The sequence below is a fragment of the Scleropages formosus genome, chromosome 1 (genome assembly GCF_900964775.1).
Source record: "Scleropages formosus chromosome 1, fSclFor1.1, whole genome shotgun sequence".
Taxonomy (NCBI): Eukaryota; Metazoa; Chordata; class Actinopteri; order Osteoglossiformes; family Osteoglossidae; genus Scleropages; species Scleropages formosus.
Genome location: NC_041806.1, coordinates 22,012,388 through 22,076,349, shown reverse-complemented (window position 1 = coordinate 22,076,349; position 63,962 = coordinate 22,012,388). Strand labels below are relative to the sequence as shown.

Genomic DNA, 63,962 nt, shown 5'->3' with positions numbered 1-63,962 from the left:
TGACTCTGCCCAACTACTTGTCCAGGCCATGGTGACTTCCCGTCTGGATTACTGCAACTCTCTCCTGTGTGGCCTTCCTGCTACTGCCATCAAACCTCTACAGCTGATACAGAATGCTGCTGCACGAGTTGTGTTTGATTTGCCAGCGTTCCCACATATCTTCTCTACTGCTTTCTCTGCACTGGCTTCCTATAGCTGCCCGAATCAAAGTCAAGACCCTGGTTATTGTCTACAAATGCGTCAATAGAACTGCCCCTGGCTATTTACAAGACTTCATCAACCGCTACACCCCAGCCAGACCCCTTTGCTCGTCTATTTCTGCTCGCTTGGTGGTCCTGCGCACGAAAGGTAAAGCAGAGAGGTTCTGGCTCCGTTGTGGTGGAATGACCTTCCCCTCTCACTCAGAACTATGAAAACTCTGTCTACATTCAAGAACGGTCTGAAAACTCACCTTTTCCGGACCCATTTCACCCAGGAGCTCATGTATGGTGTAAATGTTCATGCACTGTAACTTCATGAGCATCCCCAGACAAAGCCTTTATTCAGCCACTACTCCGGCATTGTATTTGCTTGTTTGTGTATCTAAAATTTTCTTTAAAAAAAAAAAAAAAAAAAAAAAAAATTGGTGGGAGGGTATCAGGATTTGTCTATCCTGTGTTTTACGCACCTACTTGAACGATGAACCTCGGTGCAGCAAGTGGTAGGTAACAAACTAGGTTTACTTGAGTCACATGTCTGCAGCTATGTCTCTTTCTCTTAATGTAATGCATAAATTGTACTTTTGCTGAGATGTATGTCGCTTTGGACAAAAGCATCTGCTAAATGAATAAATGTAAAATGTAAATGTAGAAGTGATCATATAAAACATTTCATGAGCACGTCGCCTCCAGACGTGAGCTCGAGACAGACCTGTATTGCTGGAGAGTACAATGACCCCTCATGCAGAGAGTATTTATAGGTGTACAGTGTAAACTGGGAACTACAGTGCAGGGGGGGAACGATGAACACGGGGCAAAGACACACAGACACACACACACAGACGCACACGTTCGTATTTTTATCATTGTGAGGGCCAATTTCAGAATACACACCTTCAGACTGAGGTCCGTTTGCAAAGTGAGGTCCAAAACCCCGGGTCTCACAAAGTAAACTATGGAATAGTGTTAAGGGGCGTGCCTAGAAGCTCCTGGCAAAATTTCTCATTGGACCTTACCTTTTCCATAATGATGGAAAACTGGTGTGTGTGTGTGTGTGTGTGTGTGTGTGTGTGTGTGTGTGTGTGTGTGTGTGTGTGTGTGTGTGTGTGTGTGTGTGTTTCTGCTCTCTAGCGTCATTACCTCACACGCTATGCAACTGCAGGTTTAATGTTAGCTTATTTGTGATTGGCTGCTATGGGAAGCCGATTTTGCTGATTGGGCAAAAAAAATTGGCTATTTTTTGATTGGCCAATACCAGACAGATATTTGCATAAATATGTTTAATGATTCAGTCTCTTATTCAGGTTTGCTAAGTGAATCACACATAAATTATTTATAGGCATTTTTTTGGTAGGGCAAGAAACTCTATGCAGATGTATCTTAAGCTGCCCACTGTTGATGAAGGGTTTCTCAAATTTTAGCATGTTGCGCTGTAGAAGTCTGTTTGCAAACTCAGCAAGCCTGAATTTAGCTAAATAAAGGTTACAGGGAATACATTAAGATTTATAATTTTAATGTTTTAAACAGACTTTGAGTACTTTTTTACATTTTGTACAAAATGTTTAAAAAATTTTGCCTGCTTTGAACAATTTATAAATTATAATTTGTAAATTATATTTAATTTAAATGTGTGTGTGTTATGCGGGGGTGCGGTGGCGCAGTGGGTTGGACCACAGTCCTCTCCGGTGGGTCTGGGGTTCAAGTCCCGCTTGGGGTGCCTTGTGACGGACTGGCGTCCCGTCCTGGGTGTGTCCCCTCCCTCTCCGGCCTTACGCCCTGCGTTACCGGGTAGGCTCCGGTTCCCCGCGACCCCATGTGGGACAAGCGGTTCTGAAAATGTGTGTGTGTGTTTATATATGAGATTGCTATGCACCTTTAAATTTCTAATGCTTTTCACTCACGAGAAACGTACAATTACGTGTGTTCAAACATTTGACTGCTAGTATATCATATTTTATAAAAATTATTCCAATCTGAACAGCAGATAAATTTTTTCATATTGTGCAAGTGGGCTACATCCCTAATTCGGTTATTGCTGAAAGTTGTCTGCTAGAGAGAACCAAACTTAAGCAAGAATATTGAGTCCCGCTTGGGGTGCCTTGCGACGGACTGGCGTCCCATCCTGGGTGTGTCCCCTCCCCCTCCGGCCTTACGCCCTGTGTTGCCGGGTAGGCTCTGGTTCCCCGTATGGGCAAGCGGTTCTGAAAATATGTGTGTGTGTGTGTGTGTGTGTGTGTGTGTGTGTGTGTGTGTGTGTATACGGAGTCGTCATAGAAACATTGGTTGTGGGAGGGGTTAGGCGGCATGAGTTTTTCACCTTAGACCAGATGCCTGGCATTTCAATAGCAGTTTACTCAAGCAGGTCTGCTTCTGGATTTAAGTGCTTATTACACACACATTAAAGAAAATCTGAAAAAAAAAAAGCATGAAATATGGTAAACATTTGAAAATCATATTGCTTAAAACCATTTACATTAATGATACCCTTCAAATTATACAAAGTAAATTTACTTAAACTATCTAAGCAATGACTGTAATCAAACATGCTATCATTATTATGGTAAATCAGGTGGTGCCAATTTAAAATAAAAATATAATTATCAAAAACCATACAGGTCTCAAAAGAACACTCAATTAAAGAAACTACTGGAGAAGCATAAAGGCCCCTTAACCCTTGTGTGGTGTTCCGGTCTGTGAGACCCGTTTTCTTTGAAGAACATGTTAAAGGTCAAATTTTTATTGAGGACATACTGTGACATCCCCTAACACATTTATATTACATTGGTGGTGTTCGTTTCTGCTAGACCCGGGAGCAATTAAGGTGTGGAAACTATAAAACAACAACAGGACCACTTTAGAGGCATAGTTTCTAAATACTCCAAACCTAATCCCATCAGACCAATCATTTACATAAATGTCAAACTATGAACCCCCCATTCAAGTCCTCCATACCTATCCAACCTCCAACAACACCTTTCCCTTTCACACACAATAACTAATCCCATCAGACCAATCATTTTTATTTCTTTTCAAAATGGAATTGAGTAGGGACACAAAAAATTAATAGCTCTGCATATGTGGCTCCTTTACAACAAATATGGCAAAGGAAATCTGTTCAGATGGCCTTAGAAGTCATGTTAGAAGACAGAGAAGCCAACGTGGAAACAGCACCCACTTTGCATGATGACAATGGAAGGAACAATAAGGAAAAGCAAGCAGAAGGAAAGACAGAAGGAGTAGATAACTTGGATAAGTTGGTGAGTGGCTACAGCTGTAAAAGAAGAACCCTACACTACAAACCCCACTTGTAATATTTTTCAATATCTTGGACATCTCCGCTTACAAAGCATTTGTCATCTGGATGGCACTGAATCCAAATTCAGGAACGCTCCAGAGACGACTCTTTCCATTTAATTCAATTTATTTTTATGTAGCACCTTTTGCAGCGAGATGCCTCAAGGCACTTTACAGGTTACAGGTGTTATCCGCGGAACAAAAGCTACCGAATACATGTTGGAAATTTGCCACCAGATATTCGTACTAAAGACATTGAAGATGTGTTCCATAAATACAGGGAAATCTGGGACATCAACCTGAAAAATCGCCAAGGGGGACCTCCGTTCGCCTTTGTGGAGTTTGATGACCCAAGAGATGCCGAGGACATGGTGTATGGAAGGGACAGCTATGACTATGATGGTTACTGCCTTCGTGTGGCGTTCCCCAGAAGTGGAAGGGGGATTGGAAAAGGTGGCATTGCCCAGGGGTAAAACTTCAAATGCAGAACACCGACAACACATCGCAAGGACCCCTGTCTCTGCAGCCATTGTGAGGAGGATTCTGGAGGAAGATGAGCACCAACCGCAGAACCTGAAGTAAATGTGAGTGATGTTGCCTGAATATATATGTTAGAATAGAGACACTTTAAGATGTGTTAGTAGACTTTTAGAACTAACCAGCGTTTTCATCATTCTAGGTTGCTGTTAATAGCAGCAAGAGGAAATGTAATGTTTGAGGACCCAAAAAGGACAGGAAGACACAGTTTGGATGCATCAAGTGCAAAAAATACAATTGCCATAGACTCACTGTAAAACCGTCCTCCACGTGATGTGTCGATGTCATGAATTTGTGTTCAACTTGGGCTCATTATGTCATTTCAATATAACACTGTAAGTCAACTTTGTCCTTTCAATTCGTTCAGTTCAATACAATAAACATCAATAGCTCTGGAAACAGTCTTATTCATATTGGTTCAAGATTAATATGATATTTCCACCTATGCCTTGATTATTATTGATTTTGACACAGAAATCACATTTTATTATAAGACTCAAATAGCACTTTCTTTGAAAAATGTAATGTATCAGAGGTAAATAGTAAACATTAAACATATTTACTGTCTATATTATAAGTAAGATAAAGTCAACATCTGTTAAGTAGTTTGACATAAAATGTTATGTTTTTATTGTTTTTAAAACCCACTAATGTTGTGGCTCTACCAGACCCATGAACACCAGCTGAGTAACAAAATCAGAACAGGACACAAGGGTTAACTGACAGGACCTCTCAAATTGCTACAATGTATAGCTGTTGCCTAGGAAACAGGGTGGAGCTTGGAGCCAGGGTAGAAGTAAATGTGAGGAACTTGACTAAACGTGCATGTTTGTTGTTCAGAGCAGAAACTTCAGAACTTCATCGAAAACTTTGGCAGGTGAGCTTTTACATTTTACTTTGCCATGAACTAAATGTGTTCACGTGTGCTGGCCAGATTAATGTAATATATTTATAAAATTTCCCTTCTAACCCGTTTATATAATCTCGGGTCCTCTACCAGAAAGCTGGGAGTTTTAAGGTCAAAGACGAGTATTGAATATGAGACGGAAGTTCAGAATTTCAGATTTCCGGGTATTTTAAATTATTTTAAACGTGTTTTCATATCAGTGCTCTGCCCGCGGGCTTGTTTAGTTCATTCGAAAAGAAAAAGAAATGTTCGACGTGACTAATTGCTTTGTTGAGTCGAACCTCTGTTTTGATGCCTTGATGCGCGACTGCGGAACCTTTATTTCAATACGTCGATGCGCGATTTGTTTTACGACGTGCCGTAATTCCATGATGCGCTACTGTCAGGATAGGCTTGGTGGAAGCGTCTGAGTTTTGTGTGTTTTTCCTACGCTCGTGGAAGCAATAACTAAGCTGTGAAGTTCTTGGAGACATTGGTTAAGATGTTTACTTGCTTTAAGTTTAATCTCGGTAAACTGTTTGTTTGTTTATTCAGCCGTAACTCCACGTTACTGTCCTAGTGAAACCCCCGTGGGTGAGTTCACGTTGTGTCATGCTAAGTTAACTGTTGCTATTGGTGAATGAGTTAGCTAGTTATTACAGCAATGTGTTGTAATTAGACTGTTTCTTTTACTGTTTCTGTTTCTAATAGTTTTGCTCGTATTTTCACCTGTCATTTGGAGACAATAAAAGGAGCAGCAAGATGCTCATATCCTGGCTCGTGAGAATTGAGTTTGGCTTGCTGTTAAACTGCGCTAATGTACTGGCTGTGCATAACACGCAGGGAGAACAGTACAGTGAAAAGTTATACCGGCGGTGGGAGCAAAGAAAAATACAGGAACGCAAGCATGCAGCGTCCATCTTCACCCCAACTCTTCAGTCCATGCAGCATCAAGAGCGAGCTCTACGCACTCATCTTCTTCCAAGTCATCTATCACGGAGGCTGCTGCCAAGGCTAGAGCCTCAGCTGAAGCAGCACTTACCAAGGTGGCTTATGCTAAAAGACAACTAGAAATAAAAAAGCAGAGAGCTAGGCTAGATCTTGAATTGGAAGCATTGGAGATTGAAAAGGAAGCGGAAGCTGCGTGCGTAAACGCTGAAATCTTAGAAGCGGCTGCAGCTATGGAAAATGGTGACATGCAAAGTGTGAGGAGCGCTGTCCCGCCACAAGTGAGTCAGCAGCGCGTAGAGGAATATGTACGATGCCAGTCACAGGTCAGTACTCAGACTTCTGCTTTATTGCCTCACAGTGAAATCTGGCACGCTGCGAATAATCATACTCACCAAAGAACACCTATAGCTGCAGAGGAGAAGCCTCCACGCAATCTCTTCACAATCAGCACGCATGTACAACTGAACACATACTTGCTTCAAGACCATCAGATTATCCACACAGAGAATATGATTAGCATCCTCCTTCTCATGCTAACACTCCAACCATGTTAGACTTTGCCAAGTTCGTAGCATGCAGAGAATTAGTGACTACTGGTCTCTCAAAATTCGATGACACGCCAGAGAACTTCAGAGCATGGCAGTCCTCATTCCTCAACGCAACACAGGGCTTGGAGCTCACATATAGTGAAGAGCTAGACCTCCTTGTGAAATGGCTGGGTAAAGAGTCATCTGAGCATATGAAAAGAATCTGCACTGTTTATGTTACCAAACCCAGAGCGGCCCTCCATCTGTCCTGGGAAAGACTTCAGGAATGCTATGTGACACCAGAAATAGTGGAAGATACCCTGTTTAAAAGACTGGATACCTTCCCCCATCTGTCTCCTAAAGACAACAGACAACAGAGAGAGCTCAGTGATCTTCTCATAGAGCTGCTCGCAGTTAAAAATTATGGCTATCTTCCTGGCCTGGCCTACCTCGATACTCCTCGTGGGATAAGTCCCATAGTGGAGAAGTTGCTTCCAGCCCTGCAGGGCAAATGGCTCCTCACTGGCTAACGATACAAGGAACAGCACAGAATAACTTTTCCACCTTTTTCACTTTTTGTTGACTTCGTCTATGGCCAGGCTAAGGCCAGAAATAACCAGAGTTTCATCTTGTCAAGCAGTGGTCAACCTTACAACAAAGGTGAAATAACACAATCAAAGCACAGTGGATTCAAGACTGCTGTATCTGTGCAAAAGACAGACGTGTCTGCCACAGTTGACGCAGACTCCACAAGCACTACAGAGACAGAGAAAAGACAATGATCTAGCTCGGTATTGTCCTGTGCACAAGAAGACTCATCCTTTGGAAGAATGTAGGTTATTCAGAATGAAAACATTGCAGGAATGAAAAAACATCCTAAAAAAACACAAACACTGTTTTAAGTGCTGCTTTCCAAACCACCAGGCCAGGGACAAGTGATGCTGAAATGTGGCGAGTGTGAGAGGGAAAAAAACACTGCTCTGCAATCCACCCTCACAACTCCCAGCCTCCTACTCCACTGATCACTCTAGAACCAGATGCAGAAGCACGAGGCAGTCCTCCACTTGAGGTGACATCACGATGCACCAAGGTCTGCGGAAGGGGCAGCCTCACGCGGTCCTGCTCAAAGGTGTGCCTGGTGCGTGTCTTTCCCCAGGGTCAACCGGAGCACTCCATCAAAATGTATGTCATCATTGACGATCAAAGTAACTGCTCACTGGCTCGCTCTGAATTTTTCCACCTGTTCGGGGTCGAGAGCAACCTGTCGCCATATCTGATGAAGACATGCACAGGCACCACGGATATGACTGGAAGAAAGGAGGTAGGCTTTCAGATTGAAGTAGTGAATGGAGGTGTGCGCATGGATCTCCCACCACTCATCCAGTGCAACGAGATAATGACCAATAGATCTGAAATTCCAGCTCCAGAGGTTGCTCTCATGCATGCACACCTAAGACACATTGCTCCCCACATTCCCAAACTAGATCCTGACGCTCAGATGATGATCCTGCTAGGGAGAGACATGATACATGTGCACAAGGTGAGAGCAAGTCAATGGGCCCCACAACACACCTTTTGTTCAGCGTCTAGACTTAGACTGGGTAATTGTAGGTGAAGTGTATTGACAGTGCTCACAAACCAACTCTGAGTGTCTTCAGAATCCACATCCTACAGAAAAGACGCCCTTCTCTCCTCGCTCCTTGCCATAACAGCATCAAGGCAAAGGAAGAACCAAGCTACGGCGGGAAGCGCAGGTATGGCCTCTCTACATCCACGTCAAAACCTATACAACCTGAAGACAAGCTCGGACTTATGGTTTTTCAGCGTAACGACAATGACAACAAGTGTGCCATATCCTTCGAGGATGAGATCTTTCTAAAGATTATGGAGAAAGAAGTCCATCAGGATGAAAAGGACAGTTGGGTAGCTCCCTTACCATTCAAGTCACCTTGTCCCCCACTCCCAAACAAACAGAGAGCAAGCACCGTCCTGCCTCAGATCTTTAAGATGCACTCTGAGCAAAAACACAGAGAGGAAGCAGCAGTTTTCCTCCTTCATGGAAAAGCTATTCGAGAAGGAACATGCAGAGAAGGCACCGCCCATCCATGAGAAACAAGAATGCTGATACCTGCCCATTTTTGGGGTGTACCATCCCCAGAAGCCAGGGCAGATACGAGTCATGTTTGACTCAAGCGCCCAACAGCATGGTGTCTCCCTCAACTCGGTGCTGCTAACAGGCCCCGAGCTGAACAACACACTCCAGGATGTGCTGTTACGGTTTAGGAAGGACCTCATCGCAGTCACTGCCAATATCCAACAGATGTTTTATGGATTCCTGGTGAAGCATGACCACAGAGACTACCTGAGATTCCTCTGGCATAAAGACAATAACCTATCCAAGGAGATAGAAGAATATTGCATGCGGGTGCATGTCTTTGGCAATAGCCCGTCCCCGGTGGTTGTCATCTACGGTCTGCGGCGAGCTGCTTCGAAAGGCGAACCAAAGTATGGAGCTGACACAAGGCACTTTGTTGAAAGACGCTTCTACGTAGACAATGGGCTCATATCCCTTTCTATGGAGTCTGCAGCCATAGTCCTACTGAAGCATACTTGTGCATCACTTGCAGAGTCTAACTTAAAGCTCCACAAAATCGCATCAAACAGCGTTACTGTGATGAAAGCCTTCAAACCTGAAGAACTGACCTCAGGGATCCAAGACCTGAGTCTAGATGATGAGACTCTGTCTGCCCAAAGGAGCTTAGGCTTATGCTGGGACATCGGCACAGATATGTTTATCTTTAAAGTAGCTGTCACTGACAAGTCTTACACCCGTCGTGGGGTGCTATCAGTTGTCTACAGCATCTTTGACCCCTTGGGTCTGGCAGCACCTGTGATGATCAGAGGCAGATTGTTGTTGCAAGAGCTGTCCGGTGGAGTTCAGGATTGGGATGCTCCTCTGCCTGATGAAAAGATGAGCAAATGGGAAGTGTGGAAAGCACCACTCAAGGAGCTGAGCAGCCTTCACGTGCCTCGCTGCCATGTACCCATGTCACTCTCAAGACCTATGTACACAGAACTGTCTGTTTTCTTATACCTCAAACTGGGCCATAGGGGTGGTAGCTTATTTAAGAACTGTCACTGAAGATGGCCGTTGTGAAATTGGATTTGTGCTGGGAAAGGCAAAACCATCACCGCAGCCAGAGCCCACAATCCCACGCCTTGAGCTATGTGGAGCTGTCCTGGTGGTTGAGATAGCGGAGCTGATCTTAGACGAACTGGACCACAAGCCACACGCTGTAAAATTCTACTGTGACAGCATGGTGGTCCTCGGATACATCTGTAATGACTCAAAGCACTTCTTTGTCTACGTACACAATTGTGTCCATCGCATACACCAGACAACGTTCCATGAGCAGTGGCATTACGTACCTTCAGAACAGAAACCAGCTGACTTAGCCACCAGATCTGTGGCTGCATCACAGCTCATGAACACAATGTGGTTCAAGGGACCAGACTTCCTCTATAAGCCTCCAAAGCCAGGTCTACATGCTCCACCAGGAAACTTAACTAGAAAAGATCTCCTGAAAGGTCAGTGGAAACAAATGCAAGCTCTTGCGAACAAATTCTGGGGCTGTTGGAGAAACAAATACCTAAGCACTCTCCATTCAAGACGCAAGTGGCACAGAACGCATCACAACCTGCAACCTGGAGACATTGTGCTGTTAAAACAAAGTCAAGCACCTAGGAACGAGTGGCCAATGGCTCTGGTCACGTCAACCTCTCCAAGCAGCGATGGAAAAGTCCGCAAAGTCGAAGTGCGGACGTCATCTCAGGACACCTCAAAGACTTACCTACGGCCCATCTCCTACATCGTCCTTCTATAAAATGACTGAAAAAAAAGGGACCAAAAAGGAAAAAGAAAACAACTTAAACTTAGTGGCATTAGTCATGCCAGACGGGGAGTGTTCTGCCCGCGGGCTTGTTTAGTTCATTCAAAAAGGAAAAGAAATGTTCGACATGACTAATTGCTTTGTTGAGTCGAACCTCTGTTTTGATGCCTTGATGCGCGACTGCGGAACCTTTATTTCAATACGTCGATGCGCGATTTGTTTTACAACGTGCCGTAATTCCATGATGCGCTACTGTCAGGATAGGCTTGGTGGAAGCGTCTGAGTTTTGTGTGTTTTTCCTACGCTCGTGGAAGCAATAACTAAGTTGTGAAGTTCTTGGAGACATTGGTTAAGGTGTTTACTTGCTTTAAATTTAATCTCGGTAAACTGTGTTTGTTTATTCAGCTGTAACTCCACGTTACTGTCCTAGTGAAACGCGTGGGTGAGTTCACATTGTGTCATGCTAAGTTAACTGTTGCTATTGGTGAATGAGTTAGCTAGTTATTACAGCAATGTGTTGTAATTAGACTCTGTTTCTTTTACTGTTTCTGTTTCTAATAGTTTTGCTCGTATTTTCACCTGTCATTTGGAGACAATAAAAGGAGCAGCAAGATGCTCATATCCTGGCTCGTGAGAATCGAGTTTGGCTTGCTGTTAAACTGCGTTAACGTACTGGCTGTGCATAACACGCAGGGAGAACAGTACAATCTGTAATTGAGTTGTTTTATAAATTCCTGTTTTGATTTCAAAATTTGACATTGATACTTGTCAATAAGCCAGATGATAAAAAAATTTGTTCTGAGACCTGTTAAATATTTGTCCCTTATATATGTATTCATTATCAGTCCAAATGCTTACAGATGTGTTTGTTACTTTAGGTCAATGTCGGCAGGGGGAATCAGAATCTTAATCTGAAATAGAACGTGGAATTGCTAGTAATTTAGATGAAGTCTCACGTGAAAATTCATAGAGCAGAGAGACATTAGAGCAGGGTGCAGATGATAATTTTGCGGAAGAATTTGAAGAGTCAGGCTCTAGCGGGTCAGAATATCAACCATCCAACGGTAAGTCTGACTCCTCATCAGAATGTTTTGATTTTGACCAAACTATTCTAACTCTCAGCCTCCTACAGTTGGACACTTCAGTTTAAAAAAAAAAAAAAAAAAAAAAGTTTTAAAAAATCAATAACTGTGAAACAAACTAGCAAGACATTGGAAGGTAAGCGGAAATGGGACAAACAAAAAAAAAAAAAAAACACAACACTATTGTGTTTGTCATAAACACAAAAATGGCTCGTCACCTCAAATGATGGCACTCGAGGTAAAAGTGGCACATGCTTTGAGCTTTAACAAAGGTTCAAACCGTAGAAAGAAATTGCTTGAACAACTTCGCGGCAAGGGGGACTACTATCATAACCTTAAAGTTATCAAAGAGGGTTGTGGTGAACTTGTCACTTAGAAACAGCCTTCAACCAGTACATCTGCAAGTGATTATCTTCCCTGTCAGCACTGTCTTGGTTTATAAGAAAGCAAGTACAAGCAGCATCCATACATCTTGTTCCTTTACCTGATGAGGATTTTGGAGAGTGCAAAGTAATATTACTGAAGATGCAATCTGATGAAATTTCTGTGCATGTCAAAAGTGATAAATTAATATGTAAAGATGGGAATACGCTTTATGTAAAGCACGGTCATGACAACACACAGCACGCATACTTTGCTTAAAAAATGCGAGAACTTGGAAGGTTAGTCATTGCAGTAAGTCAACTTGATAGTAGTGTAAAAACACTTCAGGACTTAGTTGTGCCATCAAGATTCAGACTTGTCATTGATGGTGTCAAAAAAAGTGAGTCGGTTTAACGCTGATAAAAACAAGTTTGCAACACCATCTTTGGCCTTCAAAATTGGATACTCCCTGAAGAAGTGTGCTGAGATTGCAGTTGGTGAAGCTTAAATGGCAGAAGACAGGGCAAGAGTTTTATTAAGCTTCACAATACACAGTGGAAGTCTTATATCTAGCCATGCCCTGTCCTCTCTTCATCAGAATAAGTGGAACAAGCCAGATGTCATCCCTCTTACAGAAGGTGTCTAAACTCCAAGAAATTTCTTCAGAAGACTGAAGAAAATGCAAAGCAGGAACTAGAAAAGAACTCTAGTCCATCAGCCTGGAGGAGCTTATGTGAGACATTACTGGCTGAAGTCATTACTCTAATTGGAGAAGAGAAGGAGAACCTGCCAAAATGCTTCTGAAAATGTATGAAACTCAAAGCACTGCCCCAGTAAATGCAGATGTGTACAACAGCCTTACAAATCTGGAACAGATGCTTTGCGATAAGTTAACGAGAATTGAAATCGGGGAAAAGACGCAGAAAGGTGCCTGTGCTACTAACAGAACAGATGGTGTCATCTTTGGAAGTTTCGAGGAAGACATACGTGTTCCACAGGCCAATCCTTATGTTTTTGCCAGAGTGGAAGCTCTGAGCCACATCAGAGGTTCAGACTGCCTATGGAAGTTCAGTCACATCAGTGGGGCAAAGCATCCTGAATATCTAACCTCCACCAAACTAAGAAAACATGTAGGAACATTATGTCAGATAATGATCCTCAAAGAAAATGAGCTAGAGCAAGTTGCCAGATTTATGGGACATGATATCAGAGTTCATAGAGATTTTTACAGACTTCAAGAGAACACCCTGCAGCTTGAGTAAATTACTGTTAGTGATGGAGAAAGATGCTGCCACATACAAAGGAAAGTCATCTGAAAGATTAATTTCATCTGAAGTAATGCATGAGAATAGTACTTGAAATGCAATGATCATTCCCATTATATGCAAATGTAAACAAAAGTCTAATATCAAGTCACACAGGCTTCCGCGGCCGTTGTCATTAGACTGGAATTTAGCGTCTTCCGCAGTAGACCGCGTCGTCATAGAAACTAATCCCAACGTCTTTCTTCCCACTGACATACAAGCATACAAGAAGATGTATGACCTTCTGAATGATGGAAAATACAGTAGAATACAGAATCCCACCATGAGCATCAAGGCAAAATTAAATAAACTTGTCAAAGAATCATCTATAGAGGAGAGTATGAAGAAAAAGCTACTAAACTCTGATCCACGTCCACCGTTACTCTATGGGCTGCCGAAGATCCACAAGCCGAGAATACCCATGCGGCCGATCGTCAGCGCCATCGGATCAGTAACCCATGAAACAGCACGATCCTGGCAAGAGAATTCCGTCCTGTCGCTGGAAGGACCTCAAGTTATATTGAGAATTCAAGACACTTTATTGAGAAATTGAAGACTGCGAAGCTCCAAAAAGGGGATATCTTGGCCAGTTTTGATGTTACATCCCTGTTCACAAATATCCCGGTTGACGACACCACTAACGTCATTAGAAGAATATTACCAAAAGACCTGGCCAATTTGGCGGATCTTTGCCTCCATTCTACTTACTTTCTCTTTGACGGGACATACTACAGAAAGGAGGATGGATCTGCTTTGGGAAGCACCCTGTCTCCAGTTGCGGCCAATATGTTCATGGAAGATTTTGAAGAGAAAGCACTGGAGTCAGTCCCATTCAAACCGATCCGTTGGTGGAGGTACGTTGACGACGTTTTTCTAATATGGAGATATGGAGCAGCTGCCTTAGATGAGTTTTTACAACATATGAACTCCAAACACGATAACATTACGTTCACTATGGAGCTAGAACAGGGAAGCCTACCTTTCCTGGACGTTCTTGTGACAAACAATAAGGATGGCATGCTCGGTCACAGTGTGTACCGAAAACCTACTCACACAAACAGATATCCCCACATGGCATCCCACCACCACCCGGCCCATAAATCCGCCGTAGTAACTTCATTAGCAGCAAGAGGTTTTCACCTCAGCAACCAAGAATCAGGGAAGAAAAGGAGGTCCTTTTACAAGCACTACCCACGAACGGATACAACTGTAGTAAAGTTAAAAGTCATCCACCGTTTCGAGATCCAAGGTACGACTAGCTCCACGCGAAACAAAACAGCTGAACCGTCAAGGACAGCCTACCTCCCATATGTAAAAGGCACAACGGATAAGATCAGCAGAATATTAAAACACGATATCAAGACCTCCTTCACCACGGAAAAAAACAATGAGATGTTTACTAGGCACAGTCAAGGACAAACTGCCGTTAAAAACCAGTGGAGTCTGAGATCCCGTGTAGCTGTGGCAAAATCTATGTAGGACAAACGGGAACACTCATCTCCACCTGCCTAAAGGAACATGTCAGGGCACCCAAAAACAATGACGTCAGGTCTGCAGTAGCAGAGCACTCACTAGAGACTGGTCACCTAGTAAACTTTGAGCAAACAAGGGTACTGGCATCAGTCTCTAACTACAGAAGCAGATTGGTTAGAGAAGCCATAGAGATAGAAAAGCGTCCAGACAACTTCAACAAAGAAGATGGTTTCAAGTTGTCACGAACATGGACTCCACTAATCTCATCTATCTCCACCAGACACACCATGGACCATTCATTAAACCAACCTAAAGCTGAACAGCCAATAGATGAACAGCCCCCGGCTGGTACAGCCCCTCAAGGGAGTCTACACGCTGACAATAGGACCTCTTACTACCTATGATCTTGCCCTCCGGTGGATACACAATCCAATTGTACCCCCTGCTGACTACAGCCCCGCCCACCAACTACTATAAATACCAAAACTCCTCAATCAACCTACTAGACTACATCAATGATCTGTGAAGACAACGGTTTATGATGCAGAACCCTGAGGATGTTTCCAACACAGAAACTAATCCCAACGTTTCATTTCCTATGATGACGCGGTCTACTCCGGAAAACGCTAAATTCCAGTCTAAAAGTGTAATACTCTTAATGTGTCTTTTGACAGGCTGTCATTTTTGATCAGTTGTCCAAGTCACATTTCTGTCTCTTTCCTAGAATGTAAAGTAAGAATCTATAATAGTCAAGTACCTTGCAGAGCTACAGGTTTACAAAAATTTGATTAAAAACTAATCTTATTCTGTAGATCCTAGACAAGTGTTTGCTACTGACTGAATAATGTTTTAAACATATTAATCAAAATACAGTCAGAGTGTAGCTCTCCAGTGTTTGACAATATTTAAAAACATTAACCATAAAGTTTGATCATTTTACATTAAGAAGTGGCTATTTTATTACTTCCCTTGTGCACTTTGTTTTGAAATTAATTTCTCTCTGCAGAATATAGTGACGAGACTAGACTACTAGAGTCTGGATTACAAAAGGAGACAGGTTTGTTTTGATGTTCATTTAAAAAATGTCCAGTCTACCCATCAGTCAGATAATAATAATAATAATAATAATAATAATAATAATAATAATAATAATAATAATAATACGCACACAATGCACTGACCCATATCTTCACAGGCTGTTCTCTGTTTCAATGCATGCTAGGCTACCAACCCCCCACTGTTTCCCTGGCAACCCGGCTCCAGTGACGTGCCAGCAGTGGACTCCTGGTACAGGGCCAGTGCAGAAGTGTGGTGGAACGTCTAGAGGCATCTCCTCCACAGCCAGGCCCGGGTCAAGCGTCAGGCCAACCGTCACCGACATCCACTCTCCTTCTTACCTGGGCAGAGGGTCTGGCTATCTACGAAAGGACTCAGGGGGGCCTACCTGTCAAAGAAACTCAGCCCCAGGTACATTGGTCCTTTCAAGGTCCTTCGCAGTGTCTCTCCAGTGTCCTACCGTCTCCAGCTGCCACACCACCAGAGGGCACATCCCATGATCCATGTTTCCTTCCTCAAGCCGTGCGCCACATCCCTGCACCAGCCACAGCTCGACACACTGCTGTCGCTTCCCTTGCAGGACGGGGATGCCCCCGCATACACGGTGCGGGTCCTCCTGGATTCCCGTCGTCGGGGAGGTGCTCTCCAATACCTGGTCGACTGGGAAGGTTATGGGCCGGAGGAGCAGTGTTGGGTGACTGCGCGGGATGTGCTTGACCCGGATCTAATCTCTGCCCTTCATAGGGGCCATCCCGACCATCTTGCGCCCAGGCCCCGGGGTCGTCCCTCAGGCCGCCGCAGGAGAGGGGGTACTGTCACGCCCTCCACTTCACCTCAGCGAGGAACACCTGTGGTGGCTCACGGGACAGGCGCATAAAAGGAGAGCTCAGAGCCCAGGCAGATGCAGAACCTCATTCAGCCTTAGTACTCGCTTGCATTACCTCTGCTCTCCTGCCGCTCCAGATCCCCCGTCCTCGTTTCCTTGTTCCCTCTCTTTTCCTTGTCTCCACGTCTTCCTGGTTTTCCTCGACTTCTTGCCTGTGTATTGGATTACGGCTCTTGGACTCTCCCTTCGGACTACATTTGCTCATCGATGACTGTTTGCCTGTTTCTCCAACCACGTCTTTCAGATTTCCCCTCATGAAACTTTCCTGTGCTCCGCGCTTGGGTCCGACGCTTCCGCTCCGGGTGGACACCGTGACACTCTGCTTCTTTTGAAACATTTAAAGCGGCACTTGATATTTGTGAGACATACGTTGTCTCTCCATGACTGATGCTATGACGTGAGCCAGCTGTCTTTTTATGGAAGAATACATATGAAATGTGTCTTAGAAAAGTTTCTGAAAATACGTGACTCAAAAGACTTGACATCAGGGACCAGTTACGTATATTCAACATAGCGAGTGACAGGCATTGTTTCATGAAGCGTCCAGAAGATCTGACAGCTGAGAGATCTCCTTGGCCATCTGACAATAAAATGATCAGCACAATGTCATTGTTTTTTTCATCTCAACACATTACTTTTTTGTGTCTGCTGTGCTTGTCACATCCACACACACACACACACACACACACACACACACTGGCTGAGGCTGCTTGTCAAGAGCGAGGTCGCAGCAAACCAGAGCCTAACCCGGCAACACAGGATGCAAGGCTGGAGGGGGAGAGGGACACACACAGGATAGGACGCCAGTCTGTCAGAAGGCACTCCAAGCGGGACTTGAACCCCAGACCCACCAGAGAGCAGGACCGGGCCAAGCCCGCTGCATCACTGCACCAACCTATAGGAAATAAATATAAAAAAATGAATATTTACAACTCCCCACAGAGTGGTAAACGTATTGTTGCAGATAAAATAAGTAAAAAAAAATTGTGTACATGTTACTGTAGACAACTAGTAGTGTAGTGGATCGAGCTGCCGCCTTTGGACCCAGAAGTTACAGGTCCAATTTCCACTTTCAGCTCTACTACCTTTGAACAAGGTACTTAAGCTGAATTGCTCTAGTAAAATGTTAGAGTGCACCTTTGGAACAGGTTCTAATCCCACTTCCTACTGTACTGCTCTCTGAGCAAGGTACTTACCATGAATTGCACCAATAACTGTTATCCAGCTGTGCTAATGGGTGAAATGTTGTAAGCTGATTTGGAGAGAAGCATTCATTGGTTAGTGAGAAACACGACCTATACACAACATTTGAAACCATTCACATGATGGCACATAAACGTTCCACAAATTATGTAAACATTTGCACCTCTACAGAGCAAAAAAGAGCTCTTTAAATAGCCTCCCTTTCACCTAATTGGAAGGACTGACCTATTTCAAGCAAAAAGGATATCAATGATAGACATGAACTCAGTAAAACAGTGACCTACAGATGGTTCAGGTACAAACAAGCATGAATTTCATTTTTCCTTATCTTACCAGTTCTCATTTCCCTAAAGTATAATGATTAGTAAAAACCAGTTCATGCCACAATTCCCCAGTAATTAATTTTTTTTGTGTGCACTTAGAAACAATAAAAAGCAGTTCTTTTTTTTCTGCTTTCAATATTTTAAAAAAAATGAAGGCATTGTAATTCAGCTTTTGTTTTTCCAATTTCGAATGAAAAAATGAATGAACACAACGTGCACGAACCGGGTGGGACCATCCTCTTATGTCTTCCACCTCTCCTGAAGCATACAGGCCATCAACATTGTCATGTTCCGACTGGGGATGAGTCGTCAGACCCAAGCGCAGAGCCGAGGAGTGCTGGAGAAGGAGAAATCCGAAAGCCGTGGTGTTGTCAGGAAAACAGGCGTGGGTCACCGAGGGCAATCGTCGTAGTCAGGAGAATCGAAAAACCGTAAGTCAAAACACGAGCCAAAGTCGAGGAAACGAAGAGGAAACGCCGGGTTTTGGGACGGGACAGGAGCTGCAAGCGATTAGCGAGGTTCCGCGTCTGACTTCGCTCCGCGCACTCCTTTTATGCGCTGGTTCCCTGATCCACGGCACGTGTTCCTCATTGCACCGGGTGGAAGACACGACAAACATGTCCTTGGCGGACCAGACTGGGACCATTGGTGACAGGAAAATTAGATGGTTCTCATTTTTGTTATAAAGGAAAGGAAATGAATCATGCATTGGCGTAAATGAAACGCGTAAAGGGAGTAAGTAAAAGTTGTAAATTACAGGCGTGAATAAAAGTGGTGAACAACAGGCGTAAGTGAAAGGCCTAAGGGAAAGATGTGAATGACAGGCGTAAGTAAAAGGCTTAAGTGAAAGGTGTAAATTGCAGGCGTAAGTAAAAGGTTAGTACAATAGTGGGCTGTAAAAGGGCATCTGAGAGCTCATGAAAACTCAACAGAGAGTGACCGAATTTCAGGAAGAGCATGTGAACACCAAGCTAGCTTTTACTTTTTCAGGTGAAAGGAAAAGGAGTAAGTGAAAGGTGTAAATTACAGTTCTAAGTAAAAGGCGCAAATAAAAAGCATAAGTAAAAGGCATAAATAAAAGTTGTAAATAACAGGTCTAAATAAAAGGCATCAGTAAAAGGTGTAAATTACAGGTGTAAGGAAAAGGCGTATACACGCACACACACTCTCTCGGAACCTCTTCTCCCATTCGGGGTCACGGGGAGCTGGATCCTAACCCAGCAACACAGGGCATAAGGCTGGAGGGGGAGGGGACACACCCAGGACAGGACACCAGTCCATCACAAGGCACCCCAAGCAGGACTCAAACCCCAGACCTACCAGAAAGCAGGCCCTGGTCCAACCCACTGCGCCACCGCGCCCCCAACTAAAAGGTGTAAGTGAAAGGTGTAAATTACAGGTGTAAGTAAAAGGCGTAAAGTGAAACATATAAATTACAGGTGTAAGTAATAATGAATGTAGGCAATATTCATATTTTGATAAAAATATTTTACTATAATTGTTTTATTTGTAATCCTGTGTATTTTGTTTAATGAATTTAAACATTTTTCCTACTCCCAAAGGGGTCCAGGGAATAAAAAGGCTAAGAACTCTGGAGTTAGTTCTGTTGAATTGTAAAGGTGCACTAAAACTTTTGACTGCTACTTTAGAATGAGTTTCTCTGCTGACTGAAAGTCTTTAACTGTTCCTTCAGAATTTACTTGACATTATCCTTACAGTTATAAGAAGTTCAGCTGTCAGAGGCAGGTGGTGGTGAGGTTATGCTTTGTTACTATTTTAGCTATTAATATAAAATAACATCGTAAAGTGATTCCAACAAGGGTTGATTAAAATTTGATCCATTTTACTGAAATAAATTCAATTTTGACAATTTTGCATTGTTTTCTTATTAACAGATACAGTATGATATTCACTTTCATGCAAAACAAACAATCTCTTTGAAAAGAAAGTGAAATTAGGTTGTAATTCAGTGTAATTAATTTAGTAGATTCAACTGAGGATGACTCCTAAATACAACCTTGAGACATCACCATTAACAATGGATAGGAGAGAAATTTCACCTTAGTGAATAAGGTGTGTGGGCTAGTAACCCTACATAGTATCCATTTTAAGTTGCTTTGGAGAAAAGCGTCTGCTAAGTGAATAAATGTAAATAAATGACAGTAAACGTAAAGGAACCTGTAAGCAAAATTCAGTTAAAGCCACAAGGGAAGAGGTTCACAGAATTTGTAAAGTTTCTGATCTAAGGCGGGTTGGGGGGCTGGCAGTTTAACCACAAGGTTGTAATGCCATTCCAGTATTCCAGTTTCCTCCCAGACAAACTTATAAAGACAGTTATTTCACATGAATTGGTGACTAAGTTACTCTTAGTGTGTGAATGAATGAGTCTGTATGGCTACCCTGCAATGGACTGCTGGACCCTTTGGACCAAGCTGGACTAGGCAAGTGGTTATTGATAATGGATGGATTAATTATCAGAAAAATCATTCTGAAATGAATTCTTTACATTCAGATGATGCTTTTCCTCTTACAATGTTAAGATTAAAGTAATTTACACATTTATACAGCTGGGTAATTTCACTGGAGCAATTTAAGGTAGGTACCATGCTCAATGGTACTACAGCCAGAGGTGGGGATCAAACCTGCAACCTTTGGATCCAAAGGCAGTAGCTATAAACCACTACAGTATCAGGTGTCTCCAATTATCACAAAATGCTCATTTATAAATATCTTGGCAGCAGAGAGGAACAACAAAAACAACACACAATATTAGAAATGTAAACATTTTACAAGTAAAATCAGAAGGGTGGATTAGTAATTTTAGTATAATTCCTCATTTTTGGAGATGTAAAAAAAAAAAAGACACTTCCATGTGCATACTACTGTACTAGTATGCAGTTTTAAACATTAGTTTAACATGCTTTTCTATATAATTGTGTATGTTTATTGCAGAGTTGCACAAAAGATCGCAAATTCAAAGGTCTCAATTAGCAAAAAGGGTCCCTTGCTGGCCACCGCTGTGACTGAAATGACCCGGATGAGATCGCGCGGGCAGCTGCTGCGGGTCGTCCAATCAGAACAGCGGACAAAAATTTAAACGTTATGGAGAATGGAATTACAGGACAGAACTGGATATACTGAGAGTTCTTTTGTGTGCATACTTCGGTATGTATTTCAACAGACACCTAATTCTCTGTGTACTTAAGGATTAATCTGAGGGATGGTCTTTAAGGCAAAATGTAGGTAGCACTGTGTCACTTTAGCTTTGGAACGTTCACTTGTTGAACCGAAGTGCGGGGAATACGTAGTCACAACTCCAAGTGAAGTGAAGAAGTCACCTACCCAGCCAGGCTGAGGTCCGATGGAGTCGAACGGGAGCGCGGTGAAAAGCGGGAGAAGTTTGAAAAGGGTACCGACTACGACTTCTGCCAAGACGAGCAAAAGCGTGAGCCCAAAGGTCAAGGACTGGAGCGGGAAAAACGGGCAGAGCCGCACGGAATCGAGCCCCAGGAGGAGGAGAGCCGTTAACGCCATCCCGACGGGGAGACAGTTGCCCCGAACTCCTCCCGCGACTGAGCGGAACGAGCGCTCGCGCGCACCAGGCAGCGCGCGCGAAGTGGAGGCGCCCGCTGGCGGCACAGCGTCTCGCGACTCTTCACCGCGCCACACAGTCACAGGCGCTGCTTCAGTAGTAAAGAAGGTAAAATCATAATGACCCCTCTGTCTCTGTGAAAATAACATACTGTCCCTCTTCGCTCCATCCAAACCCACGATACTGTTGAAAGCCTATACGCACCGAATGGGCCTGCTGTTCCCACTGCTCCCTCAATTATCCTCTGCCCCGCACAGGTTGTTGCGTCCCGACTTACTAATTTGCATAAACTTCACTTTTTAATAGTATTATTAAGGTTTACTTCTTTGATGCCTTTGTGTAAGGCAGCTTGAAATGTTTTTCAGTTATTTATGCAGCCAGTCACGTGTCAGTTCAGGGTAAGAATAGGAGTAGGTGGGATTTGAACCAGGGAGCTTCCCATTGCAGTGCCTTAACTGCTACACCGCCTGCAGATAATCTAAATTACACTGGCATTTTTTTTAATTTGTATGGTGCTTTACTCCAGTGACTTCCACTCTTTAGCTTCCTACAGTGAACCCCCCCCACACTTAAGTAATACTCAAACTGACACAGTGAGAAAGTACACACTTTGATCAAGGGTATTAGGAGCAGGAGGTGGGATTCTAGAACATGAGTCAATTGATTGTAAGGTTTCACCAGTTAGCGATTCCTTTGCGGCCTCATTCATTGGGAAGTTGTAGAACTCTTGCTGTACTCATGTCAGCTCCTCAGCAATGCAGTGTGTGTCCTTGCATGCCCTCCCCAGGACTGTACACACACACAGGGCGCCAGGGCTCCTCTGCCAAAAGATGACTTCAGTACGCGGGAAATGGATGAGCCGCAACACGATGAAGAGTTGAGGAAGACGACGACGCGAAGGCCGAGCACCATTTCTGCCACGAGCAAATGTGGTAAGCAGTGTGATTCTGAGTTGACTCCCAGTTACTGGACAGCAGTTCCACATCGTTGATTGAAATGGTGCTCGTAACACCACAGTGAGTAGTGCTGCCGCCTTGCTGTGCCTGGGTGATGTGAGAGGGCTTGGGTTTGATCCCTGCTCGGTCTGTGTTGAGTTTTCATGTTCTCTGCGCGTCTGTGTGGGTTTCCACCCACGGTCCAAAGACATGCTGTTTAAGTGGATTGGTGACTCTAAGTCACCCAGTGTGTGAGTGTTGTAAGTAGTGTATCTAGCAGTGTAAGTCACCTTGATGAATAAGGTGTGTGGGCTGATAACACTACATGTGGAGTTCATTGGAAGTTACTTTGGAGAAAAGTGTTTGTTAAATGAAGTACCACAAACATAAAATGCTGTAAGATGTGCTATTAAAGACATTTTTCCAAAGCTACTTTAAAATGTTACAAGATTGCTGGATCAGTACATACCAAAATTTTTGCTTTCCCCGATAGCAAAATAAATTACTGGCCCGCATGGTCAATGTGCTGAAATGCCAGTGAACAAAGTCATCATGCTACTATATTTCCATTGCACTTTCTTTGCAGTGCATCTGGAGGAGTTGAATCCAGATTGCTTCATTAGAGGTATGCAGGGCTACCAATGGACCACAGAGGACCTGGAGTTTGTGGAGCACGCTAAAAATGAGAGACAAATCCGGCAGTTACAAGTGAGAAGTGTGTGTTGGCGGAAGCAAGAAGTGTCTTTGTGGGTTATCCCAAGATACTCAAAGCTCAGTGAGACATGCACAAAAAAAGCTGCCTGAGGAAATGACTTCAGCATTTATACCTTCCCTTTGCCCTTTTTTGACTTTTAGCTGACAAGGAATCTGTGTTCAAAATGAGTCTTATTGTGCCTTTCAGGATGAACTGAAAATGCTGCAGAAGCATCTGAAGGATGAGCAGCATAAACTGGATCTTTGTCTAGCCATAAGAGACAAAGTACAGGCTGACCTGGCTGAGGTAAGGAATTATGGGTTGGTGAACTTCGGGAAGCTACCTCATGATAGCGTCTGTACAGCTCATTATTTACACTGGTACTTGAAGGAGGCAGTTTTTGCAGATTGTGTTCATCTGAGCTATTTATACTTTAAATTTATTCTCTTACAACAACAAAGAACAAACATGATTGTCAAAGCAGTCAGTTTTTTCAATACCATTATTTTTGTCAGCACACGTTACACAAAGTACGAAGGCACAGCACAGTGTTGCAGCGGGTAGCACTGCGGCCTCAGTACTTGGGTTGTTGCAGACTTTCAAAACCTGCTTTTACAAATAGGCTCTGTGAAAAGCAGACATGTTAAACTCAGCATATACTGGACTGAACCAGCTTTGATATTGTATGATAATTGACTTTTCTTGCTCTGAAATACAATATAGTTTCCTTATCCTCTGACATTTCAGATTGCTGATTTTGATCGGGTCGTACAACTGGGCAGAGACTTTCTCAGTGAGAAACTGGACTCAGCAGAAGTGGAGGCAATGGACCCCAAGTCTGTTATGTCACAAATCCGCCTTGAAGATGTCCAGCAGGCCATACGTAAAGAGCAGTCCAAAGCTGTGGTTCTGGAAGAGAAACTGGCAAGGTTGCAGGACCTCGGCAGGTATTCAGTGGGGTGTAAGAATGATTGGAGATGATCTTGCATTCAATGTAAAGGCAGTTGGTTTGTCGTTTTCTTAACTGAACTCGTTGTGTGTAAATGAGGGAAATGTGGGAATTTTACTGTTGTCACAAGTAAGATTTAACCATTTGTATATGGTAGCTTGACATGTGAAGGAAATATATTATTCTTTGTTATAGTAAAGAAGAAGAAACGTGGCAGAAGGAAGTGGAAATCCAGGAGAAAAGAATCTCTGAGAAACAGGTACTAATTTTGTAAACACAGCTGAGACAGGAAAACTGTTTAATGTGCTGTTCACTAACTCAATCAGTTTAACACAAGTTAGTTATAGCTAGTAATACAGATGTCTTGATTCGTGGGTTGCCTTCTGTTTAAAAAAGGGTTATGGCCACAATAAGAGGTGTAAAAGTGTTTAATCCAAGTAACATTGAAAGCGATTTGACAATTACTAAACCCAAATACATCGTCACACACTCTTGGCTGTTCAAGGACAAGTGTTGTCAGAGTTCTCAAATTAGCGGTGTTCATGTTCTGGCTACCTTCACCTTCTTTGTTCCTACTTTTACCTCTAAGTTTGCATCTCCTTACCGGCACTATTAGAATTAGCAACACAAGTGTTGCCTGTAAACACAGTTCAATTGCAGAAAAGTTATAAGATACTTCTATACGTCTGCTCTAGGGGTCCAGTTTACTTGCATGTACTGGACTAAACACAGGTTATGTTCTCTTTATGAAGAAATATTAGAAAAAGCAAGTTTAGGGAGGAAAAAAATCCATATATTAACCTGAATAAAAGTTCTAGTAAAGTAAATGCAGGTTCAGTTTCAGTGTAACCAAGTTTTCTCTTTTTAGGCAAGACTGAGTGAATTGGAAAAAGAATCATCTGATCTTAAGAGTGAATTGTCACAAGTGGAGGTATTTTTTTTCTCCCTCTATTATCATTGTAAAATTATTGCCCTGATTATTTTGCATTTAACAAAGTATGTTTATTTGTATTATCCCAGGAGGCACTCAAGCTTACACAGAGTGAGGTGGAATCTCTGAAGGCTTCCACACAGACCAAGCTAATGGAGGAAGAGGTAGACATGACCAAAATCCTGAGACGCTCCAAGAGAATTGCACGGAGGAAGGAGAACTTTCTAGAGCGAGAGACATTTTTAAACAAAATACGTGCTCGAAAGTGATATACAGTGTAAATAATGAAGTATTGAGTGAATTTACATTAAAAGATTATTGGTTTGTCACTGCCAGCAGTGTTTGAGAGGTGAAATCCTTCTTGTACAACAATGAGGTATGGTCATTGACTGAATGAGTTAAGGACCAGAATGCTGTCAGTAGCAGCACTTCAGACTGGGGTATAGGCTCTGTCCCATGACTGATATTGCCATTTCCCTAGTATAACAATATTATTTCACTTGAATTTTGAAATATCTCAGCACTAGGCAGGGACACCAAGTGGACTGTGTTTCAGTTCCCCAGTAAAGCAATACAGATCTTTAAACAGAAGGGGACAGCTGGTAGCATAGTGGTTAGAGCTATTGCCTTTGGATCTATAGATTCAATCCCTACCTCTGGTTATAATACCCTTGAGTAAGGTACTTACCCTAAATTACTCCAGCAAAAATAACCCAGCTGTACAAATGAGTAAATAATTGTAGGCAGACTAACAGTGCAAGTTGCTTTGGAGAAAAGCATCAGCTAAGTGAATAAATGTAAACGTAGAAGGGCCTGGGCTCTGTGGCTGTTCCTGTAAGTGTCCAGTGCTGTGTTTGTACTGGAGATGGCAGTATTGCTTCATGTATGTAAAACTGAACAGAACTGCGTAGATCCGGGTGCTTTTAGCTTTGTGTGCTCCATATAACAAAGAACGTAAATTCATACTTAGTTGAAGGAGATCAGTTCTAAAGGTGTTATGCCACAGTAGACAGGGAGTGTCAACAGTAACTCATAGGTGTACAGCCTGAAAACTGAAGTCCCCAGGTCAACTGGAGTCAAAGGTGGCCCCATAAAATGCATAAAAATGGCATTAGAATTGTGATTTTTTTTTTTTGAACAGATAATTCTGATGTATTTAGAATCATGAAAGAAAACAGGCAGAATTCCAGTGTCAGATTAACTATAAATAAGTCTGAATTTAAATGACACACTGTATAACCAACAACCCATTTATTAAACATACAATAAACATTTTTAAATTCTCTCTATACAGTCTAACACCACTGACTAAAGCACACAGAGGTACAACAGGGAGTACATTCATGCGATTTGATTAGTTGAAACATTTTTCATTACAGCTACCCACAGTCAGTGATTGGAAGACCAAATACATTGCACATCTAAAACTGCTAATGAAAGGGTCTCATTTTTGACAATGATTTCCACCAGCTTATGTACATACCTTATTGCAGCTAGCCGTTAACTAGACTAACAACTGCTGAATCACATCGGTTACACACTTATGAACATATCCTCACCCTCCAGAGTACATCATAGTTAAGTAGATTCACAGTGAGACGCTTTCATATTTAAAGTTGTGTGCTGCATTTCAAATGGTACAACCATGCCACAATTAAAGAGGCGCTCGGGTGCTGGAATCCCAGCTTAATGCAAGTTGGGGGGGAGGATTGGACGGCGCTCAAACCTTGTAAAACAATTTAAAAAGAGACGCATTCTGGCTAAATGCCTTCAGAGCGCATTTATATTACGTGACGAGAGACACGTATACAATGCACAGGATGCGACTGGTTATGACATCGTTACACAAACAGTATCAATGGAAATGAAGGCAGCATGAAGACTAACCAAAATGCATCTTCAGTTTTGTGCAAATTAAATCGCTCACTGCTTCACAGTTTGAGAGCTGTTGCATCCTTTTTTGCTAGTAGACTACCTGAAGTCTGGCAGTTCCAATAATGACAATCCCTACGTGGGCATTTTTGCATGCAAAATCAGATCTGAAAACCTAAATATACAACACCTGACTGACATGCCATTGACACCGGCAAATGATGCTCATTACACCTCATGCTGCACAAACCAACTAATAGTGAGATATTTTAATCTTGTGAGAAAGTATTAAAGGCATTAACACTGCCACAAACTGGCATTATGTATCAGTCACACTACTTTGGCACACAATTAGAACATCTCTAATAGTTAATTTTTGGCTTCTGTACAAGTGTTCTAGAACAAACATGTCCAACAGTGAACAACAGTTATGTGGCGACTGATCACTCAGTGTGAAACACATAAGGAGGCAAAGCCAACAGCTCAACAGTAGAGTGAATTTCTCGGTGGCATGACTACAGTGACTGGATTGAACCGTACTCTTTTCAGCAGGAAATAAGTGTTCTGATGCTTCCAGAAAACACTGTCACCTTGGAAATTTCATGCATACAGTACATTTTGAAACTCAAGCGGTGACCCCCCCCCCCACCCTACCTTCAAACACCAATTTGAAAAGCACGCTGCTCAAACAGCAAAGGAAGCTTTTCAAACAGTACCATAGTAAAATCTGAGAGATTCAAGGTCCCCCCCCTTCACCTAATATGACCTCTGGAAAGGGCGATGTAAAAGGATGAAGGCTGGGAATCGGCCAATGACCCCGGTGTTCTATGGAGAACATACAAGTGCGAGTTTCTATGTGCCATAAGAACAAAAGCTGCCGATCGCTATTTGTTTAAAGAAGCAGTCAAAAACAGGGATGGACAATTAAAGTCCACAAGGGCTGAAGAAATGGGACTCAATATTCTCATTTCAATGGGAATAAAAGAGCTGAGTCAGCAGAGAAAGGATCAGGAAACCCATTGGCCAGAAACTGATTCTGCCCACCCCTCGACTAACGGACTGAATCTAATCAGTGTTGCTTCCCGATGTAGAAAACGATTAAAAAACAAGAAAGAGTAAAATCTGTCGGAATGTAAAAACCTCACAGTTTGACGTTACAGGAAAATGAAAGATGAGACCAAAGCGAAAGGCGCTGTGCCTGCAGAAACAGCAGTGAACATTCATCGGCTTGGTTTCAGTGACGGGACTGGAATGGTGTGATGCCCTCGAAGGCTCTACACTGATCACACATACCGGTGTGTACACATTTACCACGTCGGTGACGCTGTGAAATAAGGCTACGTGCTCTCAGTGAACAATCCCAGGTCTTCTCGCGTTTGTGGGAGCGTCCGGCCTCTACCTGCCCGCATTAACGTCAGAGGGTGAGAGGTAAGGCAGGAAGTCATGGGAAGAGTTGCCCATCCTTCTGCAGCTCCCTTCAGCTACTCTCTTCTTGTGCTTTCTGGGTACCATTCTGGGGGACCTGATAGACCAGGTCCTCTGTAAGCGGGGCCTGTCCGGGTGCAGTCTTGGGCGTGTCGTACTGCGCGTTCGTCCCGGAGTGACCGCTACCTGTCCTTGCGAGGAGGGCCCCAGGGCCAGGCCTTTTGAAGGTGGAGATAGATGCCTGTCCCAGGGTTCCCGCAGCAGCCGAGCAACCTGCAATGTCGACCACGATGGGCGTCGCATACTCTGCCCCGGAAGCAGGGAGGGGCTCAGCGTACGCATGGTATATGTCTGTGAGAGGAGCGTCGTACGTGTCGGGGTCCGCGTAACCCGGGTCGCCTCCTTCTTCAGGCTTAAAGGTGGATCTTTGGCCGAGTGTGCCGACCACACCTCCCACCAAGGGCTGCGCGTACTCTGCCATACGGGAGGGACAGAGGCACCCAGGTTGGAGTCATGATCTTCAACCCCACCCCCACAGGGACACAAAAATGACTGACGGGGCACTAACCTGCAGGTTCGGCCTGCACCACAGGGGCACCCTTACGTCCCCTCAGGTGGCTCACTCCGCTGCTGCTGTAGCGCACAGACGACTCGTCACCCTCCGACACCTTCGCTGGCAAGAACTGCTTCATGCTTTTCCATAAGCCTTCGAAAAGTCCAAGGGTGACGAGAAAAGTGAGAAAAGCAAGTAGACATATTCCTTACATAAGGCCATTCGTTATTTCCAGGAAATCACCCCGTTCGGGCCAGTTCCCACTGGGGGAGTGATTTCCATAATTTCCTATTGGGCAAAAGTTGGCTCCTAGATAGTAACATTTCAGCTAAAGCTAAAATACCAAAATAAAAGGTACTCTCCTGGACGACAATAACATCAACATATTCTGTAACATCTGAAATGGGGGGGGGGGGGGGGGGGGGAAACACACCATTGTGCATAATAAGTTCCTTTATTTAAAGAATACAGCTGGGTCATTTTTACTGGAGCAATTTAGGGTAAGTACCTTGCTCAGGGGTACTACAACTGAAGGTTGGTTTCAAAACTGTGACCGTTGGATCCAAAAGCAGCAGGTCTAACCACCATGCTACCAACTGTCCCACAATGTTGCTGCATTTTGTACTTGGGATGGGTACCTTCTAACAGATATTTCAATTAAATTTAAGAAGAAAGTACCGGTACGGTCCCAGTGAGGCAGGTCATAAGCCCCCTTGGTGCTCTTCTTCCTGGGGGGAAGAAAAAAGAAAAAAAAAAAAAAAAAACACAATGAAGAAAGGTGTGGACACCTGTCTGTGGGGACCAAAGGGCTGAACCCCCAGCAAAGGCGCCTACGGTGGGGCCTCACCTGTTCCTGCAGTGCCAGATACACAACAGGCTCAGGATGAGAGAAGATAGGCCAGTGACCAAGACAGGCACCAACACTGCCACCAGCGCCACACCTGGAAATGCAATGCCACATCTGAAGCGCACGGCTAAAAATAAAAAAAGGTCGGCGAGGTCTCCGATTTCACGTATACATCTCAAGCAACGGGGTTTTTGAACATGCAAACCAATGTCCACAACCACTCGTCCAAAGCGGGGTCGCAGAGAGCCGGAGCCTACCGGAAAACACAGGGCGCAAGACCGAAGGGGGAGGGGGACACACGGGACATATTTTTAATTTTAATTCAGGTTTATTTCGGTGCTAACTAAACGCTGCTCGTGCCAGAGGGATGACTTGAATTCAAAGCAGTTAAAAACAAAGGGCCACTTACTGTTGCTGTCACTAGGGGTCATGGTGGTATTTCGGATGCCAGGTGTGAAGGTGGTCCTGTCAGACCGCAGCGGAGGAACTGTGCTCAGTCTGGTGGGCTGTGGGTGGAAGGTACGGGGCAACACTGGAAAAGCAAAACGAGAAGTAAATCATCGCTTCCGACCCAATGTTACTCGTCACGATTGTGCCCAGTGATGAAAACTGGACCTTTTTACATTTACTCATTCAGCTGACTCTTTTCTCCCAAGCGACTTACAATGTTAAGCTTCTTACAGTTATTTACCCATTTATACAGCTGGGTAATTTTCACTGGAGCAATTTTAGGGTAAGTACCTTACTCAAGGGTACTACAGCTGGATGTGGGATTCAAGCCTGCGACCCTTGAGTCCACAGGTAGCAGCTCTAACCACTGTGCTACCATCTGTCTTGTTAAAGTGTAAATTTACTTAGTTCCATCAGGTGGACACGACCGTCGTTGGCTCCTTCAGTTGTAACACATTTCCAAGGACCGAGTCTAAGACATCTCTCTTTCTCGCACACACACACACACACACACACACACACACACACACACACACACACACACACACACACACACTTCCTTGCAGCACGTCAGAACATTTGAGACCAAAAGTTGGTGAGCAGCTTTTAATTTTCAGGAGTGGTCCTGGGAGGAGACATTTCAACTAAATTTGTCATGTTAAATCCAGCTGCGTAACGCTGTCAGCGCCACAGAACCAGCGCTCACCACCGTGTCCAACATACCTGTCGGCAGCTGACAGCCCAGCAGCTCCATCTTCAGGGCGATGCGCTGATGCCATTGGGTGGGCCTGACGCGCACGTACCGCGCCTCCATCGGGGGGATGAAGTTATTGCGCACTTCATGGAGGTAATTGGTGTTTCCTTGGAAAATCTGTGGATAAAAGCACCAATAAATGTATGATTCATAGCCCTTGAACACAAAAAGTGAATTCAATCAGTAGACACCATATCCCTGTGCACTTCAAGCCTAGCAATACTCTGAGACAAAAACTTGTTCACCCCAAGGACAAAACACCTAGGCAAAAGCAGAGCAATGTAGTTTATGCAGTTCAGTGCAGTGCAGTGAGGAATGCATAGACTTGTATATTGGGGAAATAAAACAACCCCTTCATAAACGCATGGCTCAACACAGGGGAGCCAGTTCTTCAGGTCAGGACTCAGCAGTCCATCTACAGCTGAAGGACAAGGGACACTCTTTTGAGGACAACAATGTACACAGTTTAGCCCGAGAAGATGCATGATTTGAAAAAGGAGTGAAGGAAGCCATCTATGTAAAGTTGGAAAAACCCCTCTCTGAACAGGGGAGGTGGACTGAGACGCAACTTATCAGCCACGTGTAACACAGTCTTAGCATCTGTCCCCAAAAAGTTTCACACCCATTTACACCTTGAGTCTGGAGTTTCTGGTCATTAATGGGTTGTTAGAGTACTACTAATTGTGGGACAACAGGACAACACTCAGATTAATTTGAACACATCCTCTAATTGCAGGAGATTGTTGGGTCGTTAACTGACCCCAGTCACGCGAGTCTTAAGTGGGCTCCACCCACAGATGTTCCAAGTTAAAAACCTTAACTCCCCACCAGTAATTTAGAACTGAAGAAGCCACTTGGATCAGTGGTCAAATATCTTTAAGGAAACTCATGCAAGTCCAGCTGTCTTTGTTTTAGCTTGTTTTTAGATACAATTAGTAGATGCTTTTGTCCAAAGCAATGCACAATTACTTTATAGTAGTTATGCGTCTCCTTCATATATGAAGACTTACTAAATACACGGCACTGACTCTCTACAATAGTGCACACATCTACACAGAAGAACAATGTCATGTACACACACACACCACTATCACCTATGGACTGTGGAAAGAAACCAGAGCACCTTGGGGAAATCCACACCAACAAAGGTAGCGCACTAAAACTGCACACAGACTGAGCTCCATTCGAACCCAAGCCCAAACAGCCCAGGTGCTGTGAGATGGCAGTGTTACCTCCTGCACCACGGTACCACCCTCCCATTCACACACATTCACACTCAGAGTGTTTGTAATACTTTTGAAAACAGTCATATTCCTCCGCGTGTGTGTATGTACATGTGTGTGTGAGTGCGCGCTATGATACATACAAAACTGCATTTACCTCCATATTTCATGAGAAGTTTATACGGTTCTCCAAATTGCAGCTGTTCCCCACCTCCCGTCAGGAAAAACCTTTTTAAGTCAGAAACTTCGCATTTCTCCTTTCAAGTGGGAGGAAATATTTGTGTGTCTGTTCCCTTTTTCCCGTTTTACCAAGATGTGTTTTTAAGTCACGCTAAGGAAACAGAACTTAGGCTTCAAGTGTGCAGCCCAAAGCGCTGCTGACAAATGACGGGCCCTGTCACCTCCGACCGGCTGTGACCGCGGGCAGAAGCACAGCCGACATTCCTGTACCACAGCACAGTGTGGACCAAGTGTACGATGAGGAGATGGGAAAAGGTTTCCAAACAGCCAGAATCCGCTTTGTGCTGTTAGGAAAACGGAAAGGTAAGATTGTCCTTGTATCGAAAGCAACTTCCATCTTTCACCCTTTACCACGACAGGGCATTATTACTGTATCAGTTAAAGAGTAAGCACTTAAAAATTCTGCAGCAGGAGGGGGATTTGAACCAACAACCTTCATATTCAGAGCAAAACTGCCCACTGTGCTGCACGGGATGCAGCGGAAACATATTTATCTAATGCTTAAAGGTCATTAGACACTTACCAGACCAACACACAGATTTTTCTTTTTTTTAAAAACTCTTCTGGGTTTCAAATTCTGATTAAAACACCAGTGAACCTTTACAGCTATATTTAATATGTACTCATTTATCTGATGCTGTTCTCCAGTGCTACTTACAACATTAATGTACTTGCAGTTATTTATTCATTTATACAGCTGGGTAATGTAACTGGAGCAATTTTAGGGTAAGCACCTTGCCCAAGGGTACAAGGTGGGATTCAAACCTGCGATCTTTCTGTCCAAAGGCAGCAGCTCTAACCACCACACTACCAGATGCCCCAGTACAAACACCATATACTTCACATCTTTTTGTTTCACATCCTTCCAAAGACAAAACAAGAATGAAAACAATATGTCTGGAATTCAATGTATCATTACTCTACAGTAACAGTGGAACCTCGGTTGGCGAACGTCTCTTTTTACGAATAATTCGGAGTACAAAGTGCAAATACGAAAAAAAATGTTTCTGTATACGAATGGTGGCTCGGAATACGAAGAGCACACGAACAGCCTCAAGGCCGTCGAATTCGGTATTCGAACGTTCAGTACGTATGATTCCGTTTATGAACAAATGTATTCGTAAACTTCTTCGGTTTTCGAAAGATTGCCTCCGAGCACGAACATCCCGTTTGAACCTGTACGTGTGGGTATGTGACGGGAAGCATCGGGCAAGTAGGGAGACAACGAATACCTTCCGGCAAGCATCAGTTGCATACGTAGCCTCACGTTGTGAACGTCTCGTATCCGAAGCTCTCACGCACGCGTTCGAGAAATTCTTTGCGATTTTCTTTAGCGTATGTACGTATTGCGCATACCCTAAGCAAAGGAGTGACAGTGTTAACAAAGCAACGGTATCAGGCCATCGAGGACGTACCTGGATAAACGAGAGGCAGTTAGCGGGTGATGGCGTGTCCGAAGCTATCATTTGCGAGAAGGCAAGGCAGTTGTACACCGACCTCAAAGTGTAGTCAAATGTTCATTTTATTCTATTGTATTGATTTGTCTTTTATATTATTTAACATTGTGTTAGGTAGGTTAAACTATGGTTATTTTGTGAGATTTGGTTAGGAAAGTGATTTTTTTAGTAATATTTCCGGGGGCGCAGTACCAATTATTCTATTATACATTATTTCTTATGGGAAAATTCGTTTCGGTGTACAAAAATTTCAGAGGACGAATGAATACATGGAACGAATTAAATTCGTAAACCGAGGTTCCACTGTAGCTGTTGGGTGATATCTATTTACACACAATAAATGACAGCACTCCAGGCACATATTAACAAAACAAAGCAAATCAAAGTGTCATCGTGCCAGGTAATGGCCCACAAGCGACATTTCAGACCACTGACGTGGCACATTATCTGACACGACCACACTTTTAAAGGAGGGAAAACGTGGATTATTAAAGCGTGAGGCAAGCTGGTGACGGAGTGCTTAGGGCCACCGCCAACTCTGGTCCCAGGTTCCAATCACACATCTTGCTGTAGTACCCTTAATCAAGGTACTTACCATAAAGTGCTCTAGTGAAAATGACTCAGCTGTATAAATGGGGGGGGAGAAGAAAAAAAAAAAAAAAAAACACAGTAAGCAGTCACACTCGCTTGAGCGAAATGCCGTGTCAGCCGAACAGACAAACGCTAGCGTGTTCAGCTGAGAAGGGCACTAATGCCCCATCCCTGTTCGGCCTTCTGTCCGCCATCATTGCAGCACCTTGTCCTGGTCGCTGTCGGCCTCCCTGAAGGCCTGCCACTGCCTGCCGTCCTGGCTGTACTGGACCCGGTAGGCCAAGATGAAGAACTGGTACTCAAGGAGGGTGGAGCCCGTGGTGATGATTCCTGGGAGGGCAGATGGGCGGGGTTAGTGGAGACATGGGTGTTGCATCACGTACAGCATTCTGGTCTGGACCTCAGTGTAAAACCACCAGTGGCTGCTGGTGCTGCTGTCTGACATACTACCGACACCAGGGGGTGTAGAAAGGCGGAGCGTATCACACACTGGGTCTCGGTATAGGGGAATAGGCACGTTTACACAGTGCTGATGATGCACAGGCTGTACGGGAGAGAGACTGATAAACGGGAAGGGCGATGCACGTCACTAAAGCTGTGCCACTGTCCGCCAAGCAATTTTGGGTTCCAGGCCAAGCCTGCCCACGGAAAGAAATGTTTTCGATCCTGCCTTTCTTTACCGCTCTTTACCGTGCTCTACGCAACAGCTCTGCGGAACTGCTGCGTCGCCCCACCCCCACCTGTGATCCTCTTCTTCTTCTTCAGGTCCACTTGGAGCCACTGGTGCTGGTCGTTGTCGGCGGCGGCCCAGGGAAGGCCGGAATGCTTCAGCCGAGCTCCCGACGGCGCCCACACGTGCGTCTGGCCATTTTCGTCGCTCCACTCCCACACGGAGGAGGAGGAGATCTGGAAGCCACGAACCACGCTCGACTCCATGCCCAGCGTCCCGTAGCAGCCTGGAGAGCGGAGATCAGAAGCGGGAGGTTCACGCGCAGATTCAACGCCCATCATCAGTGCATCATGACCGAGAAACACAGAAAAACGGAGGGAAACTTCTCATATACGGCATGCGAAAATAGAGGGGAGGGTATCACCTCACCGGTGCGGCGGCGAAAATGAAATCTGGCACATGTTAAAACTCACCGCTGGTTTTGAAGGTGAAGAGGCTGTTGGACAGAGGACCGCTGCAGAAAAGGGCAGCAAATACACACACACACACACACACACACACACACACACACAGGAAGCCATTGTGAGGAACAGACGTTTTTGATGTAGACACAAAGTGACATTCTTTAAGCAACTTCTGCACTGGTTCAAAAGTTATAACCTAGTATGATTCAGACTACATCTAAGTAAAAATAGATTCATTTCAAAATTTGAACATTTACTGCTCATGCAATTTTTCCCAAGATAATTTGTGCAATATTACATTTATTCATTCATCTGACATTTTTCTCCAAAGTGACTTACAATGTTTAACTGTCAGTAGATTTTCACCCTTTTATACAGCTGGGTAATTTTACTGGAGCAATTTAGGGCAGGTTCCTTTCTCAAGGATACTAAAGCAGTAGGTGAGATTCGAACCTGTGACTTTCGGGTCCAAAGACAGCAGCTGTAACCACTACTCCCATCGTCTGCAATGTCTAACAGTCCACCTGCCGCATACTGCACCCCAACACGCGTGGTGAACATTTTCTTCCTTGTAGGGTAGTTACTCCAGAGTGACCTGGCACAGGCGGCCTTGGACAGCATTGCGCGTTCCCGTACACAGGCCCTACGGTCGGAAGCGCTGATACCGAAAACATGACTCAGCGCCTGCTGGAACATCTCGTACGTCTGTGTGTTTATCTACTGCCCATCGCCAGCCACTGTGTCTATGAAAAAAGTCTAGGGCTGCTGCTGAAGAACTAGCAAACATCAGGCTGTGTGGGGAAGGGCTGGAAGTGCCACGCTGCAGTAAATGGCTGACTGCTCATGGGAGGAGAAAAGCCATTTGATCCTTACCCAGAGTAAATAAATATAAGAAAAAAAATATTATAAAATAATAAAATAATTAAAAGGAAAAAAAGTTAGTTATAGCAGAGCGATATACTGTGCCAATACACATCAATAATATAGTAAATTTTTGCCCACTGTTGAGCACGTCTCTGTGTGTGCATAAAATTTTTTGAGACTTTAAAGGGGGTAAACATGTTATCCAATACAGGGAGGACACACAGACGGTCCCCGATTTACAACGGTTTGACTTACGATTTTTTCAACTTTACGATGGTGAGCTGGCGATATAAATTCAGTAGAAACCGTACTTGGAATCCCCCCCCACCCCCAGGCAAGTGATATGCGGTGTGATACTCTCTCACGATGCTGGCCAGCGGCAGCAATCCATTATAAGTTCATGCAGAGGTGTGTATTAGGTGCATTAAATGCATTTTCAACTTATGACGGGTTTTGCGGAACGTAACGCCATCGGAAATCAGGAACCACCTCTATATTTCTGTGACTCTCCCAAACTGTACATGCTACAGCACTGAGTTATAATGTACCTTATAGAGCACATTCTGCTTATGACACTATTATGACACAATTTTCCATAACTTCTAGAAACATATGCAAGCCTTTTTTCCAGGAGTATATGAATGGGATAAGCGGTTCAGAAAATGTGTGTGTGTATATGAAGGTACTTTTATAGCTGTCACCTTCCAGTCTGAAGGTTATTAGTGCATATGCATATCCCACCCTTCCTGTAGTACCACTCATTAAGCTTCTTACCCTGAATCAATATGGTAAGAAAACCCTGCTGTATCAAAGGCTAAATCACTGTAAACTTATCTAACAATGTAAATCACCTTAGACCAAGGCATTAGCTAAACTTATGTCTCAAACAGTACAGATGCTGAAAGATGTATACAGCAGCATATTAGAAGAAATACACATTTATCTTTTCACCTGGTTACTATAAAGGTATATCTTCATGTTGTAAAGTTACACTAATTTTAAAACAAAAAAAAAAACGCAAGGTAAAATAAAGCAGCAGCAGAATGTGTGGACCATTAAAGACATATGCCTTTGTATGAAATACAGTTTTGTTCTGAACTTGAGAACTTTTACAGGTTATGGTGGGGCTGAACTATTACAGGACAGGCTGACGCTACAAATGAAGGCGGTGCTCGTCGAGCTACAAGGGAAGAGCACTCACAAGGTAGAGGTGACGTTGTTGGCCAGCGTACCCTCATATCGCGGGATGCCTTTGCTGGTGACAACGCTGATCTGGCCGCCCAACGCGTTGGACACCACCCCTGCGTGGATGCCCGCCAGGCACACAGAGGACGACTAGAGAAGGGTGGAAGATGCAGGGATCAGGGTGAGAACGTGTGGGGAGTGAGGAGGAAAGACATCTCGGATGAACTAATGTAAGAAACGCTTGCGTGTGGAGGCAGAAATTGTTGCACCTCACTCTCAAACCACAAGACACTGGGCCCCCAACTTACAAACAAAATGCAAACGTGAATTTGTTCGCAACTCAAAACTCGCCATTGCCGCAATAATACGTGTGTGCGCTTCATAACTGGTTAGGTTTTGTAAAAACCTCACAAAAAGCCATAATAAATAACTTCATATAAATAATCTAACACACTTTTCCACTGCAGTGCTGCCATGTTTGTAGCATCTCTCACAAAAAGGGTGCAACAAAGGGCACAACATCACAGTGCAACACTTATTTTATTTCTTTATGCTAATTTTACTAATATTCAATGGTGTTAACAGATTCATCGTAAATTTGCTGTATGTTCGACGGGCCCCTTTATCATCTACTCAATCAGTAAAATCTTAAATAAAACAAGGGACACCTCTTTCATTATGTAAGTTACCATAAATGTCTTGAATGTAGTAAGCAGAAAATTTTTGAAAATACTTTGTAAGGCTATTCATGTTTTTATTAACTTTGAGCACACAAAAATTAAAACTAATTTACAAATGACTGAAAATAAAAATACAATCTCTCCAGTCCCCTATTCAGTGAACACTTGACAGATTCATGTGCAGCATTCCTCATTTTGTTCTCGATCACTGAATTCAGGAGCACTAGACAGGAAAGGTAAACAGTGTAAACACTGAAGTGTGAGTGATGAAGATGATTCTGCACTTGGAACTTTTTTATTCTGAGAGCATTTTGCTGCCAACTAATGGCAGCAGGTGGAAATGCAGGCCATTGTCGCTTTGCAGCAGGCAGAAAAATTTATTTTATTTACAAAACAGAACAGTGATAAAAATGCTATTAAAATAAATAAAATGGGAAATATTTTTATCTTCAAAAGGTCGTAACTGGAATGTAACAAGAGGTACCAGTCTTACATACAGTCTTACCTACAGGCTGTCCTATCTGCTACTGTCTCTCTGCAGTCAAGCTGTTTGTCCACTTGGATCCCTCCCCCAGAGCAGATGACTTGGGGCCAAGTCATGCTCTTGTCTTTGTTGTGGCGATGACGGCGACGACAACAACGACAGAAGCTCTTTGCAGCCACATTAAGTCAACAGCGGTTCCCCTCAAGAATTCCTCATCACACACCACCCAAGAAATCAAACAGTGAAAATTTCCTTAGGTACGAAGAGCGTGGGACCCGAGTGACTTCACCCACTGGGAGTAGGCAGGAAGACCCCAGTGAGCAGGGTGACAAATACGAAACTCATAAATCAGAAAGTGAACTATGTTTACATCTCCAATTCCCCCCCAAAGTAATCCAAACTGCGATACATTTTCTTGGAGGCACCTGAAACCTCCCCTATATCCCAAATGTATGCCCCCCAGGGAGGCACACCCCACAAGTTGAAAACCCCTGTCATAAAGGGATTAGTGGAAGGCTGGGAAAATACCCCAACCCCCAGCCCCACCTTGCCTTCCAAGGGGTTCTAACAGAAGGCATTACTGTAGTTAACGTCCCACAACCAAGACTGACTGCACCGGTCCAGAGGAATCCCAGGACCCACAGCAACTGTGGGCACTAATCACTTCCTGCGGGTTCTATACCACGGCACTCACAGACCAACACAAACAGGCCCTTCAGTACTGCCACAAGTTGCACAACCCTGGCAAACCTCAACTGTTTTTATGACATCCCTGAGCCAGGGAGGACAAATGTTGGTTGTAAAAAGGGAACCAAAGTGCAAATGAGAGGGTGGTGCTGAATCAGGGAGGAAGAAAGGAGGCGTCCATCCAAGGGGGGCCTCAGTACTACAATCTCTGGACCATAGAGACCACTGCCGGTCCAGGACTCTAAGCGCAGGATTTCTACCTCCTGCGCTGCAGCAATAATATCAGGAACACCTCACAGGTCAACTCACGTGGCTCTCGCTCGCAGATCCAGCCCCGTGACTCCCACACACATGCGAGACTCTTGCTATTTCCCAACACAACCCCTCCGGCTGAGCTGGGCGTAGCTGCTGGACCGCTGCCGCATTGCGACTCCATGGCTCAGGCTCAAGGCAGACTTCGCTACGTTCGAAACTTTTACTTTTATATTTATCCATTTAGCCGACACTTTTCTTACAAGATTAAGCTACTTACGCTGATTCACCCATTTATAGAGGTGGGTAATTTTTACTGTCATGCTAAGTACCTTCACCAAAAGTCCTTCAGCACTGCATGCTATGACAGGCAAGTATTAATATTTTCATACAAATTTCTTTGGCACTTCTGTTTACTGGGCTGCAATTGCCTTCCTCAACAGTACAGGAGCCTTACTTTGATTTGAACCAACAACCTTCCAGTTACAAATCTGTGCCCTTAACCACTTTTGCTTCCTCTCTCCATGCCTCCCAATGTGACAAGAATGGAGAGCAAGCCTTTATTCTTGGAATTTTACAGTGGTTCAGTCCAGCAAATTCATAAAAGCGACATGAACACAATGACGCCAAGTCAGCGGAACTAGTTTTGCAGAGAGTCCTTCACAATCTTGACCTCACCTCTCCCACGGAGACCTTGGGTCAATCAGCATCCTACCCCCAGAAGCAAACCATCCGTGACTCACTAGCCAAGCATGTGGCCGCCATCAAACATCCCACCGGTGACCTCAACCCCAACGATGAACAGACAGGAGCATGATGACATCAGCTACACTCATTCCAGTGTCAATACCATGTACCAACCACACTGGAAAACTTGGACAAACCACAAACCAGGAGGAAGGAAAGCAAACGTGGCACATCTGTGACTCCAGAAATGGGTTTCAAGCACCGACAATTCTAGTACCTTTTATTATCTGATGCGTTCTACAATGTTTTTGTGCTTAAAACATCTACATTTATCCATTTAGCAGACGATTTTCTCCGAAGCGACGTACATCTCATAGTACGTACATCTACAATCTTCCAACGGCTGCAAGATTCTGTGACAAAAAACTGACACTCTAGAAGAACTAGTGGTATTTCCGTGATCAGTAAACTTTAATCGTAATGCAAAAATTGACATAACTAAGAACTTTGAAAAATGTAGTTACATTGTGTTATCAGTTGATGTGATAACTAGGAATGAAGTTGGGTGAGGGGTGTAACAAGTGCTACACTTGTTTTTGAAATTTAAGGTCTGTAAACGGCATTTACAGAATACGCCATCACTCCCGAACTTGATATTCAACACTATCATTTCACTCACTCATTTCCTGTGGTTGCCCAGATATGACAGGACACACAAAAAAAAAAAAAAATGCACAAAACGTTTATAATGTAAAATTGCGTTAAGCTGGTGATCATTAATTGCACTTGCTCTGATGAAAGAAACCATATTTGCGTTACATAAAAGTTGCAAAGGTGTTAAATTTGCCAACGCTTTAAAGTTCGCACTGGGGATTGGGGAACTGATCCGAGATCAGTTTAACTGGTGAAGGCCAGGGCACTGTAAGAAACTCCTTTCCCAGCACATGGTAGGTGTAAAGAGGGGGGGAGGGAGGTATATTTGCTTCATGTGGTAGACATTCCATGGGGGATGGGGAAGTGTTGGGGGTGTTTTAGCCCCCTGGTGAGAAGATGGCTCAGGGAGGGAGGGGGGGCCGTGTGGAGAAGAGAATGACGATCCCACTGACGGCCCATCTGTCACCCAGGGGCACATCAATTACTCTGCCACTTCTCGTAATCATGTTTCTGGAAGTCAGGGGTGAGAGTCATACTCACATCTCTGTACCCGTGTGGGATTGTCCCGGAAACCTCCCCCGAGACCATCAAGCAGCCAGCGGGACAGTATTTACTGTAAACCAAAAGGTAATTAAAGCAACTATTAGAGCCAAAGAGGAAACAATGCTTCACGGTTGAGGTCGGAAATGACGGAATCCCACAAGGCTCAACTACAACCCAAAGGCAGAAAACCTTCCTTCATTCGGTACCAGTGAAAAGTTTTGAGTACACATGCTGGAAACTTTCCCACCCCCCACTACAGGTGTTGCCCAGGTGGATTAATTTTTTTAACTGGTATTATATATCCGAGTTCACATACTCATGGTCACGCTTACTGGAAGAATGCATCAAACTAACCCTCTTACCTGAATTCGGCGTCCATGAAGTGGATTCCTTTGTCCAGGCAAGTGATCAAATCTGGAAGGGGGGAAAACACTGGTAAAAGTGCTTCAAAAACAACTAAAGCCAGTGGCACAGCAGTTAGCACTGGGGCCTCACACTACCTAGGCCACGCAGCTAGACAAAGTTCGACCCCATAGAGTCGGTGTATTTTCACGTTCATGTGGGTTTCCTCTGGGTGCTCTGGTTTCCTCCCACAGTCCCAGGTGACCAAATTCGGAAGGGTTTCAAAACATGCCAATTTCACATTCCCTCATCTGCCGGCATCTTTCACTTCATTATGTGCTTGAAAAAATTACTCCCCATCAACTCTATATGCATCAAATCATGTAATGATATGCTGGCAGAGACAGTGGCGCTGGACTAAGTGAGTTTATTCGGAAAATTACATCTCTGGAAGCATACCTCCCTGTCAGGTGGTGAAATTCACTTTTGTTTACTCCAAGTTGTACTACATCTATAACAATGTAAGTGTGTATGTTACACTGATCTACTGTACTGTTGGGTAAATGATTCCTGGTAAGGAATTACCTTACTTCCTAGCAAGAAGTGAGCGTGAGGATGTTTCCACTGGGTGTGAGCCAACAAGAGGAACAGGTCATCTGGTCATGCGAGGCGTTTCTGCTCATATCACAGCGGCTGCTGTTGACTTCCCCCCCACGAAGCACTGTCCTCTACAACCAACCCTGCTCTGGAATGTGGATGGTGGTAGGGCCTATTTGGGAGGAGGCTCCAAAGCCTTCTTCCTGGGAACACTGCAGCATTTTTCCATGAAGAAAAACCAAATCTCATTCAAAGCTGACCATTTGACCGCGGCTGATAAAGCCATAGGAATTCTGTGGAAACGCAGCGCCGTGGTCAGCTGCCTCGCCACCTTAGTCATAGCTGCCACATCAATGAGCATCCGGGAAATGGTACGTTACCATGACAACGTCGCGAACCTCGCACGTTACTGTCCACAGGTCACGGCTCATGTGAGCCTTTCCTCCACAGCGCGACCGTGTTTTCGCCCGTAGACGTAACGTGCGTGTTCAGGGTTACTTTTCATACACAGATTTCACCCAGTAAAAAGGTAAACTGGAAAAAGGAGCACATAAAAAGAATGGTGTTCTTAGTTATGTCAATTTTTGCATTATGATTAGTTGAAGTTTACTGATTACAAAAATACCCATAGTTCTTCTAGAGTGCCAATTTCAGCCAGAATAGCCTTTCTCTATTTTGTTAAATTTTTAAAAAAAATTTGAGAATTTTCACTCACACATATAGGAAACAATATATTGAGAGATTTTAAATGCCATTTATTAACAAAAAAATTGCATAGATATTCTGCACCGGAACGCTCTAGAAAAACACTGAAACACAGCAGGCATTGGAAGATTCTAGAAGGCACCAGAAAACTGCAGAAAGCATCATATTCTAAAAAGTACTTAAAATTCTGTGCTTGGAACCCAGTGCCAAAATTTGATAATTTCAAGAATATTTTTCTAAAAACTGATATATAGTACAAACTAATGTCGAAAGTATCCTTAATATAACAAAATTACATGGAAAACACACACACAAAAAAATCTGTTACTGTGCAACGAGGATTTTTCTGCAGGTAATAATGATACACTGCCACTACTTGTGGATATTCTGATAGTTTTATGCAGCTACTCGTGCGACGAATATTGGTTCATACGGTGGAAAGTAACTAACTGCGCTTAAGAATCACACGTTTGCATCTCTTTTTCTGCTAATGTAATGAACACAGTATTTCCTCCGAGATATACGTCGCTTTGGAGAAAAGTGTCTGCTAAATGAATACATGTAAATACACATGTATTATTAAAAACCGTAGTAAGGAGGAACTCGCGACTATGACTCCAAACCGTACTTTGGTTCAGTAACAGGAAGGGTAAACAAGCATTGATAAGAAAATCACTATTTGACAGACGCTGCGGGGAATTCCGACACGTTCGGGGAGGGGGGGGGGGGTTCGGAACAGGGTCCAAGGTCACCGTGACCTCTTTTCCTATATTTAGTTCATCAACTCCCAAAATGCTCATCTATCTGTGTGGCAGGATAATGTTTTACCTGGAGCTCTCTGGGAGAATCGCAAGCCGTTCCCACGGTGCCGTTCAACTCGTTTATTCTCCGGAACCCTCTTTGATCGAGCGCACAAGCTTATCTCCCGCTATCTCCGGGAGGGGCCCGTAACACGATAGCTCCCGTAACAAAGCCCGGGATAAAAGCTTTCGATGTGAAAGATGGCGAGGGCTTTACGGCGGCGTCATCCCCATCCCGTTAAGGTTGATGTGGCATCCCCTCCCCCCATAGACTCCTGGGGATAAAGAGCTGTTTTGGGTGGGGGGGGGGGGGCGACATGCATTATTCATTTCCTCCACAATCCATTACGGTTCCACGGAAGACGAGGTGCTGTGCATTTCTTCCTGGTACTGCCGTAATGCCATCGCCCCGACGGACTTTCACGAGAAACCTTTAATACGACCGAGATCCTCTCAGAGGTTAACGTGTGGAAACCTACCGAGGGCCGCGCAGACAGACTTGGCTGTTCGGAGCGGAATTCGGGACAGCGCCGCTTTCGGAAAACGCCTCTCCTCTCGCCCTGGGACCTCAGAGCTGTCTGCTTCATCACAGACACCTTTCCTCGATAGCGCGGAGCCCGCCGTGCCTGTGCCCCGAGGATACAGATATCCAGCAGGATTCCACGTAAGGCGTTGGAGGACTTGGACAGCCAGCACGACCCTGGCAGAGATCCACGAGCACAAATCGACAGCAGACTACAGTTACAAATCCAACTTTCACCTTGTTTACACTAACCCCCCCCCCCATTCGACCAAACTCCTTTAAAAGACTTACTTCCTTTAACGATAAAAGTAGCTACATTTACATACGCAGAACTATCCTTTGGACTCCAAGCTCTTTCCCCACGCTCAGAATATATTTCTGGGGACATCTCGGCTGCCCTTCGAACGTACGGCTCCTCCAGCCACTTGGACACGTTTATTCTGGGAACGTGATAGGATACAAGTTGACTGGAGTGACAATCGTTGAATTACTCTAGGTCTTTAATAAAAAGCTTAGTTTCCGTTCTCGGGGCACATTACTCCTATTCAGGTTTCTCACAAGCGCGTGGCTGACTCAAGGGTGGAAAGAAAAGTCAATACTAGCTAGAGCTGTGGGACAATGTGAGTGAACTCTGAAGAGAATGTCGCTTTTTTGGGTCTTCCTAGACAGGAGAATCCACCTTTCCTAAGAACCCTAACCCTTTGCCTATGAGCTGTATTACTGTACCTGCATGTATTCATAAAGCATACCGATAACACCTCTATATTATCCAACCCAATTCTCTTAGCAATTTAAATAAATACATTTATTCATTTAGCTGACGCTTACAGCGTTAATCTGCTTGAAATTATTTACCCATTTATGCAGTGGGGTAATTTTACTGGCACAATTTAGGGTAAGTACCTTGCTCAAGGGCACTAGAGCAGGAGGTGGGAATTGAACCTGCAATCTTTGCGTCTAAAGGCAGCAGCTCTAACCACTACGCTACCAGCTGTCCCCACAATAAATAAATAGTTAAACTCCAAAATGAGAAGCACCTGGAGTCTGAAACCATGAATCCCTTTGAAAAAGGATCCGTACGGGTCTGCAATCTGCGTGCGCGCTGTATCGTGCTGGTCATCACATTCTAGCGACCGTGCAAACAGCGGCCCGGAACAATGCGGTGTTCAGACGTTCTGCACTAACCCTATAGAGCCATGTGATTTCAGCATTACAACACACACTTTAAGAATCTATTCAATAGGCACGGCAATGAGTGAGAGAAGGTGTGTGTGCACGCTAAATATCATTCTCGCGTTGCACTGCTTAGCAGACACATTTATCCATTGCTCTTATATTCACGCACCTTGATATTAAACAAAATCCATTAACTCCTTCATGGGCACAGCAGCCGTTGCCTTCCTGGGATCTGAAACTAGAGTCATTTGGCCAAATATGTGGCTCCTTAACCACCGTGCCGCCCACTGCCCTTCGGGGCCCCTATAAGAGCGCAGGCCTGTGACGAACAACGGGCTGGTTCCAATTAGCAGGCCTCTCTGTTTACACACTGCTTTAGAAGCTGCTCGAGGTTGGTAAACCTGGCCCAGCACAGCAGTGGATCATCAGCTCTCCGCCATAAAACAGCGCTGCCCCAAACCCCTCGGCCGAGAAACGTTCTTGGAGCCCCCATCTGGGAGCGGCCCTTTGGGCCAACCGTCCACGTAGTAGTCCTACAGCACCGTGCGAATAACGCACCCAACCGTCACACCTAACGAAGACCCAAAGTGTTCCGAAGGGCTTTCTTTCATCTACAGAAAGGGAGAAACAAACACCGTTCCCCTCCTTCAGCCCCCCCCACCCTGGCACGGAATGCTTTTCACAACAGGCAAGAGGGAGCGTCACCTCTGGGGTCGAGCTTCCCGGAATGACATCACCGTCTGCGTCGCTCATTGAGCAGGACACAGCCCAAATGTCAAAGTCCTGAGCGTGATGCCAGAAAAGTCGGCATTTGTTCCTCTAATTCTGTGCGGCAGCGCAGGAATCTCTTGGAATTCTCTTGGTTCTGCCTCCTTTCCGTGGCACCTTGTTACTAATATCTACTGAAAGTGTTCAGCTACTTACCCTGATTTACCCATTTTATACATCAAGGGGACAAGTACCTTGATCAAGGGTACTACATGTACATTTGGATACACACGGCCGCACGGGACGAAGCCTGGGCTCCGTTTGCAAAAATACTGCCTCCCTCCGACCTCCCGCAGCGCGCTGCCACAGTATGGACTCGCCTTAACCCCAGGCAGTGAGATTTCCGCTCCTACCAAACACTACCTTCCCACAAAATTTTAAAAAGTCATACCCGCATTCAGCACTACCAATAACCAAAGTTTCAACTTAAGTGTATTTATTATTCATTATCATACTGACACCTTCATTCAAGGAAATAATGGTGTTAAGATAATTTTACAATTTACCTTTTCTTACACTTACTCATTTAGCTGATGCTTACAAAAGCGACTGACAATATTAATCTCATCTACTTACAATTGTTTTTTCCCCCCCACTTATACAGCTGGGTAATTTTACTGGAGCAATTTTAAGGTAAGTCCTTCCTCAGGTACCATAGCTAGAGGTGGGATTCAAACCTGCAACCTTTGAGTCAATGGCTCCAACCACTACGTTATCAGCTGCCCCTAGCAATCCATACCTTGTCAATTCAGGGTAAGCACCATGGTAAAGCGCACTGCTGTTGGATGGGGATTCGAATCGGAAGCCTTCAGGTTATAAGAAAATGACTGTACTTATGTTCAAGTTTATGTATTTGCCAGACGCTTTTCTCCAATCATGTTTGTGTCCAAGTCCTCCGTCTTTGTGGGACATGCTACTGTTTGCTCCCACAAAGACGGAGGACTTTGATACAAACATGATTACTGAACCACAGGTCAATAAAGCTTTGTGTTAAAAATCGTGTGTGTGTGTCTCTAAACCAGGGGTGGACCCCAAATTTTTCTTTCTTCACCGTTTCTGTAGCCAGTCAACCACAGAAATGTCCATGCCAAAAATATATATTCACACACACACACACACACACACACACACACACACACACACACACACACACTACTGTGCAAAAGTTTTAGGCACTTGGTTGGGAAAAAAGCTGTAAAGTAAGAATACTTCCAAAAATAATGCTCTTAATTACTCAACTTCCTACAAAGCTTAGTAACATCCATCGTCAACAATCGCTTGTCCTGAGCGGTGGCACAGCAAGTTTGGCCGGGTCCCGCTCTCTGGCGGGTCTGGGGTTCCAGGCCTGCTTGGGGTGCCTTGCGATGGACTGGCATCCCGCCCTGGGCGTGTCCCCTCCCCCTCCAGCCTTGCGCCCTGTGTTGCCGGGTTAGGCTCCAGTTCACCATGACTCCGCTTGGGATAAGCGGTTTCAGACAGTGTGTGTGCATTTACTTCCTTTCTTTAATGACAGACAAAACGCGTACTGTAATACTGTAACTTTTTGCAAAAGGAATGCTTGAAAAATTTAAAATATGCTCTTTCCCATTGACACTAATGCAGAAGACATTAAATAACTGTCCAAAAAATTTTTCTGTGAAACATCTAAGTGCCTAAGAATTTTGCACAGTACTCTGTGTGTGTGTGTGTGTGTGTGTGTGTGTGTGTATCTACACAAGCTTTTTTTTCCATTAAATCTGTTTTATTAAAACGAAGGCTTTTTAAGGAGAAAACCAAATACAGAGTTCGATATTCTTATGATGCAAGAGTATTTCTGCAAGTATTTATAACACAATAATTCGGTTCATGTAAATCTAGTTGGCCACGTATGTTTCCGAAACGGTCCCTTGTGGCCAATGGTTTCCCCGCCCCCCCCACATCTCAGCCAATTAACGCATTAACAGAGACGCACCCGCTGCCCTTAGCTTCTGCCCCAGGGACTCCACAGAGGAGGATCCAGACTACAGCTGAGGACTCACTTCCACCCAGCTCCACCATAAACACTTATTGCTGGCTTCAGAACTAAGCAGTCCTCCCCCTCCCTGGCCACAAACTACCCTCGGAGCCAAATGGCGCGGGGTGGGGTGTTGCATCCCTTCCGAGCCTCTTGCCACCTGATAAGGAGACTTCAAAAATCCAAAACAGGCCCCAACACCTCCTCTACAAAGAACAATGACCACTGGGTCCACAGAACATAAAATACACTCCCTTTTGAAAAGAACCTCAGAAGATGATAAACGAAAGGAGGAAGAAGGGTAGGCTGGGGGGGGGGGGTACAAATCCGTGAAGAACATCAATCCTATTTCCCCTGAGGCCTTCAACTTGGACACAAACCCCTGTTCAACATGTTGTGCGTGAAACACACGGCGTTGAGTCTTTACCCACATGGTTGGCTCCGCCCACCAACCCCCAACCATTATGTCATTGTGACACCCTTTGGTTTGTTCTCACTGCAGTCAGACGCAAAAGTTAGCCAATACCCTGGCCGGGCCAGGCACGCAGACTGGCTACACGCTGCTCGTGAGCACTAACGTGGAGACAGATAAAGGCTGATGGATGAGCACATGCGTGTGTTGGGGGTGGGCCACACGGGACAAAGAGTGGGCCCCGTTTGCAAAAATACTGCCTCCCTCCAACCTCCCGCAGCACACTTCCCCAGTGCCCCTTGAGAAAGGTACTTACACTAAATTGCTCTAATAAAATTACCAAGCTGTATAAATGGGGAAAAAAAGGAAAAAAGAAAAACATAGGTAGCTTTACATTTAAGTCTTTTTGCAGAATAGCATCAGCTAAAATCAAAAATGTATTCCTTTTTCATTATTCAGTACAATGGTATTTTTGCCCACCACTGGGCCACTTTCATTTATCCTTTTATCATTTAATCCAATTCTGGACTTCTTCCCTAAGCCTTCTTCTGAAATGCAGGAGCAATGGCGTTGCTGAGCTTAAATCACATTTGTGTCTGATTGTCCTGGTTGCTGCTTTTTATGCATTTAGGGCAAAAGACAAATTCGTTCCAATCACAGACAGCGAGTATTTCAAAGAAAATCAGTTCAGACGTTGCCACGAACTGAGAAGGATGCAAGGATAACAGAAGAGGGAAAATGTTGTTAAATGCAAGGCTCAAACTCAAGCTCTTACAGCAGAGGATCGTTTTCATGTGCCGAGGTTATTATTAATTATGTCAATAACTCGCATCTGAGTCTTCTCTCATAACACAGTTCACGTTGCTTCCTATCGATTTTGGCGCGCAGGCTTGGAGATGAAACAACCGAAGGCAGACGCTGCTGGACTACAATAGGAACCCCACCCGCAGAACGGTGCAGGAGATGCAGTGTGGAAACCGGGAACGCTGCGGTATTTTACCTGGGTGCCCTGTTGTTGAGTAGGACAGCAGGAACCCTCGTCCAGACTGGTGAGTCCCGCTCATGAACTGCACCGTGACTTCGTTGCCGCTGGACTGGATCACGTCAGGAACCTGCAGGCCCAGTCCACAGTACTTCACTGGGTGGCGGCAGAGAAGAGAGAGCTGCTTAATCCACACACACACACACACACACACACACACACACACACACACACACACACACACACACACACACACACACATATATATATTATCATTGGCTCTTGCTCAACTGCCAAAACATGCAAATATGCACCACCCACCTTCCAACCACAACTCCTTGCAGCAGTAGCTTCCAACAGAGCAGGGTCCACTTGACCTCATGTACCTTACTTTACCGGAATGCGAGAGAAGTGCTTTCGGAAAAGGAAGTAAATGCCTCGTCGAGGCGCTTCAAGCACAGCGGTCTCCCCAGCCACCTGATCCAGCCCTCCTCCCTCACATGTCCAGAACATATGGCGCCAGGTTGGACGACACCTACGGCCGATCGCAGACCTTTGACTCTCTATTGAGGTACACTGGAATCTACTTTTAGCTCAGACTTAGTGGTTGTTAAGGTTAATCCACGATAACAATAACCACAGAACTCCAACAGCTCACCACCTCTGTTCAGATCAGCTGGGCAGTTCTTCCAAAAAACACCCACCCACCCCACATTTCTCCGTCATTACCCAAGCGTGCATTGAAATTTCTCAACAGGATTCCGCCGACGGTAAGCGGACCTCTCCTCTACCGTCCCGTCGACTGTTTCTCGAAAACCCGGAGACTCCGCTTAACTGTTGATTCACGAACACGCACAACCGTCACACTTCTTCAGATGAAACCTGGAGGCTCAGACAACGGGACAAAGTCCAGCTGTGCAACATGCAGCCGTAGGCTAGGAAGCATAACCGTAACCGCATGGGACCTCTGAGCAGCTAAGAAGTCCACCGCCAATAAAGAAGTCTGATTCCACAACCAATCGTGAGTGCTTATAAGATCTGTCATATCTAGTCTATACTGTTCTTTTCACCTTTCTCACCAGCTCCAGCTCCTTTCCCACCAGTGTGGTGACATCACACGTCCCAAAAGCCCGTGTCCAAGGTATCAGTCCGAGCTGTGCATATTTAGCCCATCTCTGGCTGCCGCCCAAGGGGCATTGCACATGCCCCCCCCACCGCACCTCATGTCCAGACAGGATAAGGGACAAGCAGTTACCAAGCTTATTCCAGTGACCTCCCCTGCCAATGTCTGACTGCAGGGGTGGGTCCCCATAACCAAATGGGTTGAAGTGCTCATTACTATTTTGAACTTTAATGGGAGTCATGTCTTTATACTGCTTTCTCTGCTCTCCCACCAACCTTTGACCAATCTGGAGCGAAAGGCTGTAAATAAGTCCAAACTTGTATCGCCATTCATTAGACGGTAATTGTCCAGATGTAAAAAGGTGAACTTCCCTTTTTATGTGTGTCTTTACACGGATGTACCTAAAATACATATCGGACAGGCCGAGGGTGTACAAAGCGGTTTGTCTGTGAGGTACTCACCTATCTCCGTCCTCCCGGGGCCAATGCCATTGTAGAGTCGCAGGTAGCTGAAGTGGCAGTTTGAATCCTCAATGTCAACGTCGCCAAACTTGAACTGGAGCTTCTGGCCAGGGGCCACACGCACCTCCCACTCACACACCGTGTGATTGGGGTACGTCTGCGGGTAGCGTATGGAGGAGAGTGTGCCGCTATGGGGCCCCAGAACTGTATTCCCGCAGGCGTCTCCTGAGGCCGCAAAAGAAAGTCAAAGGTTACAACGCTACACCTGATGTGTCCACATCTCACCGGCCAGCCCTTCAACTTAAGTCTCCTAAGTGAACGAACTGGGGCTTCTGCTGCAGAAACGGAATGCAACAAAAATGAGCAGAGAGAGGGAGTTAAAAACTAAGGGAGCACCAACGGTTTCAAGAGGAGTCACAGTGCAAGCAGCAGGTGCAGGTAAGGCCACCGAGAAGGTCTTCTGCAGCTGCTGTTGCCCCCTGTAAACAAGCAGCACATCCCCCAACGCCCAGCTCATTCCATCTGGGCACAGCTGTGGGGTTAACTGATGACTCCATGCGTCTGGCCAGCACATTTTTTTGCAGGCCTCAACCTGGAGGCACAAAGTGCTGTAAGGAGGAGCATTCAGAAGTCCATTAGATGTCTCACAGGGCCCATAAGAGACCACATCCTTAGGCCCATTGTCCTTGCCCTGGGAGCAATTCTCTCAAAGGTGTTGACAACTGCGCTTAGCTAACTAAGCAAACGAACTGAAAATGAAATACTTAGCCTCACTCCGCATGGATGGTGGTAAAGCCACCCAGCACCCTATACATCCGACTCCACAGACACCCTTAAATGTTTAAAAACCCTACTAGGAGGCAGAGCTTCCCCCCATGATAGAAGCAGTTAAGTCACCCACTAAAATCAGAGCTACACTACGCCTGAGCGAAAAAGCCCGAGAAGCACAGAGCCCTAACCTACAAATCACCTGAGAATCTAAAATACAAAGGACTCTGTCAGTTACAATTACTTCTTGTGCAGAACTAAACACAAGTCCAACAAGTTTTTTTTTTTTTTTTTTTTTAAAACTGCTGTCACAACAACAGTTATGGCACCAAAGATTATATTTCTTTTCGCGCTAACGTGTTCATCTGCAAAACGGTCACGGAATGACATCTGGAAATTCATTTCAAACAAAACTGAACGAGGAGGACCTAACAGGGAAGGCAAGCAAAATAAGCACGGACAGCTGGTAGCGTAGTGGTTAGAGCTACTGCCTTTGGATCCAAAGGTTGCAGGTTCAACCTCAACCTCTGGCTGTAGCTTGTAATAACCGTAACCTTAACATTGTAGGTCGCTTGGGAGAAAAGCATCAGCTAAATGAATACGTCAGTATTTTTTCAGTCATGAGACAGAGAGTACGAGTGCCATCAATTAGCAAGTAGAGACAAGAGAGCACTGACAGGATTTGGAAAAATTTGCTGTCATCCCCCAACATCCCTGCCTTACAAAGGACCTCCGCCCAGCTCTCACAACACTTTAACCAACTCATCCCTGTAGACCTGGCGCGTTCAGGAAAACAAGTCCTCCTAATAACTTCGAGTCCCCACCAGTGAGCCGGACAAGGACTTTAGAGCCCTCGCAACGGGGCAACGTGCGACACAGGAGTCAATATCGTACCACCACACCGGAGCACACGCTGCTGTCTTCGTGCGATAGATTTCAGGCCACAGCTGCGTGTTTTCTGGCCTCTGCTCAGGCCAGCAGGGACCGAGCCCCCCCCCCGATCCACCCCGATCCACCCCATCCCCCGTGTTTCCACGGCCCACCGGTCATCTCAGCAGATTTAGGCTTTTTGGGTGGGAGCTCCACGCGCTGGGAAAGTTTCTGCGCGTAACCCAATCCGAGGGCAAACGCTACGGACACAGCTGTTTTCAACAAAGCAGGAGTGACGCCTCCCAAAAACACTCCCGCGCTCACACTCCCTGGGAAAACAGGCATTTCTATGGTGTGAGAATGGAACAAAAAAAAAAAAAAAATAAATAAATAAATTAAATCAGACATTTAACAAGAGCCTCTTCTTACACAGTGGAACTTTGTCTCCTTCCTTTGTTTAATTCTATCAAAGTTTTTTTTTTTTTCTTTTTTTAAATTTTATGGTACACCACAGTGTCTTGAATGGGCAACAGTGACTAAACAGAGGTCCTACCATCATCTTCCAGTACTGCTGTTGTCATAAATAGCGTTGCCATAACTGCAATCTTCACGGACACTTAAGTGTCTCCAAATAACGAATGACTCGTCCGTCCGCGCCGTCTTCATTTAAAATATAAGCGCATTAGATTCTTTCCACTGTTTTCAAAGACGGTGAGAGCGCGGGCGATGGAGCGCTGGTTTATTTCCCTGTAGTCCAGGGGACGGATGGCAGTTCAGACAACAGACGTCATGCTTTCAGAAGCATTTAGGTTTCAGACGACTGCAATTTGCACAGTCACAGCCTTGGCGAGAGAATAACCCCGAGACAAAAAAGTCCCCTGCACTAGAACCCACCTTAATCCAAACATCTTTCAGAATGATTTTTGAGTCACAAACAGCCGAAACGACACCGCCACTATTAACCTCCGCTTATCTGTGGTGACTTACCTCGTTAGATAATAAACTTTACAATTATTGACCCATTTCACGACACGTTCTTGCTGCGTCAGTCCAGAGTAACCTTGATCGGTAGTAAGACAGCAGGAGTGGATCTGAAACAGGAGGCTAGAGGACAGTCTTCAACACTGCAGCACCAGGAGTAATAGTGTAATAACCACAAATACTGTCAAAATACTGGATGGGACAGAGGACATCTGGACCAACCGCTGGACAACAGTGAAAGTGGTCATTAAATGTTGGTGAGAGGAGAACCTCAATTGACACTGATGCTGCATCTAATGATAGATGAGGAACGTGTCACCAAATACAGCAGACCCTTGCCGACCCCCTGCGCAGTCAAAAATCCGCGCATAAGTTTTTGGGGAGTCAAAAGTTAACTTTACTAATAGCCTACTGTTGACCGGAAGCCTTACCGATAACAGTCAACACATATTTTGGATGTCATATGTATTATATGCTGTACTATTCCAATAAAGTAGTCTAGAAAGAAGAAAATATTAAAATCATAAGGGAAATACATTTACAGTACTCTACTGTATTTATCGATAGTCCGTCTGTCGATTTATCGTCTGTCAATACCTACATCAATATTGTCCTATATGATACAAAACACTGTAGATGTTATACGTATTACGCGTATATTTTATGTAGTAAATGGTAAAATAGACTAGTATCTACATATATTTCATGCATTTATGATATACCAAACTTTTTCTTAATTGTCTCAATATTTTTAGGCTACACGGTTCATCTGCGAGTTTTCTCAAATTGTCGCAAATCTCCAGAAATATTTTCCAATACATTTACTGAATACTGAACGTTCAAAATGAGGGGGGAAAAAAAACGGTAAGTGGTTTAACAGTCAGTTTGGAGAAAAGTGTGTAAATCTCTCCCTCTCTCACACAAACAAGAATTCACCTGATGCTTTTCTCCAAAAGGAGTTACAATGTTAATCTACCGACACTTACCCTAAAATTACCCGGCTGTGTAAATGGGTAAGTACCTTGCTCAAGGGTGCCAGAGAAGAAGGTGGGATTCGAACCTGCGACCTTTGGATCCCAAAGCAACATACTACCAGCTGTCTGTCTGTCCACGCACACACACAGAGCGTTGCTCTTACATGACGACCACTTGGACACACTCACCCACAGAAATATTACTGTTATTATTTACAGTCGGCACAGGACACGTTTTTCATTCATACCACGAGTAACATTTGAGTTTACATTTTCGTATCATCCGTTCAGGTCAAACGTTACGGTTAATCTTTCAACGTTTCAAAAGTTGTCATCGTGACACGAAAAACAGCAATGATGTCAGTAACAAGGAGCTGCTCTTTGCCCTTTGAGAGCTCTGCGTGCGTGTGGGGCGAGCCCTTCCCAAACCACCTGTATCGTATGCACTCAGTCTCCCCACACGTACACGCGTCTCCTCTCACTTTCTCGGTGAGAAACCCCGCAGCGACGCGAGCGTTCCAACCGTGGTCACCTGCACTGTGAACATGTAAGTAAACACAGCACTACAATATCGCTACAGCGTTACTACACTCTTACTGCAATGTTGTTACTTTACAACATGTTGCTGCATTATTCACTACTACACTGTTACTACATTATATGATTATTACCTTACCACCACTCTGTTTTATAATAATGTTACTCTAGTACTGCTACACTTACTAATCATGTTACCACACTGTAAGTGTTGCTGCACCACGTTCTAAAAAGCGTTACCACACAGTGTTACCACATTCAGTTGGTACTAGTATAACGTTACTGCACTACTTGTACACCGCGTTACCACCGCATGATTGTTACAGCTGCAATCATGTTGTCCAATTATATACATTATATACACCCACAAATCATGTCATTACACTCTGTGTTGCAGAACAGTATCGCAATAACACAGTTGCTGCATGATAATAAAAAATAATAATAATAATAATAATAATAATAATAATAATAATGATGATGATGATGATGATATAATAATAACTAACTGTTGCTCATTTAACAGCAAGTTACCACACACACAGCATTTGCGATGTTTCTACACATTTGTTCTACACTGTTTGTTTCTGCTGCTGCTGCTGCGCTACAACAACCGCGTTCCTGTGTCTGTCTTCCTGCACTGCGGTCCCGGGCGCCCGGCGCGGTCGAACCCGAGTCCACACCAACCTTTCTGCGCTCGCACCGCTCTCGCGCCGAACGCTGCGACCACGAGTGTGGCGCTGAGGAGAAGCCGAGCGCCGCCGCGTCCGGCGGCGCTCACCATCGCGAACGCGCCCGCCATGGCAGCCCGCGCCCCGAACGCATAATGAAGCGCCGCTTCTGTCTGCGCGGCTCCGCGGCACGCACTCGCAGTCCGTACGGGCGCGCGACCAGGAGCGCACGCGACAGCGCTCCGAGCGGCTCCCCTCGCGGCACGTACGGCGCCTCCGGAGCGCGGCGGAGCCACTTCCTGGACTTCCGCTCCTCCCACAATGCAACGGGATTCCCCCGCGGAATGCTCGAGCAGCCCCTCCCGGCAGCCCGCGCCGCACAGGTGTCCTTCTCACCGGGGGAAGTCGGACGAATCGCGGCGTCGCCCCCCGCAGAGCCTTGCTTGAAAAAGTGCTCCTTCGCATCGTAACTCACTGGCTAGCGCCCCTCCCAAATTTGGACGAAGGACCCAGGTTCCAATCCCTCTTAGTTAAGAAGTAATTTACCCTGCGCGGGAGTAAAAAAAAAAAAAAAGTGTCCATGCATGCATGGCACGATTAACGAGTAAATAATTGAATCTAAGTGCCTGAATTTCTAGGTATCTTCGACTTCGTGTAGCCTAGTACAAATCATGACATGACACTTCAAGAAAGGGATAAATAGTATCAATAAGTTTACATTTATTCATTTAGCAGACGCTTTTTTATCCAAACCGACGAATAAGTGTAAATAATTATTAGAAAAACTACATTTGAAATGAGCGGGAATTATTTGAATGAACAGATGATATATTTGAATGAGCAGCACGTGTCAACGATCCCTTTAATGTGTGGCTCATATTATAAGGCAGAATAATGTACATGATTATGGACAGTTATGTCCCCTAAGACAGGGCTGTGCTCTTAACAAAACCACATTAATAAATAATAATAATAATAATAATAATAATAGTTCTTATTGTTATCATTACTATTATTTTTGTTGTTCGTTGATGTCATTATATTATTTAATTAGAAATATATCAATATTTTATATGATTCATATTAAATTATATTATCATTTATATTTTTGATTTTTTTAAAGATTTTTAAAAAATAATGCATGTCATGGTACCTTATTATGACTCATGTGGATGAAACACACCAAGGCGTCTCAGCACCAGTCCCGGTGTCCCGGTGTCTCGCTCTCAATTTGATACCTCCATTGACAGATGTTTTCTTGACCGCAGAGCAACCTAATGGGTGATGTCACTCAGTGATGGTCAGTAACCAATGGCAACCAAAAGCGCTGCTCTCGGTGAGTGGCGGGCAAGTGCGAAGTGCATCGTATGTGCAGATCGTATGAACCGCAGTGCTGAAACCCGAGCACGTTCTCCATATTCTCTGTGGACATACAGCACAGGACACAAATGTACAGCGAGTGGGAACTTCTCAAGACGCCTTTGATATGGGCCATCGCTGCACTTCCTGGTTCTTTGTGCTGGGTCCCGCAGTGATTCAGTCGACCACTTGGTTCGAGCAGCTTTCCCCTCTATTGACCATCTCTTGGATGAATATATCTTTCGTGGCACTTTGATGGAGCTACTTTGTATTGGATAATAAAGTGATTTTTTTTCATACACGCTTTCTGTGCAGCCTCGCGCTCGCTCTTGGAGGAATGTTCTTGGACACCGTGGCCCCAGGAGCTGCGCAGTGCTGGAGCGGCCTCGTTGCACTCACGAATGAGGGCCTCGCTGCATTACAGAAAATGAAATCATAACTTCCCGTACTTTCCATCAGCCCTACGATCTCCGTCCAGAGCAGTTTCTGCTGGGTGGAGTCCTTTGTGCCGGGGATTGAAGATTGAAAGTGTGACATCGAGGATTTTCCCCGCTTCGCACCCTAGCGCTGCCGCCGTCGCCGTGCATCATCCGAATGGAAGAACTGTGATTCATGTGCTGGATGTGTTTGCGGGGTGAGGCGGGTGGTCACTGGGGGGGGCTTTATCGACAGTTCTGTTGTGGCATGTGTTACGGGGTGGGGTGGGTTGGCTGAGGGTACAAGGGAGAAGGAGGGTGCAGTGGGACCCGGAGAGGGAGACCACTTTGACTCCCACACTTCCTCCTCAGGAAGTTCACGAGGGCTGATGGGTCACCCCCCCGTCTCCCCCGCACCCTTCGCTCGGCACTCGGCAGCCAATCAGGATGGGGGAATTCCAGTAATGTAAACAGCTTTATCAGAACCGAATGTGTGCTGCTGGCAAAATGTCCAGCGTGGTTAGCGATGACACACACAAAAGGCCTGAAGCAGAAGAGCATATGATCTTTAAAAGAAATCTTTTATTTTTAATTATTTCCATCTCAGAACAGCAGACCTTGACCATCAGTGCAATGTCCAAAATCCCGCTGTTCAGGTATACTGTCAGCACGGTTCACTGCAGTTTTACTAATAATGTTCCATTTATGTCTGTGTGCTGTTAGAAATTATTGCTTTGTGACAGATACAAAGATAAATTAATGTAACATAGAAGTATTATTACATGATGCTTTTCTCCAAAGCAACTGATGTAATTTACCTATTTATACAGCTGGCTAATTTTGCTGGAGCAATTTAGGGTAAGTACCTTGCTCAAGAGTACTGTAGCTGGAGATGGTAATCAAACCTGTAACCTTTGGGTCTAAAGGCTGTAGCTTTAACCACTGCGCTACCAGCTGTCCGTAGTAACATCTATGTAATAAAATATAATATATATATACTGACTGCAATAATAATATACACTGCCTGGCCAGAAAAAAAGTCACACACTAATATTTTGTTGGACCACCTTTTGCTTTGATTACGACACGCATTCGCCGTGGCATTGTTTCGATAAGCTTATGCAATGTCACAATATTTATTTCCGTCCAGAATTGCATTAATTTCTTGCCAAGATTTTGTATTGATGATGGGAGTCGGACCACTGCGTAAAGTCTTCTCCAGGACATCCCAAAGATTCTCAATGGGGTTAAGGTCTGGACTCTGTGGTGGCCAATCCATGTGTAAAAATGATGTCTCATGCTCCCTGAACCACTCTTTCATAATTTGAGCCCAATGAATCCTGGCATTGTCATCTCGGAATATGCCTGTGCTATCAGGGAAAAAAAAAAGAAAAATCCATTGATGAAAAACCTGGTCATTTAGTATATTCAGGTAGTCAGCTGACCTCATTTTTTGGGCACATAATGTTGCTGAACCTAGACTTGACCAACTGAAGCAACCCCAGATCATAACACTGCCCCCACAGGCTTGTACGGTAGGCGCTAGGCATGATAGGTGCATCACTTCATCCGCCTCTCTTCTTACCCTGATGCCACCAATCACTCTGGAACAGAGTAAATCTGGACTCATCAGACCACATGACCTTTTTCCATTGCTCCAGAGTCCAATCTTTATCCTCCCTAGCAAATTGAAGCCTTTTTTTTCCGATTAGCCTCACTGATAAGTGGTTTTCTTAAGGTTACACAGCTGTTTAGTCCCAGTCCCTTGAGTTCTCTTCGCATTGTGCGTGTGGAAATGCTCTTACTTTCACTATTAAACATAGCCATGAGTTCTGCTTTTTTTTTACAATTTGATTTCACCAAACGTTTAAGTGATCGCCGATCACTATCATTTTTTTCCGACCACATTTCTTCCTCGAAGATGATGGTTCACCACTATCCTTCCAGGTTTTAATAATGCGTTGGGCAGTTCTTCACCTAATTTTAGTAGTTTCAGCAATCTCCTTAGTTGTTTTTTTTTTTTTTTGCTCGATGCAGGCCGATAATTTGACCCTTCTGAAACAGAGTAACATCTTTTCCACGACCATAAGATATGTCTTCCGACATGGTTGTTTAAGATATGAGAAGCTACTCACTGCATCAGTTAGGGTTAAATAAATTGTTGCCAGCTGAAACATATTAATCACTGCAGTTATTATCCAATGGAAGGCTCTTACCTATTTGCTTAGTTAAATCCAGGCGGTGACTTTTGTTTTGGCCAGGCAGTGTATATTAAATATAATAAAACATTGTAATATATTTTGTCCTCCCATCATTTTCAAAGTGATTTATTATTTTTATCATAAAAATCATGATATACTAAGAGAAAGAAAAAAATTGGCAAAGAAACACTTGGAAAAACTTTTAGGAGGAGCACAGCTGGACTGTTGTGTTTTTTCCCTGCTGGAAATAATGCAAATCAGTTAATTACTCTCTTGACCACCAGGGTCTCAGTTTTAATGTACAAATGAGTGCAATCGCTCACCTCACATGATAAGTGATGTGGTGCAATTGTGGTGCAATTCATGGCATTCTTGGAATAGCGCGCTCATTGCATAATAATCCATGTGAAAACACGGTTATTAATAGCAAATCCTCCAGTAAAAGTTGTGCCCCACATAATAGATTCTCTTCACAGGGGTTGAGTGGGTTTCAACATTTGCAATGAAGACAACTTGCCGGCTAAGAAATTTCTCTCTGATAAGTACAGAGCAGGGTGGCATGGTTGTGCAGGGGCTAGAGCTGTGACCTTGCAGCATCTGGACTGTTTGGGTTGCAGGTTCGAATCTGTTTCAGTCTGTGTGTATTTGCTTGTGTGGGTTTCCTCCTGCAGTCCACAGACATGCACTGATTGCTCCAAATTGCCCTGTGTGTGTGTGTGTGTGTGTGTGTGTGTGTGTGTGTGTGTGTGTGTGTGTGTGTGTGTGGTGGTTCTGTCATCTTGTCCCAATCCCACCCATCGCCTTGGACTCTGTGATTCCAGGATATGCTCCAGACTTCTGCGACCCTGCCCAGGACAAGTGGTCGCTAAAAGTGAGAGAGAGGGGCAGCACAGAGCAACAGTCCCCCATGACAATGACCTTCTGCGCCCCCATGTGGACAACTGTGTGTACTACACAAGGGCCTCAGTCGGCGCATATAAGGCCATCTACAGCACATTTTCTTGATTTGTAAGTTAATACTGTACAGTGACATATTTCTACTTTTTTCCCATATATAAAATAAATAGCTCAACTCATTATATGTAATTAAAATAAATGGATATTCTGACTGCTTAATAAACCAAATATGTATTTTAAAAATAATGTTTTGTACCAAAAAGAATGTTAGTTCATTCTTGGCAGCAATTAAAATAACATAACGGTTTCTATTACTGAACTGGTCCAAGAACCAGGCTTGTAAAAATCATAGTAAATGACACAGTATATGTTAGTATATGTTAAATCTAGATTATTTATTTAATTGTATTTTGTTTCAGTGCAGTGAACACAGTTCAAGCAGGTATGTCTCACTGTAATACTATTATCATGAGGTTGTGGTAGTTATAGTATATATTAAAACATTTACAAATGCAGGTCGGGCAGCACGTTTCACACCTCCGATTTAATGGTTAAATCCCTGCTTTTCAAGTTTCCAACAGCTCACATTGCCAGAAAAGATGTTGAAAATGATTTGGATTGTTTTTTTTTTTTTTTTTTTTTTTTAAGCATCAATCAATATACAGTCCCGGTTTCAGAGTTCCGTCTTTTCACAGGTGTTTGTTCTTCTCCAGTATACACTGCAAAAGTGCAAAAATATGCAGAGAAATCCTGAGCAAGACATAACAACAGACTGAACAACTGTAAAGTCCCTTTGGGACTGGCGTTAATTACAAGGTTCATATACATGGTCAGCAGTGCATGTTCCATATCTCTGATCTGTTCTTGGTGGGACAGGACAAGTAATTCTTTAACTACACAAAGGAACTGGAACAAGGACTATGCGGTAAGAATCTGAGGTGTTCCATGAAGACCAGAGCAGTTGTGCTGAGCTGTCCGACGGTTTTGCTATAGCAGCTGCTGAGAAAAAGCCCCCCCCCCCTCGGCGAGGGGTTCTCCCATCTAAAACTTATTCGGCAGCGACTCAGTGCACCTGGAGCCCATTCAGCTTCTCCCATCTGCTCCCCAGCCAAGTTCTCCAGGGGAAACAAAGTGAGCAGAACCGCGGCATGTCGGCAGCTGGGTGCTCCACATCTCCTCGTTGTTCTTGGAGGAATGACAAGGAGGTGGGGACTCTGTGTGTGTGTGTGTGTGTGTGTGTGTGTCTGTGTGTGTATGAGGGATGCGGTGGGGGAAGTGCTGGCTGGAGAATGATTACCTTGTGCTGGGCTTTTGTGGGCTTCCAAGAATGACAGAACAAGCCCATAGCACCAAGTTCACTTCCAGTTCCCTAATTTAAAACATCGCTCAGAAGCAGCGCACAAAGTGAATGTTGAAGTTGGACATAATCATATATGGCTACATTCACTTGCTGTTTGCTTGCACTAGAAATACTTGGCAGACAGGCGCTCATACAGCCTACTGTACTTCGGCATTCACACTCTTTCCGTCATTTATGATTGACGCACGTCCATACCTGCACCATCAAAGCGTTGCTCTTTATCTCACCCGTGCTCTGATTTGTATGTTTTTACTTTCCCCGGTAATCATGTGCATGTGAGGCCACAAATTACTGCTGCATGATTACACTGAAGAGTGAATAATACAAATATTATCCAAGAAGAGCTCTTTTCGTGTGGCACCAAACGCGTCAGCCAGCTTTCGTGTTCGACGTTCCTCGGTGCTGGATGATCCAGGGGAGAATCGAGGCGCCGTCCTTTGCGTGGGGAACACGCTCACTGTTTGCCGTGGCCAGGCGAACGCGCCGATGGCTCCTTTCGCCGCAGACGGGGGCTGAAAACCTGCAGGCCCATGTGGACAGACAGAGGGGGGCCTTTCATTCCTATCGTCGTCCACCGGAAATCAGCAGTCTAGACACGAATCAATAATCTGCGAGTCGTGGACGTGCTACATGGCAGCTCTTGAAAGGGCAGCCGAAAGGCACAGTTTAAATCTTCTTAAAATCTGCCCTGTCCTGATCTCATGCTCACGACAGAGAGGCGTTCTTCTCGCACGTGCTTCAGCGTGTTGTCGCGAATGCCTTCATTTAAGGCACGACCGCACGTGTCCTTGCTCGATGACATCATATGACGGATGAATGATTTCCATGAGCAGTCCCATCTGGACGACAGACCGATTTTATTAATGATAAGAGAGTCTGGAAACACTCAGCCAGCAAAACCGCTTAAATGATCCTCATTGAACTTGTAACAGAGTGTGTTTACTGGCTGGAATCTAGAGATGGCAGCTCAGTATCCTGTGTTTATAGCTCCTATTAAACCCCATTAGCTATATACTGCCATCAAAATGTTTCATCCCGTCTCAACCTAATTCTTTTTGTCTATTTTCTATGTTATGTCCACATGATATTTAAGAAAGTAACATAAATAGCAAGCGATGTCAGTGTTATTATTTAAGATTTGTTTTGCACTTTAATTGGTTGCATCTTAACTGTGTTTTTTATGAAGAATATCCTCATAAATCTTAACACTGACAGTATGGTGCAGTGGCGCAGTGGGTTTGACTGGGTCCTACTCTCCGGTGGGTCTGGGGTTCGACTCCCACTGGGAGTGCCTTGTGATGGACTGGCATCCTGTCCTGGGTGTGTCCCCTCCAGCCTTGCACCCTGTGTTAGGCTCCGGCTCCCCGCGACCCTGTGTGGGACAAGCGGTT

General features: G+C 44.5%; 2 protein-coding genes and 1 long non-coding RNA gene across 4 annotated transcripts; 2 read left to right on the top strand and 1 right to left on the bottom strand.

The window, feature by feature from the left end:
• Positions 1 to 4,829: 4,829 nt before the first annotated feature.
• Positions 4,830 to 17,042, top strand: LOC108933077 (uncharacterized). Its single transcript, XR_001966038.2, has 3 exons — positions 4,830 to 4,905; positions 15,727 to 15,971; positions 16,141 to 17,042. It is a non-coding gene; the product is annotated as an uncharacterized LOC108933077 (long non-coding RNA).
• Positions 17,043 to 21,077: 4,035 nt separating this feature from the next.
• Positions 21,078 to 25,363, top strand: LOC108933145 (cytospin-A). The gene is made up of 8 exons (XM_018749979.2): positions 21,078 to 21,672; positions 22,352 to 22,496; positions 23,086 to 23,207; positions 23,401 to 23,499; positions 23,941 to 24,140; positions 24,338 to 24,401; positions 25,011 to 25,073; positions 25,163 to 25,363. The coding sequence occupies exons 1-8, from the start codon at positions 21,334 to 21,336 to the stop codon at positions 25,340 to 25,342; spliced, it is 1,212 nt and encodes a 403-aa protein (XP_018605495.2). The 5' UTR covers positions 21,078 to 21,333; the 3' UTR covers positions 25,343 to 25,363.
• Positions 25,364 to 26,317: 954 nt separating this feature from the next.
• On the bottom strand, positions 26,318 to 56,598 carry dcbld2 (discoidin, CUB and LCCL domain containing 2). 2 transcript variants are annotated; one of them, XM_029251377.1, is made up of 15 exons: positions 56,355 to 56,598; positions 51,538 to 51,762; positions 49,972 to 50,109; positions 42,018 to 42,069; positions 41,653 to 41,725; positions 37,685 to 37,818; positions 35,629 to 35,669; positions 35,226 to 35,441; positions 34,691 to 34,815; positions 30,944 to 31,091; positions 30,180 to 30,302; positions 29,771 to 29,864; positions 29,602 to 29,651; positions 28,939 to 29,076; positions 26,318 to 28,844 (listed from the first exon to the last, which is right to left on the bottom strand). In XM_029251377.1, exons 1-15 carry the CDS (start codon positions 56,467 to 56,469, stop codon positions 28,423 to 28,425), a joined length of 2,094 nt encoding a protein of 697 aa, XP_029107210.1. In that variant the 5' UTR covers positions 56,470 to 56,598; the 3' UTR covers positions 26,318 to 28,422. The 2 variants fall into 2 exon arrangements, with proteins under 2 accessions (XP_029107210.1, XP_029107213.1); XM_029251380.1 differs by lacking the exon at positions 56,355 to 56,598 and having other exon boundaries at positions 49,972 to 50,083; positions 51,538 to 51,593.
• Between the last annotated feature and the right edge of the window lie 7,364 nt (positions 56,599 to 63,962).

What these genes read in the sequence shown, in the direction of transcription:
- LOC108933145 (XM_018749979.2), top strand. Translation starts at nt 21,334, where the DNA reads ATGGAGTCGAACGGGAGCGCGGTGAAAAGCGGGAGAAGTTTGAAAAGG. An exon ending in GACAAATCCGGCAGTTACAA is followed by an intron (nt 23,208 to 23,400) that starts GTGAGAAGTGTG and finishes TGTGCCTTTCAG; the next exon opens with GATGAACTGAAAATGCTGCA. An exon ending in AGGTTGCAGGACCTCGGCAG is followed by an intron (nt 24,141 to 24,337) that starts GTATTCAGTGGG and finishes TCTTTGTTATAG; the next exon opens with TAAAGAAGAAGAAACGTGGC.
- dcbld2 (XM_029251377.1), bottom strand. Translation starts at nt 56,469, where the DNA reads ATGGCGGGCGCGTTCGCGATGGTGAGCGCCGCCGGACGCGGCGGCGCT. An exon ending in AACAACGTCACCTCTACCTT is followed by an intron (nt 35,670 to 37,684) that starts GTGAGTGCTCTT and finishes CCTTTTCTGCAG; the next exon opens with CGGTCCTCTGTCCAACAGCC. An exon ending in CCGACAGCGACCAGGACAAG is followed by an intron (nt 31,092 to 34,690) that starts GTGCTGCAATGA and finishes TTTTATCCACAG; the next exon opens with ATTTTCCAAGGAAACACCAA.